We start from the raw sequence: 60948 nt of genomic DNA, 5'->3' as shown, positions 1-60948 counted from the left end.
GCAACGTCATGCAATTTCTATCTTTTCCCGTCGGCAACACCTTTTCAACGGCTGATATATAAAAAGGGAGTTCGGTAACCATAGGAAAATTATATATCAATAGAAAGGAAAATTCTATCATAAAAAACATTTAATTTTTATATAAAAATCGTAGGAATGGTTTTAACTGAAGATTAAATTAAGCTTGAAATTTCTCATTTTTGGCGTAAATTTGACGTTATGTCTATGTACTTTATGGTGTTTTCCTAACATTTTCAAATGACTAACTTTGAAAGTAGATCGGTTACCCACTTAAATTTTTCGATTTTTCTTTGTATTTTAAAAAGTTTTACGTGAATACAATTTCTTTTAAAAATCGCTGGACAAGCCATTTACGTACCTGTTACCTTAAGAAATGGGGTTAAACCGGGGTCAGCTTTCCGACTGGACATGATTAAGCAATATTTAAGGAATGACTGTAATATTTTTTCTGTCTATGAAGAAATAACATCAAAAATGTGGTGCACACTGAATAACTCGCGTAGCGGGTTATTTTAAAGGGTGCACCACATTTTTATGTTATTTCTTGGAAAATGCCGCCAAATATGCATGAAAATGCGTGAGTCTCACGCTAAACTTGGCAGCCCTGCAAAGTGAGTGAGTATGATAGTCTCTACTTATCCTCAAAATTATGCATAAACATGTTTATGGATTACAGCTTTCGAGATTTCCCTTCACCTGTACAAGAGAGTTTAAATCAAAATCTATTCGGTGTAATTAAACAGATATATCATGTTATGGAGGGGTATTTGCGAAAAATACCAGTCTTGGGACCAAATTTCCCTCGCCTAGCGGCTTTGAAAATTTCAGAGTCCCTTGACTGGTATTTTTCGCAAATACCCCTCCATAACATGATATATCTGTTCAAAACAAAAGTTTGAAAGTATAAAGTGTTCTTGAAAAGGACAGGTGTTAATGTTTTTATCATATATTACCTATGTACGAACGCACCCAGGCTGATAACCCCATATCAGCCCGACCACTTGACGTCACATAGAACGGATATGGGTTATCAGCCGGGGTGTGAATTTATGGCTAGTTTACTTCCGCTCGTTACACATATGCAAAAATTATCATATGAATACTAAGTATATGATAAATATCGGAACCACCCATTTCTCTTTTTTTAAATATAGTTACAGATACCGTTAATGTTATAACTGTAGTCCGAAAATTGCATAATCAATTTCCTGTTTAAATGTGTTTGTGCTGTTACGCAAGAGATAACCATAAATGTACATTTAAGCAAAGTGAATATATATCAGAATGAAGATCAATAACTCCATTAAATCGCGTACCATTTTCTAACATTTTAGTAAATATATCCATGTTTGAATAAAATAAAAATGATACACTGTGGTATATCATTGATCGTTGGTACCTAGGTGACAGAGCAAACATTTTAAATGTAAATCAATAAAGCTGCTGCAGCATAATTCTAAAACCAGGACAACTCACTTTCACCGTGTCATAAAATAAAGAAGAAAATTTGATTAAAGGAACTATCACAAGGTATGTTATATGAATTTCTCCGCAAATGCCATGGATTGAAATAGGTATGTTTTTTGTAAGGTGATTTATTGTGTTGCAGACTAATGTATTTTTGCTCTTTAAACATGCACAAACAATTAAGAAGTACTATCGTTATGCCTTTCCTAGACAAAGTAATCTTCATATAATTGTTAAAGTCAGGTAGTATTGTATTTGTTGGTGGGTGGAACATGACACATGGTTAAGAAATATTTCTTCCATATTGTTTTATTCATTACGTTATCAATGTATGTATGCGCAATAAATGCCTGTCTTTGAGCAAAAAGAAAAAAAAAAACGATTTGTTAGTTTTCGTTATGTTCGAATAATAATTTGTGCTGACCTTTCATATAGAAAAGTAACATTGAATACGACATCATACGTCCTTTTACCGACAAAAGTTAAATATAGGTTACACAATGGTTTGCGATGGATTTATTCTGCAACAAAAAAGGCCTGATATAATTTTTGATAAAAATGAAGGCATACGTTCTTCTTGAGTTTGCTGTGACGTTCCTCTTATAGGAGTTGTTGGTGCGTAGTCTCTCGTTGTAGAAGATGTTCCATTTCTGACAGATGATTCTTAATACCCAGTACTCGAATGAGATAGTTGGTGAAAGCTGTCGTGTCGATTACAATCTCGGCGGCGTCTTTAAATTCAATATACCTGGGCAAGGGATAGAATTGCTGCACGTCTTACCAGTGCGGTCGTCGTTGTCTTGGTCAGCGGTTCCCAATTTCGTTGTCTGTCTCTAGATGCATCAAGTATAGTGGAAGAAACAGCTAATTAGATAATGTTGGCAAATGCTGGTTTGACGAAATTACGAGTAACTGTCTCAAAGACGGTGAAAAAATATTGGGCTAGTTTAAGTTGTTATTATTGACATTAGCATGATTAGTCAAGCAGTTTTCAGCAACTGCTCAGTTAGTTAGATTTGGTTTTGGCAAGATTAACATTATGGTATGAGATAGTCATGAATATATCATAATTAACCAATTAGTTTATTTATTATTTATTATCTATTGTAGTGCTATATTTAATCATCATTTGTAATGAATTTGAAGAAAAAAATATAACTGAACATTTTTTTTATAACTTATAAACTTATAATTAAATTGTCAAAAAATATGAGCTTTTTTATATATAAGATATGATATAGTGTTCCCAGCTTATATATTTTGAAAGCTATTTTATTACAAATCAAAAGATGAACATTATACAATGATTGCTATTCTCATGCTTTATCTCATTCAATTTTCTATAATTCTTTGAATTTATCTATGATTGGATTATAAGAAGTATAAGATGAAAATTTTATCAAAAACCTGGTGCTTTGCATTTGCCCGAATTGGCCTTCCATTTGCGCCAATTGACCTTTCATCTGCTCCATAAATCACACATCATTATCAAATAAGATGTGTTATGATTGCCAACGAGACAACAGTATCCACCAGAGACCAAACGACGTAGATGTAAGCAAATATATGTCTCACAAGACGACCTTCAGCAATGAGCAATACCCATACCGTTAAGTAAGCTATAAATGGCAACGACATCCCAAAATATAAAACATGTAAAATAATAATAGGGTCACCGACTTCGTTTTTATGGTATACATCAAAGTGGTGTTCTAGGAGAAAAAAAAATACCCATCATTGTTGTAGGCCGTTTTCGACGTTTCTCACTAACAAATAGGTAACAGATTGGTTAATACACAAAAAACGAAGTCGGCGACCATAATTATGATTATTATATATCATTAAAACGGAAATTTATGTACAAACAAAATATATATTTTTAAGAAAATTTTATGGATTTAAAACTGGACATTTGATGATTTTAAGACAAATTTAAGAACGTTTATAGCCGATTGTATGTGTTTTCTATACAAATGTTCACCTTTTTTGAAATAAACCAATCAGTAATATTTTAGATATAAAGGATATACCAGTATATGCATTATTTTTTTCTATTTTCGGTTGAAGTTCAACGAGCCATAGTTGTATGCAAAATTTTACCAAAATCTGTGAAATAGCCCATTTACTGTTCCTTGACCCTAAACAAGAAAACCAACGTTCGGATTTATGTACAAAACAATAAGCATAAGACAATAAGGGAAATACAAACGAGATAGACAGCAACCAACGACCACTGATTTACAGGCTCCTTACTTTGGACAGGCACATTAAGAATATGGCGGGGTTCAAATTTATTTGTATTAATCTTTTCCATTTGCCTTCATTATATGTTACCCCTCGGCAACACGGGGGTTTAATTATGAGGATATCGAGCAGGAAACGTTCTTAAAAGTTTTCATTATAAGGTTAAACACAAAATTTAACTACAGGTTTTGTTTGCATGATAAAACATTGTTATTAATCCCCGTCTGTTTTCACAGTGATTCTTCTTCGCATATATAAGACTTTTCCCTATTTTGCAATACACTGGATAATCTGTATGTGTCATAAAAAAATGATAACTTATTTTCTGTTTGTTTCGGATTGAATTGTGTCACCTAAAAATGTGTACATTGTACAATCTTATACCTACATGTACGTAACTTTTAGTTATGTATGAGAAATGAGTATGAACTTACTTACATACTCGGGGGAAACTTTAATTGTCATTTATGTTACCTGATAAATGGCGCAAAATTGTATTTATTATTTATTATTTTTGTTGGGTGCATATGAATAAAAGCTTGTGGCGCAAATGAATAACTGCATTTTTTAGAAATTGGCGCAAATGCATTGCGGTCGTACTGTTTATATTTAAAAGACTTTACAAATAAGAGTAATTTCACTGAATTTTTCTGTTTTTATTTCTTTTTTTAATGGTTAACAAATTGATTCAAGACCCATCAGTGGGATATCCAGTGAACGAAAACAAAAGAAAATTCACTCTTCTTATGATAGAATCGAGAAAGGCAATAATAAAACAATACCGGTGACGATACTGATCAAAAGTTATTTCTAAATAATTATTGTACATGTTAAAGAAATTATTTGTTAAACTGTGTTATTAGAAATATACATGCAAAAACACGATGTTTTATGTTCAGTATTTATCGAGATAATTGCTTTAGAAGCTTGTGAAACTGAAATTTAAAATCTGCCAATCTTTACTGTATATTAGTAAAAAAAAATGCAAAAAATCATGTAAATACAAATTGAAAGATCTTTCGGGTCACCAATTTTCTGAGTGTTCCAAAAAGTCTTTAGCATGTTACAACTTCCCAAAGTATACTTATTTTTTCACACCTAAGTTATCGAGCACACCGGTCTGCTCTTGTCACATGTACATTCTATAGAGAACAATTGTCTTTTCTTGAATATAAACATTTAAAAGTCTGTCTGTGCAGGTTAAAAAATTAAAGATAACTATTTTTATAAAGTAGATATCTTTCTACTATTTTGTATACAATTTTAAGAAAAGGTCGTCTCGAGTTTTGTACAAGTATTTACGGTCTTCTCGATCTATTCACATTCAAATTTTACATCGAGATAAGGTCTGTTTGATTTTGCTTAGTAACTTAATTTCAAAAGTGCCAATTTTTGCTGCATATCAATCGATTCCATACATAGCCAGAAATTAGTAGTACTTTTGCTAATTAATATTCATAATATGTAAATATGATTGTACCACGTGATAATAGTTTGAACTGGACTGGCTTGATATCATTAAAATCTTTAAAACACGAATATTATAAGTTGCCCGTCACAGAGTCCTTGTTTATAATAACTCTGATATTTCCGTAAAGTTGTCAGGCGGTCAAAATCAAAACAATGAACGCGAATTTAGTAAATTTTTCGTGTTTTCGTGAGTTTATTCTTCTTGAAATAGGGGCATTTTAACTTTACGTGGGAACCTAGAGTTCAACGACTACACATACAAGTTTTGGACTTGCTTATTCTTTGGACATTCAAGTTTCAAGTTTCATCCCCGCAACCTGTTTTTGTAATGACCTTGTTAGCCAATTTTCAACACGAAGTTTGCAAATTTGACGTTTCAGCCATTTTAGCCTGTATTTTATACTGCAATGTTAATAGCCTCTCGCTTCGATTTTTAAAATAGCTCAGGAACCTTGATTTTTGCAACGACAGTCATTATGTTTCGTTTAAATGGTGTATATTGTTGTGTATATTTATTTTCTGTCCCCGCAACCTGTCTATCACTTAAATTTAAGTTAAAACAGACATTTTTTTTTCAAAATTCCCTATCATTTCAATATAATTTCCGTGACCCGTATCCGATTTCTTCAGTATAATATTCAAATAAGCAAAGTGGCGTTGATTTCTGGATATGATATATAAACGAATAATTAGCATGTTCCAGAGAGGTATACAGACATTAAAAAAATAAATTGAAGTTGGTACTCCAGGAATTTATTCGCATAGCAACATTTTAAACCAATTTTACACCAAGCTTCTATAGCTATAATGGGACAAACATTGAGAAGATCTAGTTTTCAGTGTTTACAGGGAAGGTAATATTTTGTCACTAGATTTCCCACTGCCATATTGTACTGAGTTATTTCTCATATTCAGGAACGAGCTATCGATAATTTTTATAAAGTTACTCTTCAAATATTTAGAAAGCTGTAAAACCTCTTGAACCATTCGACCACCTAGCCCAGGTAAATTCCATTTTGATTATGAAAATCTGAAAAGAAATATTCCCGTTTATTCATTTTATGTAGCGTGCATGTGCATGGATACTATTTGGGCGCTACTATTCTGACTTCTTTGCATTTTGTTTTAGATATATCATACATGGTTACGACACGTATTTTATTCTCCATATTCTTCGGCAGATTATAACTTGAAATAAATAATCATATCCGAATAATCCGATCATATCTAATGACCAACTACACGCTGCACATGTCATATGGATGGATAGCAACATTCAAATCTTTCATCGGAAGACAATTTTTACGTAACCTGTTTTTTTTCACTCACTTCTTACTGTTTCTATAATAGCTAAGGGTTTCATTTTTAATGATCCGACTTTTGAAAGATCCGACTTATAGTATTCCTGAAACTCAAAATATTTAATTCAACGATATGATCGAAAATACATTTTATATAAAACCTCCGTAATGAAACAAAATCAACTGATTATTACGTGTTGATCAAATTTAAAGTGTGTAAGTTGGAAAACAGCTTTCAATGATTTTTTGTTATTGCATGTCACATTTTGTAAATATTATTTCATTTGTATAATAATAATAATACTTTATTCCAAAAGCAAGTACAGCTAATAGGATATTTACGGGTCATTTTCAAAAAATGTCGAATTTTCAGTACACCCATGCTAAAATTTGTATTTCGAATGGAAATTTCAGTTGTAATGGTTTAAATGAAAGCTTGTCGGATTTATGATTTAGAACATCGATAATAAACACCATTTACATCTATTTTGATAAGATTAAAATGTATTTAAGTCCGATTTTGGGGGTATTTGTGTGCGTACAGTGTCAGAAAAACACATTGCAAATGATTTTTTCCCGATTTTCTGATCGCCTTGATATCTGCAAAAGGGACTTTTTAAGAACGTTAATAATTACTCTAACGAAAAATCGTAGCTCCTTAATCATTATATGTAACATATTATCTACAAACTAAATTCAATCAGCGTACGGGAGGTTCATGTCCATCCTGTTACCGCTACTTAAATCAGCCGTGATATTGTTCTCCCTATGAATATCGAATCAGTCAATGTTGATTTCAAAAGTTCAAAGTTACCTTTACATTTAAAACACCACGTTTCTTGTACGACAGTGTAGAGAAAAGAAATTTTAAGACATTTAGTGAAAAAAAATAGAGGGTACTTTTTTCATGTCTATGCTGTTACCAACAGTTTTGATTAATTACACCAACAGTATATTTGTAAAAAGTGCAATATCGTGTTGGAAATCAAATTCACAACAGAAAACCATAATCACTTCACCAAAGGGAGTAGTCATTTCACAACAGCATTCAAAAATGAAGAAATTTGTCTATCCTGTTACTATGGTTGCTATGGTTACAGTAACAGGATAGACAATTGTAGACAGAAACGTCGTTAAAAAAATTATCTTAACATATAGTTGCAAAACGAATGAAATATTTCGTTGTTTAAACTCATCTTAAAGTTATAACGTCTTATTCTTCCCAATTAAGCATTTGCAGGTGCAATACTGATATCGGTAACAGGATAGACAAAAAGGTAACAGGATAGACTTTTATATAGTGACATATCATAAATGTACGTTCCTGTTACCAATGAAATAAAGAGAAAAGTAAACTAACTTATGAGGGATTTACTTGATGTTGGGTTTATTTGAAAGAGAGAAAAAAAATGCCGAACAATATGAATTGCTATCTTAGACTTGCATTACTGGTGGTAATTTTTACAACCTTTGAAAACCAATTTTTAGAGGCATTTTTCAGTACAACCTGGAAAATTGACAAATAATCTATTATTTTACAGAATGAATATATATAGAAGTTTATTCTCTTGAAAACCATCTAATTGGCTACGTAAAACAAGCTTAAAATTTTATCTAAACCTTTTCTTAATAACCCAAAATTTCTTTTGAAAATGGTAACAGGAGAGACAAAACATTGTACCACCTATCAAAAAAATATTTCAAGATATTCTTGTATGACATTATTAAGATTGCATCTTTTAACATGTTGTTCTTTAAGTACTGTTTGTTTTGATTTGATTATGTAGAGGGTTGTTTGAATAAGTAACTTTTAATAAATTTTTCAATTTCAAAATTCGACATTTTTTAAAAATGACCCATACAATGTTTGACAAATTAATTATCATGCACCATATCACATAAACAGACATATAATCAATCACTCTTATACATAGTACAGTATTAAGTATAACGCAGATTATGACATACATAGAATTGTTCAAAATTAGCAGCGTAGTTTCTCAGCTAATTTTAAGTCTTTACCAAGATTGTTTAGTTCTTTAATATTTTGTACAGATAACAATTGTATCAATTTATAAGTAGAGGGTGTATATTTTTCTCTAATGTCAGCATATTTACTACATTCCAATAAAAAATGAAATTCGTCTTCAATGGAACTTGTATTACAATAAGTACATAATCTATCTTTCCTGTCAATATTATAATATCTTCCTGTCTCTATATTCAAATTATGTGCACAAATACGGTTTTTACAATTATAAGATTTATAGATATAATTCACTTGTTTGTCTAAGTAAAATTGTTAAGTATGTGTACAAACAATATATTTATATAATTGACATTTATTTGAGACTTCAAAGAAAGCATTTGCTTCGCATATAAATGTATCAACCATTCTCTCTTTTAATTGTCTCAGAAGAAAAAGCTACATTATCTACATTTTGACTTAACCATACATAATGGAAGCCATATTACCCAAAATATCTTTAATCTTACAGCACCAGTTCTGCTTATTATTTGTTTTTTTTTACAGCTACTAAACATTTCATCATAACAATCTTTAATATGCAATTATCAGTACATAATAATTGTATCCAATATTTTACCATTCTATATTCTCTTTTTACACACGTAGCTACTCTACCCAGTTCACAACATGTTATTAACATTTCTCTTTTTTACTTTCAGTATACGTTCCAAAAAATACATATGAACCCTTTCAATATCTGGTGCCTTATGATACCCCCAAATTTCACAGCCATTGTTCAAAGCAACATGAGTTTCAAATAAAGTCAATAATGTTTCATGGTTATAATAGTCATCCTGTATTTTTTTTTTTTTTTTTTTTTTTTAATTAAACATCCTATATACTGTTTTTTTCCCCTTGTTCTGACAATCTCTTTTGTGAATTAACAAAATTACCAGTGTAATAAAAAAGTAAGCCTAAATACATAAACTCCTTACAAATATCAATAGTATTACCATTTAAAAAACCATTTTTCTTCCAGTTTAGGCTTACCCCTATTTCTGAAAATTACTATCTTTGTTTTTGTAAAATTAATATACAAATTGTTTTCATTTGAGTAAGTATTGACACTATGAATCATTTGCTGTAAATCTTGTACATTTTCACTGAATAAAACCATATCATTTGCACACATCAGAAGATATAAATTTAGCATTTTAAACTCAAAGAATTTACAATTTTGATTTATCAACTCCATCCCCATGTCATTTACATATAAGAATACAAAAGAGGAGATAAAGATTCCCCTTGCATAAGGCCAACAGTGCATTAAAAAATTCCGATAATTTACCATTCATCTTAACACATGATTTCAAATTCATATACATATAGATTATAACATGGCATTTTTCATATCAGACCCCTTATCAGCCCTAGGTCATGATATCAGCCCGAGAGCCGACAGGCTCGAGGGATGATTTTGACCATGGGCTGATAAGGGGTCTGATATGAAAAATGACATGTTATGTTCTTTTTATCATATACTTCAGCAGAAACCATACAGACAAGAAAACTTTTTTAAAACTTTATAAAACTCATTTATCGTATTATTTGTTTTGCATTTTTTAATAATATATTTTTCTGTTTCCTAATATTCGTTCTTTCATTCTTCCTAGTTATGTTTTTCACTAAAATGTACCACTGAGTTTTTTTTCCGGAATTTGCAGAATGACGTGGAAATGCTTTGCGATAACGTTAAAGAAAGGCATGCGATATTAACCGGAAGCAGTTGATATATACCGGAAGCAGTTGATAACGAAAGTCATATCACACGGCTAAGACAATTCTTCAAATTTAATGAATAATTATATATACCAATTAGTTTTATCAAGGGGTACAATTATACCATTATTTTCTATAACTATATGATAAATTGATTTAATTACATTAAATAACTTCCCTGTAATACCATATCTTAGTATATAGTATGCATTGTAGGAGATATGAGATTATCACCAATGAGTTAGTATATAGTATGCATTGTAGGAGGTATGAGATTATCACCAATGAGACAACCCTATGATACAATAGACCAATGTGTAAGGTCAAAATACAGTCTACAAGAATAAACAAGATTCTATACAATATGTCAAGTCATTAATAGCCAATCGTGTAAATAATCGAACAAAGACTACTAAGTATCAATATCAATATCAGAGGTTTTTCGCTTGAGACAGACACAAGATCGAAATCGTTTTCTTTGATATTTATACCAAACAAGAAAAGAACACAGTTTATATTGGCCTAATCTTTAGTTATTTCACACGAGATGCGTTATTGAATAAATCAGCGATCTGTATTAATAAACAGTAAATACAAAATATTGCATATTTGAACAAATGATTGGATGCTAAGAAGGATTCGTGCACAAATATTAGCCAGGTCATTGCACTAAGTAATAATCTGAGAAGTATTCAAACAATATTACTGTATTAACTGTCAATTCTATCTGAACATTAACGAGGATTTCGTATGATCATGATCGTATAATTATAAATATATCGAATTTATTTCGCACGAGATGTGTAACTGGAATACCCACCATCATGATCACGTAAAGTCTTGTCTTGTCTTTTCTTGTCTCATCACTTTTTTATCAATCATGAAATATGTTAGCTTCCAAGATTTTCTAAGTGTTTTATGGAAGAAACATCTTGGATATCATTTTAAAATTCTTGTTATTTTCTACAAACTTTCATACTGCAAAAGTGTATAAACAACTTCTCCACCCTTTACACAAGTATCATAAGGACAAGACGAAAGGATAAATAACAGAATAAGTTAATTTTGCTGTTATTAAATTTTAGAAATTACTTTTAATTAAGAAATATATCTCCGTCATGCAAAGCTTTGGTTCCGAGACCAGATTTGGCTCTTCTATAGGTCCTCTTTGATTTGATTGGCTATTCAACGTTTGTACTAGTTTTGGATTTTAAAATACTTTGGCCTCGGTCATCACTGAAGAGACATTAATTGTCGAAATACGCATCTGGTACAGCAAAATTGGTATCTTTTCTGTTGTAACGTGTAACAAGTTGTTACACTGTTGTTCATAATTGATAAATGTCCAAGTACAATTAAAAATAATATCGCGTTTGAGCAAGATACAAATCATACGTTGTGCGATACTTTGTAATGTCGTGTTTTCAGAAGTTTTATGAACGCTGATTATTTGGTTGGCCGTTTTGGAATATCAGTGTCACAGATGCCATTGTCTATTCCACTTTTGTAGACACAACTGTCCCCTTTTCGCAACGTATGACATCACCGAATGTGACTCATCGCCGGATTTTTTTTTATTGAAATGAACAACACAATAGGTGTTACTAGTGTAGAAGGGACGGTTGGCTAAGTGTGACTTCGCATGGCGTGTGGTGAATGCATCGTAGGAGACCCTTACCCTGTAGACGCAAATGGTCTCGCTTCTTTTGGTGTTCGTGCGATTCACTTCCTTTTTGGTTGTTTCTTTTGATTTGTATATTTTGATCGATTTATTAAGTTTGAATCTCGAAAAAGCATTGCTGCCTACATTTACTCTTCTTGGGCATCCGCTTTAATCCTAGTATTTGTCTCGCCGGCGACGAAAGTCGCGGAAAGCGAGACATAGGGATTGCTTTTCCGGCGACGGCTGTGGCGACGGCGTCAACAATTGTGAAGTTTTCTGCTTAAGTAAGTATGATATAAATACGAAACAATTACAGTAAAACCACTGACGAAATTCCTCACTTGTTTGCTGGAGCCATATATTTAGAATAATCATGAAATGGTGTAAGGACTCACTCGCTATTCATTTGGCTTACTTTAATTTCACTTATGTATAATTTATTTCACCAAAAACTTTTAATTAAACAGAATTATAATGAAAGGTAAATGGCAAATGAATTGTAGTATCAAAGGTTTACGTCTTATAAGAAATATTCCGAGTTTCATTTAATTGCTTTGCTCATTTTAATAGGGTTATGCACTATACTTATCAGTATCTTTCCACCTATCGACAGCAAAGTGTAAAATATTGACAAATATTACAAAGGCCCCAGGTCAGAACAGGAGCCTGTAATTCAGTGGTTGTCCCAAGTCAGGACAGGAGCTTGTAATTCAGTGATTGTCGATGGTCGCTGTCATTACAAAGGCCCCAAGTCAGGACAAGAGCCTGCTATTCAGTGGTTGTCGATGGTGGCTGTCATTACAAAGGTCCCAAGTCAGAACAAGAGCCTGTAATTCAGTGGTTGTCGTTGGTCGCTGTCATTACAAAAGTCCCAAGTCAGGACAGGAGCCTGTAATTCAGAGGTTGTCCCAAGTCAGGACAGGAGCTTGTAATTCAGTGGTTGTCGATGGTCGTTGTCATTACAAAGGTCCCAAGTCAGGACAGGAGCCTGTAAAACAGTGGTTGTCGTTGGTCGCTGTCATTACAAAAGTCCCAAGTCAGGACAGGAGCCTGTAATTCAGTGGTTGTCGTTGGTCGCTGTCTAACATATTTCTTTTTCGTTAATTGCTTTGTACATGATTCAGGCCATTGTTTTACATTTTGTCATTTCGGGGCCTTTTATAGCTTGCTTCACGGTTTTGCTCATTGTAAACGGCCGGACGGTGATCTATAATTGTTGTTATTTGGTCTCTAGTGGATAGTTGTCTCATGCAATCATACTGCGTCTTCTTTTTTTACACATCTACTTTTTCAGCCCGGTTTTTGGTGGGATTCGTGTTGCTCAGTCATTAGTTTTCCATGCGAATAGTTAACAAAACCCAATTCAAATTCGAAATATTTCCATCATAGTGTGATTTAACTTTTAAAACATTACTTCTCTTAATACTACTGTTCCTGTCGGACAGATAATGAACAATAACTCCATATTAATATGTGGAGAAAACATTTTTTAAATATATTTTAAAACAATTGGGGGATAAACTTGATATCCAAGATCTGTCAAGTGACGATTCACCGACTTGCTTTGCTCACGCTAGAAAGGCAGAAAATCGTAAAACATGCTTTAATGCAATAAAATAGAGACATTTTTCACCTGGAATGTTGCTTGCTATACCAAAAAGCAATCAATCTAAAATAGATTAACTTCCATAGAGTTGTATCGATTTCAACATTTTCATATTGAATAATTAACTTGAGTGCTTCAACTTAACAACTAATCTTAATTCAATTTTATTTCCATCCTACCTGTCATGTAGAGGAAATCTTTAATTGTATGCAATTCAAAACAATGGCTTTTTACGATGCGGAGAAAATTATCAACGTTTTACATCATTCAGTTATGTCAAAACGTCAAAGTTTTTGTAAAACGTAATGTACAGATATATAATACTCGCTCATTAATTGTTTTGAAACAAACCACAAGTTTTTATAGCCAATGATTTTTAGGTTTTTGTTCCATATTGTCCACGTAGACTAGTACTAAGCATGACGGATCCATGATTTTGAAAAAAGGGGGGAGGGGGCTCGTAAGCCAACGTTTGGAGTGATACTTGTAAAAAGTCTATATATGCGTTATTTTATATAAAGCTCCATAAGGGGGCCTCTGCTAAGTGTAATTGAAATGTGATGAGAAGCGAAAAATAACTTGACGTAAACATCATGATTCAGTCAGGATTCTATAGATACTTCGTCAAAATTATCTCCCCATTACGTCAGCTAATTTTTACATTCGTAAAAATGGAAGCCATTGTAGGGATGACGCGCTGCCAATTTAGCTCTTGAAAACCGATAAATTTATCCAAATAGCACCATTACTATGTTATATGACAGTTGTTTTTTAAAAGACAAATGTACCTACTAGCTATTGAACATCGTTTAATGTACTTTTCACCATTTAGTCAACTTAAAACTACTGTCTGATCGGTTGTCAGGTGGAATTTTCGAAAGTTCAAAAATATTAAAAAAAATTCTAATTAAATATTTCGTGGAAGGGTAGACTACAAATTTTCAGAGGTTGAAGACTAATAACCCTAGATAACACACACACAAAATTAAGTTTCTTTGAAGTTATGCATTTTCAAGATCCACTTGCCATGGAAAGTCTGTCGTCAAGTACTTTTAGTAAAAATTTGTTATACGAACAACCCAACTCTGTTGTTATGACTCATTGAAAGGTTACCGTATTTCACTTGACCCATATTTTGCATTTTTTAGTACTGTGAATTTTTAATGTTAATAAATCAACCTGTAGCCTAAATATATGAAAATAATATAATCTGAAGCGAGATGATGTATCAAATATTTTTGCCTTATACGTTTTCAAGACAGAATAGTCAACTCAAACAAGCCCGAACATAAAAAGGTGCACTCGACTTTCTCTTTTTGATGAAATTATTGCCCATTTTAAAGATTTTTAAAAAAAAACTGTCGCCGCGGGCAGAGATGCAAATTAATGCTTTAAAAAGATCAATATATTATCTTTATGTGTAAATTTTTTCGGCGGAATTTATGCTTATGCACAAAAAAGATTCACTTGTAATTGCACCTACCACAATCGACTGTTTTGTGAAAATTTGTCTATAATTTAAGAGTTTACAAATATCTTAAAGCTACATACTACAATTTTAGTGAAAACACGTATACAAGAAGCATAAAATCCTAAATTATGCACCTTTCTTAAACTTTCAAAGCCCATATAAATAGATGTAAACAATTCAAATATACTAATTTGGCTTTTTTACCTTCTCTAACAAAGAGTTTTATTTCTTTTGTTTAATTTCAACTTGGTATCCGCCTGGATTTGCGAAATTATCCCTTATTAAAATCTGATTTATAGCTTACAAATTGTATATAAAAATTACAAAAATCCAAAAGAAAAATACTCTATGCATGAAATCGTTTTAAAATAGCAACATTTCGTGCATACTTTTGGGATTGATTGACATCTATAATTAGCAATTGACACGAGCTCCAAAGATTGCTGATGGATATGTGACCCCGATATAAATATACAGGCATAGATTTGGAGGAAAGCACTTGCAACTGCATAATTACCCTTTTCCTAACTCTGTTTTTTTTTTACATAAAAGATTTTTAAAAAAAATGATATAAATTATCGTTTTATTTTACAAGAAATTGTTTTTGCGGTCCCAATATGTCAACGAAATCGGTCTTCCTTTTGGCTTCTGTAGTTTCACCTTTCCGGCTTACATTTATTAAAAAATTAAAGCTTTGTTTAAATAGAAATTAACAGCTCTTATTAATGTATTTTGTTATTTGTTTTTAAAACATTGTAAAACATTTGTAACAAAGTTTTAAATTATAATTGTATACTATTATTCTAACTCATTTCCAAAAGTTGATCGCCCTGATGATCATAATCAAAGTACTGAAGTACCGAACATCGGATGACTGCAAGTTCTTGTGGATGGTCACAAGCACTTGTCTCAGAAAAAAAATCACATCTTTATACTTGAAAGTGAGGTTAATGTACAGATATATTTTTTTTCTTAGACAAGTTCGTGCGTGGATGATAAATAAATGACAGGGAATTCAACCTCACCGTAATAAATATGATATTGAAGTGATACAAATCAGTATACTCTGGTTTGTTGTTATATATTATATTAATATTTGTATATTACAGTTACATGTATATATAATTTTCATCCATTTGTATATCATTCTATTCTACTATATTAATAATAGTGCAGTGCAAGTGCATGGTGGACACTCTTCTGTAATAATTCGATTTATCTAATAGATTTGATTTGAGTAGGCATTCATATTTCCCCTCCAAACTTTCAATCTCCCATGCAGAGTTATCGGTCCTTGAGAGAGAGCGAGGACCGATAACTCTGCATGGGAGATTGCAAACGTTCTTGAGATATTCTTCCGCGTGCGTTAACACACATTTTCTGCACGTGTGCATAGATATTAAAGACTTTTTACTTTCTAACGACAAAACATTTTCATATTATTAATTTATGTTCTAAAAAAAATATTTTGAGGAGTATCCATTGAAAAAATTAATTTATAACAAGCGATAAGGAATGTTATTTTGCACTCGATAATGTCCGCGTATTTATTATGTTTATAGATCGGTTACAATCCCAACACGAAAGTTACGTAATGGAAATCTAGGCGACAGAAATACACCGGAATGCCCTCGCGGTCATCCGATGTAAAAATCATTGTTTAAATCAAATATAACAATAAAGGTTTTGATTTTATAAATATTGTCGGTATTCTTAACGATCATTCCGTAAAAGAACAAATTCCTGGTTATTTTGATAATACTAAGCTACCTCTTATTTGTTATGTTTACAAAAAATTCTTCCAGGAAATATGTTTTTAATTAAAGTGAGGTTTATAAAGATGTTAATATCAGTTACAATACAGCTATGTCATGAAATTGCAGTAATTCCAAATACATGTATGGCCCCACTTCCCATGTTATCACAGGAGACCTTGACAGAGTTCAGGGCCGAGGGTTGAAATAATTCCTTAGAAAAGTACCTAAATATCGTCCTCCGTCAATTATTAATTGGAATGAGTGTCGTGACATTATCCACGACTCACTCCATACCTTACTGTATAAAATTGATAAAACGAGAAAAAGTTGACAAAAAATCCTTAGATTATTTTATTATGCAGTAATAGTTATTCGTATCAAACATTTTAAAGAGCAACAACCATAATAGCCCTATTTCTCGTATCAAACATTAGCTAAAGAACTCGACAAGAAATTTGTTTTTGTACCGGCTGATAAGGCTGCCAATAATATCATTATTGTCTGACGTAAATTTACTATTGAAGATCTGCAAAAGGAAATCACAAATTCAGCAACATTCTAACTGACTCAATTTTCGGAAAATGACATCGTTAACAAAAATAAACTGTTTGCTACCTCTTTACAGGCAGAACCGAGTTCCAACTATGTACTGGCTTCCGAAGCTGCACAAAACACCTATCAAATATAGATTTATTTCGTCTTCAAGCCATTGTTCCAGTACTTAACTGTCTATTCTAGACTACATATACTAGTATACTTGGTACAATCAAAACCTGTTAAAACATTTTCAAATAAGGTCTACAAAAATACTGAAATTAATTATTGCTGGAGTGTCAAAAATTTGTTGGAAGTACTTGATAAATTGCATGCTCATATCGGTGCTATCAAATCTGTTCAAAGTTTTGATTTTTCTACCCTATTTACCACTTTGCCTCTTAATCTCATAAAGAACAAAATCACATACCTAATAAAATGGGCATTTTAAAAATCAGAATGTGAATATCTATATACAAATTCTTTAAAGTCATTTTTTAGTAACAAACAAAAGAATTATTATGTCAGTTCGACCTGCTTTGATATGATAACTGCATTTGAATTTTTACTATATAACATTTTTGTTCGTTATGGAGATTCTGAATATCGCCAAGTTATCTGAATTCCAATGGGGACTAACTGTGCACCACTTATAGCGGACATGTTTGTATTTTTTACGAATCACAATTTATGTCTAAAATCAGCAGATTGATCGAAACAACATCTGATAAAAATTTAATAACACTTTTAGATATTTGGATGATATTTTGGCTCTCAATAATGACGACTTCAGTATGTACAATAAAGAGATTTATCCAGTTGAACTTACTTTAAACAAAGCCACTGAACACTGCCCTTTCCTGGCTCTTGATATCTTAATCTCTAACGGGAAGCTTAATACTAAAATTTACGATAAAAGAGATGATTTTTCATTTCTTATTGTTAATTATTCGTTTTTATATGGTGAAGTTCCCTTGGCACCAGCGTATGGTGTTTATATATCTCAACTTGTTTGATGCGTTCGTGTATGTTACAACGTATTTGATTTTAACGAAAGAAATCTCTGCATTACTGAAAAAACATTACACCAAGGTTTTCGATATCGCAAACTTGTCAAAACATTAATTGGGGCCCCGCCGAATGGCGGACGCCCTATAGTGATCAGTCTGTGCGTCCGTCCGTCTGTTCGTCTGTCCGTCCGTCCGTCTGTTCGTCCGTAGGTCCGTCCGTCCGTCCGTCCGTAACAAATTGTGTCCGCTCTATATCTAGAGAACCGTTATGATTTCAAAGTTTATACTTCACATGTATATTAACCAACACCAGAGGGTGTGTCATAATGTACGTACAACTTCCTAGGTCAAAGGTCAAGGTCAAAAACTTTGTTTTTAGATGACAACCCCATGTCATATGGTAAATATCGTGTCCGCTCTATATCTTGAGAACAGTTATCATTTCAAAGTTTATACTTGACATGTATATAAACCAATACCAGAGAGTGTGTCATAAATTATGTACAACTTCCTAGGTCAAAGGTCAAGGTCAAAAACTTTGTTTTTAGTTGACAACCCCATGTCCTATGGTAAAGATCGTGTCCGCTCTATATCTTGAGAACCGTTATGATTTCAAAGTTTATACTTGACATGTATATATACCAACACCAGAGGGTGTGTCATAATTTATGTACAACTTCCTAGGTCAAAGGTCAAGGTCAAAAACTTTGGTTTTAGTTGACAACCCCATGTCTTATGGTAAAGATCGTGTCCGCTCTATATCTTGAGAACCGTTATGATTTCAAAGTTTATACTTGACATGTATATATACCAACACCAGAGGGTGTGTCATAATTTATGTACAACTTCCTAGGTCAAAGGTCAAGGTCAAAAACTTTGGTTTAAGTTGACAACCCCATGTCCAATGATAAAGATACAAATTTTTTACCACACATTATTCACAGCGGGGCCCACAGAGATGGCTCCCATCTCAATGATATCTAGTTAATCTTATCATCCTTACAAGGACATCATTCGCAAATATAAATCAACGTGCAGACTTCTTATACGTTCAGGTATTTCACATGCCATCTTTGATGATAGTACTCTATACAAAGCACAAAAATGTCGTCATTCTCCTCGAACCAAACCTTTAAACAGACTGATTCACAAGGGATATAGTTACGATACTGTAATCAATTCATTAAATATTTCATTTTTTGGAATTAATATTGATTCACTCATATGTTATTTGCATCGGAAATAAACACATTTATTCTAAAACCAGCTGTTGGCATGATACGGGTTATGTTCTTCTCGTATAATTCATGATGGTATGATACTAAACCCCTAAAGGGAGGCATTGTGGTTGATATTCATATGATGAAGACATCATCTTTCAATCAGTTTAATTGGAATCTGGAGCTGACATGTCAGTTTCTGCTAATAGTCCTATGTTAATTCATGTTTATCTTTGTTATTTTGCTTAGTCTTCTGTTGCCTATTCTAACATCGGACTTCGTGTTTTACTGTGTGTTTGTTTATTGGAAAGATGTATAGGGAGGGTCGAGATCTCAAAAAACATGTTTAACCTCGCCGCATGTTTGCGCCTGACCCAAGTCAGGAACCTCTAGCCTTTGTTTGTCTTGTGTGTTTTTTTTTTTAAATTTTGGTTCATTTTTATGTTTCGCTGAACTAGCATACATTATTTTGAGGCCAGCTGAAACCCGCCTCCGGGTGCGGGATTTTCTCGCTGCGTTGAATACCCATTGGTGGCCTTGGGCTGTTTTCTGCTCTTTGGTCAGGTTGTTGTCTCTTTGACACATTCCCAATTTTCATTCTCTATTCTATTATAATAGATAAAAATATTTACAATTAACTAAAAAAAAAAAGAAAAAACCTAAACAAGAAATGACAAAGGGTAAATTGAAATCGTATTGTTTGTCATAGATCCTAGATTGCATTCGTCCATGTGTGTCAATTTTATTATAGGACAGTAACGTGACATGTAAACAAGCGGAAAATCAACTCACTCACAATTTGTAGTCGTATAGATTGCCACCCCTCCCCCGATACCATTATACAGTAATCCTGATATTTTACCTTGATATGAAATATGTGTCCTTTTTCTCCTCATAAAAAATCATGGAGATAAGTTTGACTCTTAAATAAAAGTATGTTACACTATTTTTTCCCAACCGAGTATTTGTCGTGGAAAGACCTTTTGATTTTGTTCTGATTATTTTTTTTTCTTCATCCACTTTTGTTTCGCAACATGTCGATGAGATATTTGGTATAATTCATGATATCGAACAGTTATTGTGCTTTTGAAACTCACACTTTTTGTCCGAACACTTTGCATATGGGAGTTATCACTCCGTATACTGTTTGCCTGTTATCGCTTCCCCTTAGAAATCGTAAAAGTTATAGTTTAAATCTTTTCTCCAAAATGTTTGTTTCTTCCTCATGATGATCTGTTAAATTTGTTCCGAAGCGGTCCGGTTACATGTAAAAAGAATTATTTCCTTTTTTGTGTTTGGCATTAATGGTATGTTGGTGTAACTCATGGAGACCTACAGCTCTGCTGACTTGTTATAGGTGTTTTCTCCCCTTAAATATTTTAAATAAGATGCTTGGTAGGCTAATTTCTTAACTATACATGTTAAAGACCTGGGGTCTTTGATTTGAGATTCATGACCTTTAATCTTGAAATTGAGGTCAAAGGTCAATTTGACGTTTTAGATTTTGACCTAATACTGGAACACGATAAAGTCATAAGGTCTGCTTCATTTGGGTGGACGACATATGACCTTGAAAAAATTCAACCGGAAATGACCTTGTGTAAAATGGAAGTAAAAATATACAGAAACCAAATATTTTTAGAATAAGGATGATTAGAAGTTACCTATATGTTGTCACCGGAAGTGACTATTTTAAATCGGAAATAGCTGATAATCAATCTTATTTCAAAGAAAAGAACTATTATAAACTACATATTTTTGTAATCTTTGCAAGGAAAGTTATCTTTGAACACTTTTTAGTTCACGAAGGGTTGTTTTAATTAAGTAAATACGTTTTTTGCATATCTGTTATTATAACAATTCATTTAAACCTTAATTATAAGCATGTGATGTTGAAAGACCTTCAATTGATTTCTGACAAATTTCTTTTAATTAATTTTTGTCAAAATTTATTCAATAAATCAAATTAAGCAATATTTAGTTTTGTTTGGGCGTTGTCTCATTTACATCTACCCCACCTATCTTCTATCTATACAAGGTAGATGATACTAGTTTTGTTAACTAAACACTGCAAAGCAGTAAGAACACATTCTGAGCCGTATTTGTTTTCTTCAAAACAAAATATAAGATATATCAACTATATAACGTCTGATTTTTACATGAACTTGCACCTATAATTCATGGACAGCCAACATTAATTAGGTTGTCTATAAAGTGCCTTACCAAATCAGTATTACACAAAACAATCAAAATTTTCGGAAGAGCGTCGTGAAAAATAAAAGTAAAAAACTTCAGCCAGTTAAATATGAAAATAGTTTTACGTTTTCTTAGTAACGTCCTTTAATTTCTTTAAACAAATGTTATCGTGTGTGGTACAGCATGGTTAGTTATGCTACTTTTCCAGAACGTATATGACAGATGACCTTTTTCTATATCGATTCCCTAATCAATGAAAGCATGTCCGGTTACAGACATTAGATAGTTATCAAAGCAAAATGTGTGTAAAATGTTTCCAGATATACCTATAGATAAAAGCTGTGTCATCACGCACTTTGTTTTAGTTGGGTTTTTTTTTTAATATCTATTTTTCGTGACTGGCCATTAAATGCACTCGACAAAAGGGATAAGACCATCAGAGTAATAATCAGCAAGTGCTTAGAAGCGTTTTAGAATCGATATAGCAATTGTTTAAAGTTAAACTGGATAGATATGGTTTTAAAATGGAATTTGATCAAAAGTGTCATTTAAATATTAAAGTTGAGAAACGCAATTAGTTTTAGTCGATGAAGCTATAGATGTTTTACTTTGGAAAAGCTTCATTACCATGGCACCAAAGTCTATCGATTGTACAGGTGAATAGAATTTCAGGCGACATTGGCAGAATTTTATTTATATTATTATTGTTCGTCTTGCTGCGACAATGGATTTTAATGTTAGAATCAATATAGTCCTGAATAATTAATGTTTGTAAGTAAAAGATGATAGCAAACGTTCATTGATCAATTTTCCTATAATTTATTTCGTTTCAGGTCGCACAGTCGGACATATTCCAACTTTTAAAAAAAAATAATTAAACACTATGTAAGCCTTAACGGAAAGTTGTATTTGGTATCAAACAAAGTGTTAAATAGCTAAAAGATAGAGTGAATAGTTAAACAATTCAAGTTGATCAAAATGGGATTGAAACAAAAAGATGGCTGCTGTCGAAAATTTATGAAATTTTTATTCTCCCATGTAGGACTCTGTTTTATGGTAGTTTTATATTGTGTTGCCGGTGGCTTTATCTTTGAACATTTAGAGAAAAACAACGAAGAACAAATTTGCTATGACTCACGTGATGAATACCTGGACATGGAGGAGAGGACATTAAATAATACAATTAAAGTAATTAAAGAACAAGAAGGTAGCGGTCAGACAGACGTGTTGGTAATACAGCTTCAGAGCATACTGGCCACATTCCGTGACAACAGCATCGCTATTGGGTATGACGGAACCAATTGTACTGCTTACGGCGAAGAAGATGGTCCTAAATATAAGTGGAGCTGGTCTGGTGCCTTATTCTTCTCAGTTACTGTGATATCAACAATCGGTAAGTGATTCAAAAGACTTAAACAAAATTGCTACTTTAAATTCGAAATAAGGGAATAAATATGAAAATACTGAATATTTTATAAATACAACAAACCATTTTTATAAAAAAAAATATGAAAATGAGAAAAAAAAAATTGTGTAATAAGAAAAGAGTATAATATTTTTGTCCTTCCATGTTGCAGTTCATGAGAACTATGAACCTAATTTAAAAAGTGGAAATAAAGGTTTAAACAGAGCTTAAAACTTTATATTGATTCCTATTTGAAATTTGGAACAAATAATGTAGACGTTATCATCATATCAAATGTTTACGTTTGATGTTTGCCCTTTAATGAAGATATATATAAGAACAAATAAAAAAGAAAATTTAACTATGCAGTCAAAAACCCCTAAAGGCAATTGAAGACGTTAAATCGATACCAGATAAAGTGAAGGCATTTGCTCTTCAACTTTAAGTTAAGTGTTTGATTCGGCCTGCCTTTTTTTTAATACAAATTGCGCGTCTGACATAACAAATTACATGTATGAGCCTTGTAACTTTGAAGAGTTTTTGTAAAACCTAATACATAAATTTACATTCAAATATGACGCTGTAAGCAAAGCCATATTTTTTTATTTAAAAAAAAAATCCAACGTGACGATGTATTTTGAACGACGCCGGAGCTCAAAATGGACATGTGGCGTTTCTCGCTAGGAAACAAATAAATAAAAACATTCTAAAAGTTATAGTCTACATGTATTGGTAGACCTTTTAATCTCGAAACGGTTCAGTTTCTGGAACGCTTTTGTTCCATCAAATCAAAATGACTGCCATTCGGAAGTGTCTTTTAGGTCTAACTCAAACTTTCATATTAGAATCAAAATAATTCTTTCATGTGATGCTCTATGCTCATTTTAACATGGGTAGGCTAAAGCTCGATTTAAGTGATGTATCTCGCAAGAAACCAGTGTGTTATGATCCTCCATCTGCAGAGAGGTTTTATTAATTTGCTTTTGATTTGATGGATTTTTATTCCGCGGCTATAGTTGTGAAGAAATTTGCGTTCAATATTATGAGGGATTACTGTTGTAGTAATAAACGTATCAAACGGGAAGTTTCCGAATGACAGATGTATCTCCCATTGCGTCTATGTTGTTGAAAAAACGACATGTTTGCCAGTTACGTTGCTTTCGTCGGAAAAAAAATATTTTTCTAGCTAAATGAAACGATAGCTGAGTAAGGGTGTCGTTGATCGGAAAATCAATTATACATGCTTCTGTTAGAAGAATCGTTTAAGAAGGAAATGAGTCCCCTTGTAAGGTATATAGTCAAATATAAATATTTTTTATTATTTTTTTTATTTAAAGACGGATAGGCTATTCAAAATGGCAACTTAGATCCCTTTAAGATTTTTCAGTATACGGATATGGATAGTAATAATATAAACGGTACCAACCTTAATGCACCAGATGCACATTTCGACAATTAATGTATCTTCAGTGATACTCAACGCAAAAATATTTTGAAAATCCAAAACCTAATACAAACTTTGAAGCGCTGATCAACCAAAAGGACCTAAAGTATAATAGCCAAAACCGGACAAGGAATCAGACCAAATTGCTAGAAAACAAAGAAATGGTGATGCCAACGTTGAAAACGTTAATAATGTAATGGAAATACGAATAAAAATGAAAAACTTTGATTAAAATGTTTTGATCTGCTAGCCGAGTCCCTGTGGGCTTAATAAGAATTACAGTCGTGAATCATCTGTGATATATATATAAAAAAAACTGTTTATTTAATATTTCAAATAAGTTTTATTCTCGAATACGTGACAGTGGTTACAAAGCAACTTGTCGAAACCAACATTACTACGAATAAACACTCTACAACTATGGTCGGATGAGAACCAAACTTTACGACAAATGATTTTAGCTTCCCAATTGTGAACTTCCCATTTTTCTAAGAATGATTTCAGCAGGGCCTGCTATTGGAGTATATATCTCCCAGTTGATATCATATTCCGGAGCTTGTTTTTCCTATCATGATGTCCTTGATAGAGGGTTGCTGCTTACAAGAAAACTATTAAACCAAGAATTTCAAGTAGTAAAGTTGACAGCTTCCCTTCGAAAAAATTTTAGACGCCGTCACGAGTTGGTTGACCAGTATGGAATATCTGTTTAAACAGATGCCGACGGATATGTTCCAATTGTAACCACAAAACCGTCCTCTTTCCTCGAATGTGACCTACTGAATAAGACTTATCATCGGGTTTGTACTTACATTAACAACACAACGGATGCCTCATGTGGACCAGGATTTGTATACTCTTCCAGAGCACCTGAGATCACCCCCGGGTTTTTGTTGGGTTCGTGTTGCTCAGTCTTTAGTTTTCTATGTTATGTTTTGAATACTGTTGTTTGTCTTCTGATAGTTTTTTGTTTTTTGCCATGGCATTGTCAATATAAAAATAAGGAGATGTGGTAGGATTGCAAATAAGACAACTATCCACCAAAGTTCAAATGAAGTGGATATAATCAATTATAGGCCACCGTTCAGTCTTCAACAATGAGAAAACATCATACCGCATAGTTGGCTATAAAAGGCCCCGACATGTAAAAAATGAGAGACAATTCAAACGAGAAAACTAACGGCCTAATTTATAACAAAACAATTTATGAAAAACAAATATCACAGATATGAACCATCGACTACCACTTTACTACAGGCTCCTGACTTGTGACAGGCACATAAAGAATGTGGTGGGGTTAAACCTGTTTGTTAGTGCTCAACCATCGCACTAACCTGGGACAATGGTGTAACAGCACAACATAAGAACAAACTATGAAAATCAGTTACAATTGGCTTAACTCAAAAGATCGGTACGAGGCACAAAAACAACTGACGTAAAAACAATACCGAATTAAGAGTACTCTCAGTTCCTGAAAGCTAGTTCCAAGTCAATTAACAACTAATGAATAAGTTTGTTTCGACTTTTGAGTTTGAATATCCCCTTTGTATCTTTCGCCTCTCTTTTATAAACAATATTTCAATTTCACAAATGTCATTCCAACATCAGCACTTCAAACTTTATCCAATAGGAAAACTGATTGGATACTAATGACAGCTTATCACGCCTTCGTGAATAGACTATTTTCATATTACCGACTTTTGACTCCGGATTATATAATTTGTCGACTGGTTACCTTGGACATCATGGTACTCGGTCAAGTAAGAGCAACCAAAATAAGTAAAATCAAACATATAATCGGTGTAATTTGAGGGGAAAATTTATTGTTTTCCGATGATTTTGTAATGAAAAAAAATGTTTAGCAGGTAATTTTCCCCAAAAATTGTACCGATTGAACGCTTGGTTTTACTTCTTTAGCTTGCTCTTACCTGACTTGGTACCATGATGTCAAAGGTAACCAGTCGACAAATTATATAATCCGAAGTCAAAAGTCGGTAATATGAAAATAGTCTATTGACTTCTTGTTTATAGCCGTCAGAATTTTACAATATAATATGTTAATTTGTTATTGCGTTGTACACGTAACGAAGCCACTGGAATGTAACTAAACGTTCGACAACTTAGTTACTTTAAAAAATACAAAGACTACGATTTTTTAACCAACACCCTACAACATGACGGTGAAATTTTGAATACATATGGACAGTTGTAAAAATAAAAGAGACAACCTTTCCCGCCGCACGCTGGATAACGATTCAGTATTAATAAACAGTACAATATTTCCGGAACATTTTGTATCAAAAAATGAAAGATGCGAGATGATTAAGGATTTTTGTTAAATGATGTGTATATAATGAACTTTAAAGGTCAACTTCGATTTATTCTGCATTATTTTATTTTTGTGTAGAAAGTACATTGAAAAGTATTCGAATAAGACACCTTAGTAGTAGTTTAGTTAACGAACAACTAAGATTCTTGTCCTTTGGTATTTAGGTGGACACAGTTGTCTTATTAGCAATCACACGAAATCTCCTCATTTCCTATAAAGGCGAAATTTCAAAACATAAGTTCTTCAATTTTGAAATAAAAATCAGAATTCATGTTTGTAAAGACGACAATTCAAACATTTACTTAATAAGCAAATTCGTAATTCACGCGGGTCCAAATAAATTAATCCTTCGTGAAAGTTTTTAATTATACTTGATAAAACAAGAAAAGTGAAACTTGAAAAAAAATGACTGTGAACGGACTGTCAAGATTTAAAAAGAAATAGAAATTTAAGACCGATATTGTTGAAATTTCTACTGTTTTGATATAAAACAAATGCTTGAGAAATACAGTTAGCTTTTAATGCTAGCAGTAGTTTAAAATCGATTTTTTGTAGTTCATACAAAAATGTCTCTTCTATTTAATTGTGTTGTTCGAGTGCTGTCTCATTGCGTACAAACCATATAACTTATGAATGTGAATGAGAAAAAACATTGCCATCATATTGTGTCAAAAGTAGAGAAAAAAAAAGCAAAAAACTCATCAAAGATACAAGGATTGTAAGTTTGTACATAAGACGCTTGTTTCGTCTGTAAAAGACTCACCAGTGACGCTCGAATAAAAAAAATGTTAAAAAGACCAAATAACGTACGAAGTTGAAGAGCAAGACAAGACAAGACAAGATAAGACAAGAAGACAAAACAAGACAAGACAAGACAAGACAAGACAAGACAAATACTTTATTAAAGTCTCACCACTTGCTACATATAAAATATCAGCTTATTAAAACACAAGTTAACAACAAGAGCCATTCTATAAAGAGTTATGAGACACTATAAAACAATTTTTCTTAAAATATTATAGAAATACAAGTCAACTATCATGAGTATAAAATACATTTCCGCTTTATTAAAATTTCATTGCAGATTTTGGCAGCATAAAATACCATATTTTCATTTGTGAAAAGAAATATCAATTTTTCATTATCAGACATATGTAAAAAATTCTCATCAGCAATACTATATAGAAATAAGAAGATGTGGTATGAGTGCCAATGAGACAACTCTCCACCCAAGTCACAATGTGTAAAAGGTAAACAATTATAGGTCAAAGTACGGCCTTCAACACGAACAGCAAGCTATAAAGGGCCCCAAATGACTAGTGTAAAACAATTCAAACAGAAAGTCAACGGTCTAATCTATATAAAAAAACGAGAAACACTTAGGAACCACATCAACAAACGACAACCACTGAAACAGGTTCCTGACTTAGGACAGGTGCAAACAAATGCAGCGGGTTTAAACGTTTTAACAGGCGCAAACCTTCACCCTAACCTGAAATAGTAGTGAAACATTACAACATGGAAAGACACACTATACAATATCAATTGAAATGGCTTACTTAACTCTACCAAAAAGACATATTAACAAAAACAAGTAAACATACACTGAACGAATAAAGTTGATCTATGACACAATGTCAAAAAGACAACTATAACCTTATACAAAAAGGCGTTAAATAAAATAACGTACATAGGTAGATTTAAACATAATAATTGTGTTGTTAGGAGTGCGGAGATATTTTTTACAAAATAAATAAACTTGTTGTTCACAGAACGAGAACAGCAGTGAAAATTTATCGTCATACTAAATACTTATTAAAATGCATTACACATTGTGTAACAGGTCAAATAACACGAAAGTACGATTTGAGAGTACTCGCAGTTACTGAAACGTAGTTAAAAGCCAAAAACAATTAATAATAAAAAATCATGCATCAGAGACTATCATGATTAAAAATAACATTACTAATATCTGAATATACAGGACAGTTTAACACAACATGTTTTTCATCTTCAACGACATCAGTACAGTTAAAACATGCTCTATTTTCAATATCAATATTTTCATAACGACCAGTTTCAATTCTGATGGGTGCTACACCACATCTAAATTTTGCTAAAGCACTCCTGTATCTACCAGGTATATTAAAAATCAATCAATTTTCTACACCATATACATTTTTGAACATTTTATATTTACGTAATTTATTTTTATCATTTGACATAGTTTTGTCATACCATTCTTCCTTAAATTTTTCAAAAGATACATTTTCTATATTCTTAATTAAATCCTTGTTTAAAATAGCACCATTACACAAATATTCCATATCAAGATCTTTAAACTTATTTGTTACTCTAAAATGCCAATTTTTTACTCTTTTACATGTGTTACCCCATATATACACTTTTTTATTTACTCTATCATCATTCATTTTATTTAATCTTGTCCAATTTCTTAAAACACTAGTCCACTGCTTGATTTTGCATGGCATCCAGCCCATGTGACCATACAAAGACATATTGGGTGTGCATTTTCCTACACCCATGAAAAAACGCATGGCTCTATTTTGTACACTATTTGTACATGAAAAATCACGTGTTTCCCATATAGAGGCACCATAAACAATTACAGAGCATACAAGCGTATCAAACAATTTGGTAAATGTATTGAAAATAGCTTTACATTTAGATATCAACAAACCCAACGATCTACTAGCGGCTTTAGCAACTGCTTTTGCATTATCATCATGGCTTAAATGCTCAGTAAACAATAAACCTAACTATGTATATCAATATTGTTACCATTAAACAAAAATGGAAAATTTAATCGAGATACAGACTGTGTTCTAAAATGTTATATTTTAGGTTTTTCAAAATTAACAGTAAGGTCATTAGTACAACACCATATATTCAAAACATCTAATATTTGTTGTAAATACCTCTCATTCTCAGTAATGTATACAAGATCATCTGCATATAACAACATGCTAACTTTATGATTTTCAATGTCTTTACCTATGTTTAATTTCTTAACCTCATCAACAAGATCGTTTATATAGATATTGAATAACAGAGGCGAAAGGATACATTCTTGTTTTAGAGCACAATTTACATCAAACTCATCTGTTAAGTTACCATTTACTTTAACACAAGACTGTACATTATTATAAAGAGAATAAAGTGACTGTAACATTTTTGAGCAAATACCAACTGATTTTAATTTACAAATTAATAAATTTCTATTTATCCAATCGTAAGCTTTTTGATGTTGAGCTTTTCGGAATAGGCGTTATAATCCCTTTTGACCACATTAATTGAACTTTACCAGAGTCAAAACAAATATTGAAAACTCTAGTTAGTGCATTTAACATAGTCAGTTTGGTTCTTTTACAATTCAACTGGTATTTCATCGTATCCAGGTGATCAACCGTTTTTTGAACATTTCAAAACTTCAGCAGATATTTCACAATCTAACATATCATCATATAAAACATCTACATCATTTTGAGGACTCAATATTCCGAAAGGTTTTGCCAAATACAGCTGGGGTAGTAAATCCTTACTAATTCAAGAGGGACATATTATTTTAAAGCGAATGACACTAATTAACTTTAAAAAATTAGTTTCTAATTTCGTAGCGTTTTTTTCGCTATAAAAGTCAAACAGTTCGTGAAAAAATTACAACGTAAAAACGTCTCTCCCTATTTCTTGCATTGTCCATTTAACAAATTCAATAAAAAGTTGTTTTCGTAAGTTGTCCTTCATTTTGTTGTTAAAAGATATAGACAAATGGTGTGTAGTAAATAACAGTTCAAATGATTTATCCTGATTTGCACCATTACGTTAACAGGCGCTGATAGTACAGTATTTTATGAAGGCGTGACAAACTGCCACTAATATCCAATCAACTATCGCATTGAAACAAAGTTTGAAGTGCGGTGATGCTTGAACAATGCTTACTAGTTATATTACATTGTTGTTTCATATCAAAAAGAGGTCGTGCATAACTCATTCAAAGTAATGTTGACATTGAAAAGTTGCTTTGCAACAACTGTTATGATGTCTGTGTATGTAATGTATTTCTGTGGCGGAAGCCGTCCATGATTTTTGAGATTTTTCAATCGATATTTTTTTTAGCACAATGCATAATTATACCCCACTTTAAAAAAGGGGGTATACTGTTTTACCTCTGTCTGTCCGTCCGTCCATCCATCCGTCCATCATTCAGTCCATCAGTCCGTCCGTCCGTCCGTCCTATGAATATTTTTCGTCGCATTTTTCTCAGGACTACATTACAAGGATTTCTGAAATTTGGTTTCAGGGTTTATATGAGTCAGCTATACCGTGTGATGCGTTTTCAGATTCATCACTCAACAACTTCCTGTTTACCGAAATATTTGGGCGGGGGTATTACCAGTGAGCAGTAGCTCACAGTTTCACTTGTTTTTCCTCGCCGGATTTACAAGTAAAACTTGTAACTGTGTTCAGCCACTCATCTTTGCTTTTAGATTTTTAAGTTCAGCACTACACATAATATGAATCCAGTCTTCAAGAATTTTTCAAAAACAAGTTTAAATTCTAAAATAACTTTAGCAGTGGGAATTATCTTCGTTTCCTATCGTTATAACAATTACAAATTTTAACCAATGCATGCATGCATATTTCACAGAACGTATGTGTTATGCATTGGAATTCTGTACAGAATTACTATGCACCTTGCTTATCCACTGGTTGAATTAAAAACCTGGGAAGATTAAGATAGCAGAAACAAGTGAAATGTTGTACTGTTACACCACTGTCCCAGATTAGGGGGAGGGTTGGGCGCCCGCTAACATGTTTAACCCCTATACATTCTGTCCGAAGTCAGGAGCCTGTAATTCAGTGGTTGTCGTTTGTTGCTGTATATCCTATTTGTTTTTCGTTAATTATTTTGTACATAAATCAGGCCGTTAGTTTTCTTGTTTGAATTGTTTTAATTTTTTCATTTCGGGGCCTTTTATAGCTGACTATGCGGTATGGGTTTTGCTCATTGTTGAAGGCTGTACGGTGACCTATAGTTGTTAATTTTTGTTTCATTGGCAATTATACCACATCTTATTTTTATAAACCTCGCCACATGTTCATGAGTTTGAGTCATTAATCTTGTCAATATATATGTTTTGTTATGTCATGTACCGATTATCAGGTTGTTTGCGTATTGATATTGTAAACTCTCAGCTGCGAATCACAATATGAAGCTTGTTATCGAGTGAGCGGAGCAAACGAGTTCAAACAGGCTTTATACTTTGTCGAGCAGCTGATATTTTACAATAAAAATAATTATGATGAAAATCTGATAATCGATTTATCGGATTGTACCTGTGTATTTTGCATGATAGAAACAACTGTTTTGTATTTGTTTCACCAGCAAACTGGAAGATGACTTGATTCATTATGACGTCGGTGATATGTCCGAGTCAAACTTATTTAGGGCGGTTTTACCGTATTTGACGTCACAAAGCCATGATATGTACCGATTATCAGGTTAACTGCATATTGATATTATAAAATATAAGCGAGTGAGAGCAGCGAACGAGTTCAAACAGGCTTCATATTGTGTCGAGCAGCTGATATTTTACAATATTAATATGCAGACAACCAGATAATCGATTTATCGGGTAGTACATTTGCGTATTTTGCATGATAGAAACAAGTGTTTTCTTTGTTTCACCAGCAAACCGGAAGATGACTTGATAAGATGGGGTCAAACTTATTAACGTCGGTTCATTCATTATGACGTCGGTGATATGTCCGGGTCAAAGTTATTAAGGCTGGAACGTATTTGGCGTCACAAAGCCATGACATGCAATTTTATGAAGAGCTGAGCAGAATAATACAGACAGTGGGACGACCGATATGCAATTTTATGAAGAGCTGAGCAGATTGATATAGATAGTGGGACGACCGATAAATGGTTTTATTATCTAAGAATTCTGTGATAATGGCTGATAAAAAGCAAAAACCGGGGGTGATTTCAGGTGCTCCGGGAGGGTTAGAAGTTCCATTTCTGCATGTGGCACCCGCCTTGTTGCTCATGCAACTAAAAATCCGGTGATCAGTCTCATTCGGTGATGTCACTATGTCCATGGTTATCTTTGACACAAATATTCCATAACGGTCAACCAAATCGTGATGGTGCCCGTAAAACTTTCGAATGGATGACTTCAACTTTTCCATTTTGAACCCATGATTTAATTGCTTCCTTTTAAGCAGCAACCCTCTATCAAAGATATCATGATAGGAAACACAAGCTCTGAAATATCGTATCAACTTGAAGTTAGATAATCCATATACAGGTGCTACTGGAAAGTTGCTGCAATGAAATTGAAAAGTTCACAATTTGGAAACTGCAGTCATCCCTTTTGTCGGAAAGTTTTGTTGTCAACCGACCTTCACTCCTCATTTTCAATTTCAAGATGTAAGTCAAGATATGAAGCAAACTGACTGTATCTGTGATATCCTTTATTTCAAGGTTTGTGGGATAGATGCGTTGAACATAGTCACCAAACTTTGAATTATTTAGTGAGAGGCAATCATCTATATAGCGGAAAAGGAAGTTAAATGGTTATTCTAGCTTCTATTTATTCGTCTTGAGAAGCTCCTTTATAAGGTTTGCCTCAAATGGATAAAGGAAGAGTCGGAAAAAAGAGGAGCAAAGTTAGTTCTCACAGGAATACCGATTGTTTGTTGAAAAACACGTCCTTCAACGTAAAAAAATATGCTGTCAATAAAAAAAATCAAGCCACTTGATTATCTCAGTTTCAAAGATTTTTTTGTTTGAATCAGGGTGGGTTTTTTTTTAAACAAAGTATGATTTATCCCTTCCCTTAACAAGATATTCGTATGCAATCTTAGGATCTGTATCTAAATCAGACTAGTTAACATCTAGATGTCTTTTAGTTTGTTGTGTCATTAAATCAGAAAAGTTAACATCTAGATGCCTTTTAGTTTGTTGTGTCATTAAATCAGACTAATTAACATCAGACTAGTTAACATCTAGATGCCTTTTAGTTTGTTGTGTCATTAAATCAGACTAGTTAACATCTAGATGCCTTTTAGTTTGTTGTGTCATTGGGTTCCTTTAGTTTAAACAATATTTTATTTTTTCAAAAGTGCACAATTTACAATTATACAATAGCAATACAGGGATTCGGAAACAAGAAGAACTTATATAAATCCGTCTCCCTTATTGGGTTCCTTTCTTGTCGACGTATACACCACATCTATTATGTATATCTACGAAATGTCTGCATATATTATAAAAGGTCCAATATATTAAAAAAAAGTGAAACTGTATGTATTTTCGTGAACTTCATGCAAACATCTGGGTATATATTCATTATCAATGCTTAGTGCCGATAGACAAAAAAGAAATAAATGGACAAATGCGGAGTTATTTAATAAAAAATTCGTAAGGGTTCCGCGGAACCCAGTGTCTCGCCTACTTTTCTGTTAATCGCAGGCTCAACAAAAATGAGGAAGTAAATCAATAAAAATATTCCCCTTGATACTTTCTTCTGATTGTAAGAAGCTTCTGTCCAAGTTTGGTAAAAATCCAGGAGAGTTTATGAATCTAATAAATGTTTAAAAACTTTAACTGCAGACTGAATGTAATGTTAATTGGAAGAAAACAAATTTCCTTCTAGATACTAGCATTTGATCATAAACAAGCTTCTGTCCAAGTTTGGTTCCAATCCAAAATAGTATAAGAAAGTTATTAAAATTTTAAAAACTTTAACCACAGAGTGAATATGTTGTTTCCTGGCAGAAAATCTAAGTCCATTTACAAGTAAAATACGGAAAAAATGGATTTATTTTTTTACAAAATTTCCTTCTAGATACTAGCTTTTGATCATAAGCAAGCTTCTGTCCAAGTTTGGTACAAATCCAAAATAGTATAAGAAAGTTATTAAAATTTTAAAAACTTTAACCACAGAGTAAATATGTTGTTACCTGGCAGAAAATCTAAGTCCATTTAAAAGTAAAATAAGGAAAAAATGGATTTATTTTTTTACAAAATTTACTTCTAGATACTATCTTATGATCATAAACAAGCTTCTGTCCAAGTTTGGTACAAATCCAGGATAGTTTAAGAAAGTTATTAAAATTTTAAAAACTTTAACCACAGAGTGAATGTAATATTTCCCGGCAGAAAAACTAAGTCCATTTATAAGTAAAATACGGAAAAAATGGAATTTTATTTTTACAAAATTTACTTCTGGATACTATCTTATGATCATAAACAAGCTTCTGTCCAAGTTTGGTAGAAATCCAGGATAGTTTAAGAAAGTTATTAAAATTTCAAAAACTTTAACCACAGAGTGAATATTTGTGGACGCCGCCGACGACAACGACGACGACGACGACGACGACGACGACGCCGACGGAATGTAGGATCGCTATGTCTCGCTTTTTCGACTAAAGTCGAAGGCTCGACAAAAAGGATATAAAAAAGTTACATATAACCATGGTAATGTGTTACGGACATTTTGGATTTCCCATGCTAGTTGTATTAATTTTTTTGTTTATGAATAGTAAAACTTCGCATTCCCATTAAAGTACATTGATGTTCATGTAACATCTTAAAGAAGTAGCGACAATAAGGCCCATTTTTGGCAACAAATTTAGTGCAAATTTATAAGTTACCGAATGTGATCTTAAAGTTGCTCTAACATGACTTAAGTAATACAGGTAAAAGGTAAGGGCGCATCAAAATAATTCTATATTAAGTGAAATTATGTAAATAGTAATATGAAAGCTTCTTTAATAGTTTTCTTTTGTTATTTGGCTGCATCCAGTGTATCAAATAATGATATAGTGATGGAAAGTTGCATAAAATCGACTTTGTAATCTTGCCTTATTTATTCTTATTTCGTGATTTTATGAATTTTCCTTTAGTACGAGCCAATTCTCCTTTCAGATCATATTACAAGATATAGCAATAATCCACATTCAATTCCGTTCTATTATAAGTCTAAAGGACTTTTCAGGAAAAAACACTTGACTCAAACTAAAAGATTGTACTGGTTGTTCTCGTATTTGCATTTTTCAACTAAATGCAATATAAGTCAAGACCCATTTAAATACAGTTGTAAAAGTCTCAGAAATACTAAAAAAAAAAAACACAAATGGTTAGAACAAAGTTTGATTATTCTGTATCGCTGCAATTTGGATTTTAAATCCTGTTTTAATACAAACAAAATGAGAATCACAAATCTACTGATTTTCATGTAATATTTGATGTGTACGAGGACCTGTTATCGTCAATTGTAAATAAATGCCTTGAATATTCAAAATTATAACTTATTCTAAAATGACGTTCTTCAAACGCTTTGAGTACACACCTTGGTAAAATGTGAATATATTGATATGTCAGCTGATCGTCAACGTCATGGATTGTTTTGGCTGTTCCAATCTTACTCCCACGTCGTTTGTTTTTTTATGAATGAATTACCCGAGGTCAGACGGTGTAAATGACGTCATTGAACAATGACGTCAGAATATAAGTTATCTACGGGAAAATGCACGATTTTGAAACTGAAAGTCGTCATAACATAAAAACATAAATAAACGATGATCAGAATTTATTGAAAGCCCAGTCTTTAAAATAAAAGTGAGATTATCAATCAACTTCGTCCGAACCTGTCTTAGTATGTTACTGTAAATCATTTAAGCATGTCACTTAGTCAGTTTTCTTCGTATTTTATTGTGTGTTCAATTACGGGAACAGCAAACATTTCCCTTCATCTAGAGCGCTTCGTAACAAAAGAATTACTGTCTTTCTCTTATTAGAATAGAAATTATTCATGGGGGCTTGAATTTATATTGATTTTACCACAGGTTGTCTCTTTGTGCTGATATTTTAGTCCTCGCTATCGATCGTGGTAAAATATTTAGCATAAAGGGCCAAACCGTGGTAAAATCACAATAAATAAATTCAAGCCTCCATTAATTTTTTCGAATTAAATAAACGTTTCATCTATTCTGATTACCGTTGGGCAACAAGAACATGTCAAACAAATCAATAGTAATCTTAATTCTGTTCGTAAATTCGGAAAACAATTTCAACAATCAAGGAAAACATATATCATATCTATAATTCTTCCTTTTTATGCTTCTACAAGAATTTGTGTCGCTTATGTATTGGTCCATAGAGAGGCGTAGCTCAGTTTAATTCGGAAAATTATATATCTACTCAGATTGTTTACAATTTTACTCTAATATGCAACGTTAATGTGCCATTACCCTAGTCAGGAACCTCGTCATTGATTTTTTGTCGGTTTCTTAATATTATATATTTGATATAATACGAAATATGGATTCAATGTCTTAAATATATTCTGTTGAATTTATTTACCTGTCTACAAGAGCTTGGCGTAATGTTGTACAATGAAAAAAGGCGTAGACTCGTTCATATCTAAATGGTTAAAACAAGATAGTTGAAGGTTTCATAACAAGTGAGAACAAGACACCGCTTATTATCAACTCGAATTATTTAATTTCAATACAATAAGAATTATTAGTCCGTTGTGACCCTTGAAAGTCATCATTTACCTTACAAATAGCCAATGGAAATGTCGTATCACTTATTCACAATGACATCAACCTCAGTGAAATATCTCTTAAAGCGGGAAATAGATTACAGTTCACAACTACGAGAGTGAGAATAAGTTATAACATGAACTAAACTTTGGAACCAAACTCAGCCTTGTTACATGGTCTCCTTTACGTCAGAGTATGACACTCTACCATTAAAGTTACTAAGGATTGTCTGTTATCTGTCCTGTCCGACAGGAAGCTAGAAAACATTTTAAAAAACTTTATAAAATTATCTTATATTTATCATGCACATCAATTATTTTGAATATTTCTTAATTATGAAACGCCATTGATCGTTGTGACATATATGGCAAGAATGATTGGGTTTTGTTATTGAATATTTCTTGGTATAATTAAAAAAAATCATTGATAACATAAACGAATCTCTGGTCGATGTATTTTATTTGTTTTTCACCTTTCATTTCCACCTGGTAGTCATTTTAATTACTTGTTTTCCAATCAATACGCGATATGTTCTAAAATTTCTATTGAATTCTGTGAAACTAATGGAATATACTTTGATAAACAAATATTGATTTTTAAAAGTCGGTTTTAAGACATTTTAAATATTTGATGATGCGAGTATTATTATTTCCTGACGTCATCATAACATTTTATAACAATTACAAAAGTTTTCAGTTGAATGAATTTATGAATTATTTTGTTTGAAATTTTCAAATATCGATTTTTCCTATTATATATGATGTATGATCAAGTTGTGATATTCGTATTATGCTTCAGTGTTAGAAACACATTTTGTTTAGTAACCAGAACAATGATTCATATTTGTTCGGAAATAAACACATTTATTCTAAACCCAGTTGTTGGCATGATACGAGTTATGTTCTTCTCGTATATTTTATGATGGTATGATACTAAACCCTTAACGGGAGAGATTGTGCTTGATTTCCATATGACGAAGACATAATCTTTCAATCAGTTTAATTGAGGTCTGGAGCTGGCATGTCAGTAACTGCTAAATTTATGTTTATCATTGTCATTTTGCTTTTTTTTTCTGTTACCTATTCTAACATCGGACTCGGACTTCTTTTAAACTGAGTTTTACTATGCGTATTGCTGTATGTGTGTTTATTCTACATTGGCTAGAGGTGTAGGGGGGGGGGGGGGGGGGGGGGGGGTTGACCCCGTCGCATTTTTGCGCCTGTCCCAAGTCAGGAACCTCTGGCATATGTTATTCTTGTATGTTTTTTAAATTTTGGTTCATTTATATGTTTCGTAGTTTAGTGTGACTTCCATTTTCTCTGAACTAGTACACATTTTTGTTTATGGGCCGGCCTCCGGGTGCGGAATTTTCTCGCTGTGTTGGCCTTGGGCTGTTTTCTGCTCTATGGTCGGGTTGTTGTCTCTTTGACACATTCCCCGTTTCCGTTCTCGATTTTATAAGTTAAATTTGAATTTCATTTTCAAATATGTTATCGTCAACTAGGAGTCATTCCCTAATTTACAGAACCGTGAATTAAATCATGATAATTAAAATTGAATAGTAGAGTAGTCGTTGGTGTGGTACCTTTCGCAAAGTCAAGTATTATGACAACCATTTGTTCTCCATTTGAAAGTTGATTGGGAAGATTTTGAATGCATGGATGCAATAAGCTATGGCTAACATATTTTCTTCCTCCGGAATCCCTATTGGGCATCTGTTAGTGTGTCATTTGTCTCAACGTGTTATATAATGGTAGAATGGAGAAGGTGTTCCATAACTTTGTAAATTGAAGTCAATGAGATACACTGATTGATTGGTGTTTAACGCCACTGCCAGCACTATTGTGCTATTTCGTGGCAATAAGTTTTTATTGTTGGAGGAAGCCGGAGTGCCCGGAGAGAATCTCCGACACTCGCCGGTAGGAAAACTGACAATCCTAGTCAATTAAGATTGGAACCGAACGCACCTGCCACGTGCGGGATTCGAACTCAACCTCAGTGTTGACAGGCTAGCTTGACTACTCTGACCACTCGGCCACCGAGGCCCCTCACTGATAACAGAGTATACGGTTATAAGATTGCAGTCGAAAGAAACAAAATACCAAAAGTTCTTCGTGTTTATACTATTAATTTTTCTCAACAATATATTTGATCTAAACAAAACATTTCGAAGAGATTTTGTGAAAATGTAAAATCACGAACTTATCTAAGATTATTATTTTTGGAATAAGGAGTTCCCCTAATTACACCGTCTAATCAAAATTACCTGCACATATGGCTTGAAATGACATCCGTGCATCCGAAACACCCGGAAATTATATTTTGCAAGCATAAATGATGAAAAATGGAATAAAAGAAAAAAAAAGTAGTTCAATACACAGGTACATGTAGCCACGACCAGATCAATTCGTGTTCTGAAGAAATAACAAATTTCGGGAATGAATCAAAAAGTAATGACAAACAATTCCTCCCTCTTTACAAAAAGGAAAACATTAACAGATGAACAAGAACAAAAAAAATCGTTTTTGATTATCCTTATCATTCAATAAAACGATCATCAATTAGAATGAGGTCATTAGTTCTAATGATTTAAAGTGGGTAAATGTTACACATTATCTTCTCATTTAATAGCCTTGTCATTTGAGCGTCCACTTTGTTGGTCTATATCCTTAAGAGAGCGTTTGAACGTGTAGTCCCATCCAGTCTGATTGATTGATTGATTGATTGTTGGTTGCTTAACGTCCAGTTGCAAATATGTTATGCATGTTCAGGACGAACTCCCCATCCAGTCCGACTCAGACGTCAACTACAAACGTTTCCAAATCTTTTTTAAACTCTTGAATAGAGTTCAAGATCATAATTCATTTACCCCAATGTATTTGTGGTTACCTAGATGCAGTGTACCCGTAAAGGATAGGAGTTTGGCGATGTGGTAGGCTTGCAAATCAGACAAGTATTCAATAACGAAAAAAAGACAATGATGTAAGCAACTGTCAACCGAATGTGACCAAACTTTTATTCGTTCTAAAAAAAATATTATTTATTTCTATATTATCATAATTATTATACCATATGGCTTTATTATCATTGCATGTAAGCAAATGCTTATTTGGTTTCGTTCGTAACTGATGAACGTTATTCGAGAAATATGTGTTGTTACACGGTAATAATATCTAACGTTGTTTACCACCACTGGGTTGGTATTGTTGATGGTGGAGTTTCATTCCCGAGGGTACCAGATGCCCAATAGCCACTGCTTCAGTATAGTCATTAGTCTAATGGTACATTTTGTCTATATATTTCCTGTGATTAAAAATGTGTTATTAAGTTAAAGTTACAACCCTGCTCGGTTTCGGTTTCTGTTGGTTTTTTAGGTCTTTTTGTTTTTGTTCTCTCCAACTCTCCAATGTTTTATATGTTTGTCGTTCCAGTGTTTTGGTCTAGAATGTATACCTAATAAATGCTATTTCGGAATCACGTGTTATGCGAACGGACGGAAATCATATCACATGTAATAATCTAGAGGTTATATCATGAAAATGTTAACTTAAGGACTTTTCTTCTTTTTTTTCTTTTTTTTTTACAGAAAATGCATTCAACAATAATTACAAATCTAGGGGTCCTACATGTAGTTTACTCTGATAACTGTTAAATCTTGTCTGTTTTTCATCGCCTTTTAATAACGTGTACATTTACTAATAAATATATCCTTCACCGCATTATCCAGATAAAGTTGATACATGTATCCGGTACATGAACTTCATCAGTCTAATTATAGGCTTTTGACATTAGCACCTGCTTAGCGACCAAAATATGATATGTATCTACGGATTTTATAAAAGGCTGTCGGTCAATTCATAAATTAAGTTTTAAATCAGTTTAAAAGTATCACAAACTTTACCATCTGTTCAACGATTGTTTTGTTCAAACTATAAAAGAGATTACTGATCAACATTTTTTTGTGGATTTTTGCATAGGTATCTAATCTATATCGTGATGAATGAAATCACAACGCATTTCCATGGACGACATTATATTTACCTAATGTAAAATTAAATCACCCGCATTTTTAGGTCTTTCCACTTTTCTGTGGAAAGACCTATTGTATTTGTTCTGATTATTATGTCACCCCAAACGGAGTTGGGGTGATATATTGTTATTGTACGATTCTTTTTGTTTTATTCTTTTTTATGGCACCCTCAACGGAGTTGGGGTGACATACTGTTATTCTACGTTTCTTTTTTTTTTCTTTTTTTTCATCCACACATTTTGTCCGCGCGAGTTCTTGGAATCCAAAGGACCAATGTTGATGGAACTCTACTATAATGAGGACCCCATGTAAAGTTGTGCACCTTGCTATGGAATGGTAAAAAATGGCCACCATTTCCATGGAAACAGCAAAAATGCGAAAAAAATCAAAGTGTTCCAAACTGGAAGAAACTCCACAGGAATGGTAACTGGCATGTGCAGATTTGCAGTTTGACTTCGGAATTTTCAAAATGGCTGCCGTTACCATGGAAACAGCTAAAATATAAAAAAATCTAACTCTTTCGTTATAAGACCGAACTTGATGAAACTTTATGAAAATGTTACCCAGTATGCTGAGATGTCAAGACAATATTTGGATAGTCCAAAATGGCCGCTGTTGTCATGGAAACATGGGGCAAGTTTTACATTGACCCTATGGGAAAATGCATAAAATCTGCATTTTCTTAAAGAGTATTTCACCAAAGTCAGTGAAACTGTATTGATATATAACATGACATGTGGCAATGAGATGTCTGCTTTTAGAATTTTGGAATTATTCACTGTAACCATGGAAACGGCAAAAATGTCCAAAATTCCAAAAAAAATCAAAATGCTGCAAACTGGATGAAACTTTACAGAAATGGTAACTGGCATAGGCAGAGTTGCATTTTGCAGTTGGAATTTTCAAAATGGCCGCTGTAACCATGGAAACAGCAAAAATGTCCAAAATTTCAAAATGCTCCAAACTTAATGAAACTTTACAAAAATTATAATTTGCATGTGTAGATGCCCTCTTTGACTTTGGAATTTTCTAAATGGCTGCCGCTCGCCTGGTAATGAGGGAAGGGTGCCATCTGCTATTGCTTGCAATGGCAAATCTAGTTTCTTATTATTCTTATTCCACACTTTTTGTCCAACTTTGTTCTCGGAATTGAATGGACCAATTTTGAGGGAACTATACCATAATGTCAACCACCATGTGTAGTTGTGCACCTGACTTTGGAATTTAAAAACTGGCTGCCATTGCCATGGAAACAGCAAAAATGTGAAAAATCGAAAAGTGTGCCAAATTTAATGAAACTTTGTATAAATGTTACTTGTCAGCAAAAGATGTGCAATTCATCTTTGGAATTTCCAAAATGGCCGCCATTGCCATGGAAACTGGGCAAAGATTTACCATTGAACACTACGGGAAAATCTTTTAAGTAGCATTTTCTCTCATAAAATCGTAGATAAAACCTAGTAAAACTTGAATTCTATATTGCCCGTCATGTGAGATAGTGGTTTCTGTCTTGGAAATTTGTGAAATTTTTACCTTACCATGGAAACAGTAAAATGTTAAAAAATCTCAAAATCCTCAAAACTTTATGAAACTTCACAAAAATGTTAACTGGCATATGTACAGATGTTGTCATGCATAAATGTACATTCAGTGTTTAAATTTTTCAAAATGGCTTATTTTTTTTCTTTTTCCGCCAAATTTATTTCGTGCCCTGTTTTGTGGTTTCGCAAGATGTCATTAGATTTTTTGCATTTAATATTGAACAATTACTGCGCTTTTGGGACTGACCCTGTTTAGTCGAAGACTTTTTATTGTAAGAGTTATCTCCCCAAACACCGTTTTTGTTGTTACGAGATCTCCCCCGTAACCGTAAAAGAAATCGACAAATTTATTTTGCAAAATTGCTCGTTATATCCTTAGGATGTTTTGTCCAATTTTGACCGAAGCGACACGAAGACTCCATATAAGAGTTATTTCCCCTTATGCAGTTGTTATTAGTAAACCATAAATGATAGAGACCTAGGGTCTGTGGATTTGAGGTCCTTGGTCCAAATAAAAGAAAGTTAGGTCAAGGTCATGTTCTGATTTTTTTGCGTCAAGTTCATATCGCTTCTTCCCAGAAAGAGTTATAGATATAGACAAAACAATTTAACCAAAATGTTTGTCGCGACACGTCCTTACCAGAAATTTTTTGTTGAAATGTTACGCGTCATTTTATTGCACTGTCACTGTTATGGTCAAATCAACAAATTACTTATCAAAACTTCAAACTTTGCAACTATCATGTTGTAAATGCTTCTTATCAAAAGACATATAAACACCAGTGAACATAAACTGAAAAAATAAATTTGATCTATGATACAATGTAAATACAAAATAAATAAACTAAGGGAAGAATATTTAAAGTAACATGTTATACCGCTTTGAAATGATAAACAATTTAAGAAAAACAATATGCTTGAACAAAAATATCAACCATTTGCAATTACTTTAAACACAGGTAAATGAAAATAATTTTGTTGTTAGGTATACGTGTACAGTTAAAAGAGAGAAAGGAAATATTTTTACAAAATAAATAATTTTGATGTTCATAGTACGAAGAAGTGAACATTTATAGTAATACCAAACACTAATTAAAGCTGGTATATAGACCAGATATAACCCAGAATAACATTAAATAACAAAAAATGACTATATTTACAAACATAATGATACAATATTCAAAGTTAACCAACTTTCATATTATAAAAGTATATAACTTATTTAGATATTTTGTAGGCGATTATACTTTTGCAAATTTGAAAATAAAAGTGCAATATTTTTAATGAGATTGTTATAAAACATTACAAACAAAAAATATATGTCATTTAAAAAAAAAATAAAAATTATAAATTTGTTTAATATAATTCTGTTTTTTTCTTGTCAGCTAGGCTTTTTCTTAGTATATATAAATCAACAACCTCCTTAAAAGAGTTATGTCATACTCATTAAAGTAAACCTAAATGTAAATTTTTCCTCATCACACATTTTGTTGAAAAATGGGACTATACTCTCTACTTCCTGGCAAATTTTTGACTACGTTTTTCTAAAACGTGTTTTATGCATGAAAATTTTTAGTACCAATTCTTATGAAGCATTCGCCGAAGATTTTTTTTTTAAATTAGATAAGTATTCAGCAAAATAATGTCTAAAATCATGAAAATTTGATAAAAATAAATTATTTCTAAACAAATGATGAACATAATTATTTAAAGCATAGTTTTGTAAAGAAAATGTTTTTACAAAAATCCGCTCGTGGTTATCTTTTGAAACAGAAAAGTTAGGTATGTCCGTCCAAAAGATGGAAATGTCCAAGAAACCGAAATTTTGAGTAGATGTCTAAAATTGAGACTCCATTTTTCTCTAAAAATAGCACATGAAGTATATTTTTTATAACATATTTGAATTAACTAGGTGAAAAATCATACCTTGTATGCAAATTTTCGTAAAAAAATCACCGTGGGATCAAAACTGTATCGCACGGAAGCCGGTTAGTATCAAGGTGTAGTTTTATTTTTAAGTCGTTATAACGACTTAGCTAACTCGTTAAAACAATTTAGCTAAATCGAAGAGCGCAAGCAATTTCTAGATAATGTAGAAGTTTATAAGGGATGTCAGATTTAAAGACATTTACTTATAAATCTGAATTGTTTATTTTGTCTTGATGAATTTTTCAAACGGAAGAGGTATATCGCAGAAGCCTATTTTTGTTTTGCTTATTTTTATCTGTGGTGGATCAAGGAACTTTAAAAAGGGGGAGTGGTTACCTGTTAATATGGGGAGAAGGAAGGAGCCAAATCTTATATTATACTATTTTTAAAGAATAAGGAGATAATCAGTAAAAGTCAACGGGTCATTAAATTAACACAAAAGATTAACATGCATAGGCATCTATTGACTTTATACGATATTGAAAATTCAAAGACAAGTCTATCGGACTAAAAAATTACTCATCAGATTCATGCTATTGCAAGTCTTCGGTTTTTAGGCATGATCAGTTTGGTGCGTTTTTCTTCTTGTTCTTCTTTGGCTTATTGTTCGATAGCTTGATACACTTTATTGTTCGCTGGCTTATTGGTCGCTGACTTATTGTTAGCTTGCTTAATCCAACTTATTTTTCGCGGACTTATTGTTCACTAGCTTGAATCTGGTAACAGAAAGATACTTGAAAGAACACCATTTTAATGCTTTATAAGTTGATATATCGCCATAAATAAGCTGTCTAATTGCGTTTTATTGTAATAAGTATGTTTTATTTGGTTAGCCTTATTTTCAAACAAAATTAAATTATATAAATAAAATGCCATACCTTTATAAGACAGAACACTACTTAAAACAACCTCATGTTAATTCTTTAAAATTTGAAATATGCATTTTAGAGACCTTATTTTAATTGCCATTAGCATTTTTACGCAACTAAGACGAGATTCAATTTCACTTCCATACTCACGAGCCAGACACATTAAGATTTATCAGTAAATTTGGCACCCTTATAAAGTTCTACATTTTCTAGAAATTACTTGCGCTCTTCTGTGTATTTAGGACATTTAAGTAATAAACGTATTTCATCTTCAATTTCTTTTTTGCAATTATACATCTTCCAACTTCTATTTCTAATTAATGTGCACTTAATCGAAATTAAGAAATCTATAAATAAGAAGACATTCGAAAATAAATCAAGACCAAGATATTATGGGGTATAGTTAAGTCCTGGAATTGAGAAAGTAGCTGAGTCGTTATAACGAGTTAGCTAAGTCGTTATAACGATTCAGCTTAGTTGTTATAACGAGTTAGTTAAGTCGTGATAACGAGTTATATAAGTTTTTATAGCAAGTTACTAAGTCGTTATAACGAGTTAGCTAAATTGTTTTAACGAATAAGATAAGTCGTTATGACGACTTAAAAACAAAACTACACCTTGACACTGACCGGCTTCCGTAGTATCACATGCCCTTAATTTATCAATCTCAGAGAGCGAAAGTATGTGAACTTACTACACGTTTTATAGTCTTTATAATTCAGTTTTCGATGCAAATATATGAACAGTTGAATATGCCTTCGAACATTGATATTATTTCAGAAAGAAGCAGATATCTATATGATACATGTTAAAACAGAGAAAAGTAAAAATAGCTTTAAAACTTCGTAGAAAAATTATGATGAGAAGTTAATATTTGCGTGAAACATACCTTCAATCATAAGACACCATTGTTTCTGTATTTAGTGACTAGATGTACAGGTAGTAGTGATGTAGTTTATGTTCTATGTATTTAAAAGGGTTAATATTCTATGTATTTATTTGTATATATTATCTTGTATGTAGGATAGTTATTTATTTATTCGTTTACAAGTTTGATCGTTTATATAAATATACATTGTTAATTTCCATTGTGTAATGCAATGTAGGCATACATATAATAATAATTTTGCAGCTGATATAATAGTTTTAGGTAAATAAATTGAAGAAAAAGTACGGTTTCTTATTGGTGCATTATGAATAAAATTCGGATCTATCATAACTTTCATTCGTATACACCTCTATGTATTGCATTGTTCTGGACATAATATTCAATTTCATGTATGATAATATAGTATCAACATATGCTAATCTTACTTCAAGCATACGGATTCATTTCATCTCTATGGGTAGCAGATCATGCTGAACACATTTTATTGGTTTTAAAAAATATGGGATGCCTATATAATTCTTTCATTACCATTTGTAGTTGAGAGTTGGTTTTATACAATTAACAACTATTATTTTTGTATACAGGATATTTTAAAAATGTGTTGGCGGATTATACAAAATAAATGGAGAATGTGTCCCCATGGACACAGATGATGCACCCGCTTGCATACAACATTATACAGGGACATAACTCAAGAACAATAAAAGTGACGCTACCCAAATTTGTACTTGATCTTAGTTTTGTAGTACTAAGTATTGTAAATAGGTTTGATGTTTGGTTGGGGCAAACGGAAACTAAAAATTTTACAATTTTTCGATTTATAAAGGGGCATCACTCAATAATGGTTAAAGTGACACTACCAATTCAACTTGATCTGTGTTTTATCAGTGGAAGGCAAAAGTAAACATTGCATTGTATAAAGCATTGATTGTAGTTGATTCACTATAATCATGGACAAAGGAAGATAACTCCAATTTTAATAAAATGCTCCGCTGGGCGCAGCTTGATACGACCGCAGATGTCGAACCCTGAACAGTTGGGGCAAGTATGGACACAACATTCAAGCTTGATACAGCACTGAATTTGGATTGTGACTAAATATTTGACACAGCATAGGTTTCTGACACAGAATGAACTTTAAATTTTTTAATTTACCTATTCAAACCATATCATTATTATATGCTTTTATATATAAATCAGAAATAACCAATTTAAAATGGAAAATTTTAAAGAAAAAAAGGGGGAAAAAAATCCCCCCCCCCAAATTTTTTGAACCCCCTTATGATTCATCATCCCCAAACTCAATCCCAGCCTTCCCTTTGTGGTATGGTACCTTGCAGTACAATTTCAGAGAGATCCATACTCTTGAACACAAGTTATTGTCTGGAAACTAGAAAAATGCTTGTTTTTTGTCCCTAATTCCTAAAATTTTGAGGCAATTATCCCCAAAATCAATCCCAGCCTTCCCTTTGTTGTATGCTACCTTGCAGTACAATTTCAGAGAGATCCATACACTTGAACACAAGTTATTCTCTGGAAACTAGAAAAATGCTTATTTTTAGCCCCTTTTTGGCCCCTTAGTCCTAAACATTTTGGGCAATTACCCCCAAACTCAATTCCAGCTTTTCCTTTGTGATATAGAACCTTAAGTACAATTTCAGAAAGATCCATACACTAACACACAAGTTATTGTCATGAAACTAGAAAAATGATTGTTTTTTGCCCCTTTTTTGGCCCCTAATTCCTAACATTTTGAGGCAATTACCCCCAAAAACAGTCCCAGCATTCCCTTTGTGATATGGAACTTGTGGTACAATGTCAGAGAGATCCTAACACACAAGTTATGTCTGGAAGTTACAAAAATGCTTGTTTTTGGCCCTTTTTTAGCCCCTAATTCCTTAACTATTGGTACCATAACCCCCAAAATCAATCCCAAACTTTCTTTTGTGGTATTGAACCTTATGGTAAAATTTCATAGAGATTCATTCACTTAAACAAAAGTTAGAGTGCGAAAACCAATGTGTCTTCGGACGACGACGCCAACGTCATACCAATATACGATCGCAAAATTTTTTTGCGGTCGTATAAAATTCCATGAACAATGGCATCATTGATATTTTTAGAAAAAAAATAAAAAAATTAGCAATTTTTCCATTTGTAAAGGGGCATAACTCTAGAACAGTAAGAGTGACGCCACCATAATTCAAACTTGATCCGTGTATTGTGGTGATAAGCATTGTGTATAAGTTTCATAACATTTGGTTGAGGCAAACTTAAGTCAGAGAACGGAAATGAAAAATTTTGCAATTTTTCCATTTATATAGGGGCATAACTCTAAAGGTTAAAGTGATGCCGCCAAAATTCAAACTTTATCTGTGTTTTGTGGTAATAAGCATTGTGTATTAGTTTGGTTGAGGCAAACTTAAATTAGAGAACGGAAACCAATTTTGGGACGTACGTACGTACAGACGGACAAGGGTAAAACTAAATGCCCCCTCCGCTTCGGCGGGGGCATAAAAATATCGAAATAGCATCTTCATCTTTGCAGGATGGATGGGAATCTTTAACAAATTATATGGACCGTCAAAGGATCACATAGTTTGCTAGGTTCGATTCTTTACCTGGTACATTGTACAAGATATTGCAAAATGATTTTTAACGAACTTAAATTATCAAAATATTAATATTGTAATCATATTCATGGCATATTCCAGTCCACTGGACTAGGATAAAACTGTACTTTTGCGAATTTGTACTGCCAACTGTCTAGCATTAACATACAATAAAACTTCCTGTTTTCGAGATGGCAAAATATGCGATGGAAATAAATATTCGTCTTCAACAGACACAAACAGATAACTAAACTACATTTCACTATTCTATTATACATTAAATGTTAATTTTTATTTTTTTTTATAGGATATGGTCATATAGCACCTAAAACATTCTGGGGACGATTGGTATGTATTGCTTATGCTGTTTTGGGGATTCCTCTGATGTTGCTCTGCCTGGCAAACATTGGCGATGTTCTAGCTGACATATTCCGATTTATTTACGCAAAGATCTGTTGTTGTGGCTGGTGCAGACAGAAGGAAACAACAAAGGTAGTTACAATCAAACCTGTTGCAAAGGAACCAGAAGGAGCGTGGAACAGCGATAAATCTAAGATAATAACAGCCTCAGCTCCAATGCAGACTGACTATAATAAAACAGAGTTTTCGCGCCTTCCCTCAAAAACCCCAGAAGGCGTAAAAACTGGAGGAATCGGTGGTGGAACGGAGCAACCTAAACCAGTGAAGATTGTCCCATTGGATATAAAATCATTCAAGACACAACAAGAGCTTGCGAATAGGTCTCAACAAGTAAGAAGCGAACCAATAGTATGTGATGATGATAGCGATGATGATGACGACGACGACGAGTTTGATGACAAGAAGATAACAGTACCGTTGACCGTCACAATGATTGTCATTGCAGGATACATTTTTGGAGGAGCACTGCTGTTTGGATTATGGGAGAACTGGGATAATCTACAATCGGCATATTTCTGTTTCATTACTCTCAGTACCATTGGGTTTGGAGACGTAGTCCCTGGAACGGATTTCGATAACCCAACAGCAACGGCGCAAATGATTCTTGGTGCAATTTATGTCTTATTTGGAATGGCTATTTTGTCTATGTGTTTCTCACTAATGCAAGACGAAATTATAGCCAAATGCAAGTGGGTTGGACAAAAACTTGGTATACTCGACAAAGATGACTGATAGCTCACTCATTTATATGAGCAACACAGTTTTCGCTCATAGAGTATATGATTTGAACGTAGGGAAAAATCACACGATGACATGTCTGAGAGTAGAATATATTTTAACAGAATAGCATATCCGTCTTTATACAAACAAAGATTTATAGTTAAATTTTATTGAACAGAAACATTTGTGCGAAACGAATCTGAAACTTTCATTTGTAGATGTGAAAAAAATGATTTTGAAAATTGCAATACTGACAAAATTACTGCATCGAGCTATATTTGTAAATGAATTATTTTGTAGCAAGGTTTGTAAAAGACTGTTATCATATTTTACATCCTATATGAGATGTCATATACTTATAAAAGTATGTACTGTGTTCGACGAGAACGAAATCTGTTTAATACCATGCTTTATTTCATTATGTACAAATCATAGATTTACATTTTTCATTTAATTTATCAGGATTTAAATTGATGTGATTCAATTGATCTTTTATTTGTTAGTGTCACTTTTTGTGTGTGTGTACCTGTCATGCATTTGTATACACAGTGTATATTTCATATTTCTTAATTAAACAACTCCGTCCCATTTATTAGATTAATACTTACGTATTTCTAACATGTTAACATTAAGCAACTGAGATGATTCTCGTGTAATACGTGAACCATTTTTAAATTGAAGCAGAAATTGTTGACCTACTTTTTTTCCATAAAGATACATATATATATCTTACATTTTCATTATCCTTGTTGTGTTTAATAACTAATACTCATGTTTCTATAATAGGATATTCCATATAAATGTATTCAGTAAATTTAAAAAATGAGTAGTATACATGTATGTTCCGAATTGAAGGTATTCATGCTAGTAATAGTGGACAGGATATATCGTATGGCTAGTAATGAGGGACAGGGGATATCATATATCTAGTAATAAGGGACAGGAAATATCCTATGCCTAGTAAAGGGAACAGGAATATTCTACGGCTAGTAATGAGGGACAGGATATGTCCTATTCTGTTTTCAATATTTTTCATATTTCTTTTGAATTCGCTATTTTAGGTGCATTCTTTTCATCAATTTAGTGATTTTTTTGGACTCGTCTGATTGTATAAAGACAATTGCTAACTATTTATTTAAACCTATCCTAGCCCTCAGTTACCATGTTGTGACTACCTGTAGAAGGACGAAATTTTTTGTCAGTATGATGAACTAATTTTATTGATGTACGTACCGCTTCAAGTCATTTTAAGTAGTTGTTTTTCTTGTTTGAGCGAGACGTTGTGAACGTTCTGAAATTTGTCTTCATCGCTTTAAAAAGTACCTTAATCGGGTATAAAAAGTTTCATCGTCTAAATTTCCGGTGAAGATATATTTCAAGACTAGGCAAATAAATATTTATATATATATTTTATAATATTCTTGTTAAATTGTAATGTGTCTTTCGACGTTTTCTCGCTAAAGGTTTTTGATTTAGTGAGAATTAAGATATTTTATTATTTGTAGAAGCTGTCTCCGTCCGATTAATTTTGAAATATTTTTCCATATTTGATAACAATAAATCTAAAACGTTTACTTAACTGTCAATTTTTGTTGTTGTACAACTACTACTAGAGGGTGTCTAACGACCTTGACTACCCAGGAAGGTCTCGCACGCACTGTCGGTTGTTGTACAACTACTACTAGTGGAAGTTTAACGACCTTGACTACACATGAAGGTCTCGCACGGTCGGTTGTTGTACAACTAATGCTAAGGGGTGTATAACGACATTCACTACCCATAAAGTATTTATACGTACAAATAGTTCCGGTAAAAGTATTCAAAATTCATACACCATGGTCATAAAGTCATGTGGACCAGATCGTCTGCTAATTAATTTGTGATCGACAGGTTGGTGCGGTAACCTAGCTATATAGGGTTGACAAGGTTCAAATAGTTGAAAGGGTCGACAGGGTTGATAGGTTGGCAGGGTCAACAAGTTGACAAGTCGACAAGTTGACAATGTTTACAGAGATTAACATTGTTTTACAAGGATGCTGTCTCAATGGCATGCACTATTTACATGTAAGTGTAAAATTAACAACTAGTTTATTTTTATAATGACAGTATGCATATTCAGTATATTTACATCCATGTCAACCTGTAGACTCTGTCAACTTGTCGTTTCTGTCAATTTGTAGACTCTGTCAATTTGTAGACTCTGTCAACTTGTCGTTCCTGTCAATCTGCCATCTAGTTGACAGTGTACATCATATATCATAAAAACCTAATCACTTCTTAATCCTTCAGCAGTAACTGTATATACGTATATCCTACTTGACCCAAAATCTCAAGACTTGGAACCATACAGGGAACAGAAATTTGCAAGGAAATTTTTATTATGGTCGAGTCAGACTGCACCTGCAGACTATTTCATATGTGAAAAGATAGGACATTCTCCAAAATATACACTAGGATATCTTAAAGTAATAATTAGATCAATTGTACATATCAAAAGACAAGAATAAAGGGGGGGGGGGGATTGATGAAAAAAATGAACAAACGACGAAAGAAAATATTCATTAACAAATTAACTGCGCTGATCGAAGTTTCAACGACAAACTAAGGCATTTTTAAACATAAAAATTTAAATTATTAAAAATATCGACTACTTGCTTTCTGGTGTTTCTGAAAGTGATAATTAGTAGTGAGTTATACTTTTAAACTGAAATCTTTGTATATGTAAGAGAACGATAATCCCTTTCTTCATGAATAAGTACGAGCGTTAGCGAGTACTTATCATGAAGTAAGGGATTATCATTCTCTTACAAACTTAGAATATTGTAAAGTGCTCAAGGCTCAAATGATCTATTCAAGAATTAGTTTCATTATCAGTGCAATGTTTATAATTGATGCATGACTTCCTTTTTCGACATGTCATTTATGGATAAGTTTTAGTGATGTGAGGACTTTCTTATCATTTGGGAAATATTTTTAAAAAAATGCGTTATAGATATAAGGTGACATAACAGTAGAAAGAAAAGGTAGAAATTGTATGTTTCCTGATTGTGAGTATGAATGTAAATCATGTAATATTTTAGTGAGGAATTATCCTTTTTTATTTACAGTTTAAATCAATTAATACATTTGAGTTACAACTAAATTTTATTTCACAGCCAATAAGATTTAGGTTATTTTTTATCTGAAAGAATTTTTTTACTTTTTTTTGCATTGCTTTGGTATTGTTTAATTTTATAGTAATATTTTCATAATAAAATTCACGGTACCAATTTTACTGCACCAGTAAACTTCAACTTATTTTGAGATTTTTGTTTGTTTCACAATTCAACTTTTAGTCAGTTTCAATCACTGTGTGATAAATCCTTTCAATCTGATAAATGTGCTTCGGGGCAGTTGTAACTCATTTATAGAAACTCTTTGTTTTGAACTGTAAATAGACCCAAATAATAGGATAATCCCTTACTAAGAACATGATTTACATTCATTCTTCACAATTAAGAGGCATCCAATTCTACAATTTCATTGGCCGAGAGTACTTTGCTATATTCTAAATCCAATATAATTCACTGTACTGAGTGACCAATGAAAAAACGTTTTTTAAATTAAAATGAAAGGCAGTCCAAACTAACTAAACCTTGACCAGAGATGTGTTCACTGTTTAATGAAGTGAAACCAATTTTCCACTTACCAATACACTAAATTATTTTTCTGATCCTTCATTAATTAATCATATTTATTAAAAAATTTACAAATGCGAATCTTACCCTAGACTTTCGAGAAAAATGCCCTGTAAATATGCCTTTTTTTCACAGAGAAAACCGTCCAATTTTTAATTATTGAATTATATTATGTTATAAATTTGTACCAAAACAAATCAACTGCTGACTAATGTTTAGATTATTTTCAGTATTGTTCATACATATATTTATATTTTAATTGTTTTTAAGTATTATTTACTGTACTGAGATTTTTATTTCTATATTTTTGTATTGTGTTTTACAAGCACGAGTCACAATATTTAATATATTTTATTTTAAGCACAGTAAAGGTCATGTGTACTAAATTTCTATACTTAATATAAACTTTATCGAAACGTATGTGGATAAAAAAACTAATGACTGATCAAGCTCATCATTTAGATTAAAATATTTTGAAACCGATCAAGATTTTTGAGACCGTTAGGATAAAAGTGACCCGAATAATTCAGTCGTTATTTTTCGCTGCTCTATGATTGGTACATTTCACAAGTAGGAGAGATGATTACAGAGAGGGACTGAATTACTCAGATTGACGCGAAATGTGTTTCTTTCCTCTCTGTCAAATACACGCTAATTCAGATAACGACTCCATACCGTGCTTAAACATAGAAATTATTCATAATTAAGATAGTTTAAGAGATAATTTCGATTTGTTCAAATCATATTGGGAAAATACTTTTCCCTATAGCAATCGTACATCCTATATTGTTATCTCCTTGTGATTTCACAAGTGTAATTCACATCTTTGAGACATTGGTGTATAGATTTCATACTGTTACATATATATAACTTGTGAATATTCGGTTCTCAGTTTTTATATACTTTTCTGAATCAAAGCTGTTCGGTTAAAAAATTCTATACACACTTTGTATCGCGTTTTCTATAAATGTTGGAAGTTAAAACAGAATACAAGGTCACAGTAAAGAATCGCAAGGCCTGCCAAAGTAAAAATACTTTAAATTACTGAATATGATGTATTATATTCACCCTGTGAATTCATCTATAGATGATTGAAGAAATAATTGAAATGTAAACTTAATATTTAAAATTTAAGTTTGAATGAATTTCAGCAAAAAAAAAAAGAGTTGATGAATTGGAAATAAGTTTTTTCGTATTGTAACATCTAAAAAAGAAATGTTTACAAATGTCTGTCCATAAAACGATTCACATGACCTTTATGAAAATCAAGGCAACATCATGGAAACAAAACAAACTACAATTTGGTACATTAACTCAGAGATTAACTTTATCATTTTTGAAAATGATTTAAAGCAAATCCGCCACAACACTGTAATTGATTAATAACGGTGAAATCAAAAGAAATCTAACCTATAATCTAACCTATAATTTCTTTTATTTCATACACAATCAATGAACTCATGTGTAATTTATTTATGATATTGAAATGGTACACTAAGCGTCATAATCTATAAATAAGGTATCTATATAATGTGAATTGCAAACTTTATCATGACATGAACCCAACAAGAACCAGGTCGTGATGATATATTTTTATGCTGATATATGTTGTGTTTCTTGTTCCGTCCTTTTCAACTTGTCTGTGATATTTTGATATTACAAAGATTATAATAAACTGTTATTGTAAAGAATGTTTGAGTTTACTTATAAAGTCCGTTCACAGCATGCATCATTTACCTATTCATTTGACCAAATGTTTGCATGTATTTTTAAACAGATATGCTATTGTAAAAACGACAACGCAATTATTGATTATAACGTACATTTTGTAACACATCTTCAAATTACACAGCTGATTGATTTATGTTGTAGATAATATAAAAATAAGAAGATGTGGTAAGATTGCCAATGAGACAACTCTCCACCAGAGACAAAATGATATAGAAGTTTACAATAGGTCACCAAACGGCCTTCAACAGTGAGCAAAGCCCATACCGCATAGTCAGCTATAAAAGGCCCCGAAATGACAAATGTTAAACAATTCAAACGAGAAAACTAACGGCCTGATTTATGTACAAAACAATGAACGAAAAACCAATATGATATACAACAACAAACGACAACCACTGAATCACAGGCTCCTGGGCCCGTATGCATAAAACATCTTAACTTAAGTGTTCCTTAAACTTAGATGTCACTAAGAATTCCCTCACTTAAGTAAAATTCTTAAGTGCTATGCATAAAATTACTGTAGTCATCACTTAACTTATGAATACTTAAATCGGAACCTTTCTTTAATTAGACATTTTCGAAAACTGTTTAAAACTTTTATATTTACATTGATGATGACATTTACAGATTATTATATAGGGGCAATCTCAAAGTGGACAATGTTGATGAATTGAAAAGCGAATACCGCATACATACGATTTATTTCAAATAATATCAACAAAACAAGTCTCGACACCTGCATACAAAAGCAGCACACATATTTTCAATTTGATAGAGTTTCCTGGTTGAATGTTTGCAAACTCTATCAATAACTCTATAATTCTTCATTTTTTTTTCTTAACAGTAACTCTGTATTTTTTTATGAAATTATTAATTTGTCGACACCTCTCTTTAAATTGTCCAGTTTTCACAGTATTAGTTGTTGTTTATAGGGTGCCACAAAAGAATATTTATTAGGAAATATTTTTTTCATAAACTATCCTTTCAAGAGAGTCAGGGCCCGTATGCATAAAACATCTTAACTTAAGTGTTCCTTTAACTTAGATTTCACTAAGAATTCCCTTAGTTAAGTAAAATTCTTAAGTGGTATGCATAAAATTACTTAAGTCATCACTTAACTTAGGAATACTTGAATCGGAACCTTTCTCTAATTACCGTATGATATATGTTAGCTCATCGCATGTACTCCTCCGTGTAAAAGTTTGTTTTGATTATTTACATTGATTGAACAATACATACTTTTATTAACTTGGTTTAAAAATTTTTAATCCTAAAATATATTGATAAGATGTTTTGAAATCTATTTCGAATTGATACCTTTTTTTTCACTTCCTTTTTATAACAATAAAAAAAAGAGGGTAGGGTCAATTTTCCACGAAATCATAGCAAATCAGGGGCCTTTTTCAAAAGCCCTTCGATTTTTTACTAAAACACACATTATTAGATTCATATGTTTACTGTGAGGTATTATCAACATCTTTGCGTATTTCTGAATATTTCACTTGAAAGTTATCAACGCGTAAAGAGAACTCGAAACTACAGGCATTCTGGCCAGATTTTAGATAATTTTAGCAATGATCTAAAACTGACGAGAAGGATTTTCTTAACCAAAACCAAAATTTATTGGAAGTTATAACATACATTTCTTTCAGATACACCATAATTTATTTAAAGTTAAAGTCTTCCTTCAATGCAAAATTTGCAGAATATATAAGGAAATACAAAACAATATTGAATACGGATTAAGTATCATGAATATATCATATATATAAACTTCGAATTCCACGGAGTAGGTCTTAAAACGTTTTGATTTTGTCCCAGTTAGTGAAACAAATTTAGGGGAAATTTGCCCAATATATGTAGAAAAAAACAATATAATTGAAAATTAAACCGATGTCCCCCAAGAAACAGGATTTTGCATGCCTATAAAGATCTTCTTACAGTTTTGTACTAAAAGTTACAATCGATACCAGGCGATGCATTTTATCAATCTAACATTTAATGTTATTTGTGTAAGCAGGCACGAACAAATCAAAAGAAAAATAAATCCATGACTTAGGACAGGTGCAAACAATTGCAGCGGGTTTAAACGTTTTAATGGTACCAAACCTTCACCCTTATCTGAAACAATAGTGTAACATCATAGCATAGAAAGACACACTATAAAATATCAATTGAAATGGCTTAACTCAATCAAAAGACATATTAACACCAGTGAACATACACTGAACAAATAAATTTAATCTAAGATACAATGTAAATACAAAAAAAAACTAAGGGAAGAATAATTAAAGTAACATGTTATACTGCTGTGAAATGTTATACAATACAAGAAAAACAATATGCTTGAACAAAAATATCAGTCATTTGCATTACCTGACTTATATACCGTCAACAAATATTATTTTTCTGCAAAGATTTGCATCCTATTTTACCGATCAAACTAAAGTGGGATATTCTTTTCTGATGCGTTTAGGTTTTAATAAGCCCGAGGCGTAGCCGAGGGTTTAAAATGTTCATAAAACATGACCAAGTATTGTCTAACCAATTAAAAACATATTCCACCTTCGAGTGACATAAAAAAAAATTGCCTCTCATTGTAATAATTAAACTTTGATATTAGCTCACCTCAAGTGTTAACATGGTTGGTAAACGGGATGTAAATCATATTCAATTATCATTTCAACAGATGGAATGAAATAGCAATGAAATAATTTTGTGATAACATAAAAGGATGAATTATTCAAAAATGGAAATTTCCTCTGCTTCAGGTACAATTTAGTCTTATATATATATATTATAGTTCTTTCATTTTAAAAAGCACACAATGCTATATAAATCAGCTTTTCTAAAATTGTATATTTTATTATAATGACAAAACGTTATCAAAAATTTTTAATTTACAATCATTTCAAAATCAGATACTTCGTTTTTTTATGATGGATTGTTTTTTTCTTCAAAAACTGCCTTTGATTTTTTAATCAACAGTCATTGCTTCTTAAAACATTGATTTTAAGGTCTCGTATAAAAATTAGATTTAATATTACATGTATTTTACCTACACCTTTCCCCCCTTTTCAATTTCTTTTTTTTTGGGGGTGGGGTAGGGGTGAGGGGTTCTTTATATGTTTCATTAGATAACATATACAAAGTTGAAATCTCAACTTAGAATGCTTTTATAGTTCTATTTTCCTGATTTCATTTATAATAATTAGACTAACAATTGTGGTACTCATGATTATTTTTTCTTTTGCTCTTTTCCTTTGGAAATTGCCTTGGGGGATTGTACTCTTCATTAGAGCTGTTTTTAAGAGTTCACTTTCATAATTAATCTACAATGAAAAGTAATTAATGTATAGCATTTTATAGTGCATGGAAAGCCATGTACTATGAAAAATAGAAGGGAAAATACTGATTTATCATTGGACGAGAATGGGTGAGTATGTTCTAAAATGTGAAAAAAACTCATTATTAATTTAGATATACACTTTATAATATAGTAAAGTGCTCTCGACCAATGAAATTGTGGGATTTGATGTTTCTTAATTGTGAAGAATGAATGTAAATCATGTTCTTAGTAAGGGGTTATCCTATTGTTTATACCTATTTACAATTCAAAACAAAGATTTTCTATAAATGAGTTACAACGGTCCCGAAGCACATTTATCCGATTGAAAGGATTTGTGATTTAAACTGACTAAAAGTTGATTTCTGAAACAAACCATAAAATCAAAATAAGTTGAAGTTTACTGGTGTAGTAAAACTGGTACCGTTAATGTTATTATTAGAATATTAATAACTTCAAATTACTAAAAAAAATAAACAATACCAAAGCAATGCTATAAAAATTTAAAAAAAAATTAAAATTAAATATAACCTAAATCCTTAGATAATAGGTTTACCAAAAACTCAGATTACGGGATCCGTGCTTGGTTAAAATTAGTAATTTTCAATAATTTAATAAGAAAAAATAAAAAAAAACATGAATTCAATTTAACTGTTAAATATTTTTAAAACTTATAATATTTTAAGACAGACAGCTAGATACCATAAACATACTATGTATACACAGGCCAGAGTATGAGCTTGATTTGCTATATGATATAAAAACTAAACTGACGAAAAAAGGTTATTTATTCAAAATCATAAAATGCAAAAAATACATTTTGCAAATAAAACATTTGACATAAAAGTTCATATTTAATATGAAATAATAATACATAATTAATACGAAATTACATCAACTAATATCATATCAATTGAATAAATGACAAAGAATAGCAAAGGTAGGGAGAAAAATCTGCCCCACAAATAAACATATATACATATCTACTTCATAAGATAACATTAAGGGAGGTATGTGGGTGGGAATTTTTAACAAATTGTTTGATAAGAATCACAAGTTAACACATCAAATGCTGATGATAAAAGGAAGTGACCACAACGCACTTACACGTGAACTCTTGCTGACTCCGCAAGATCATTGACCAATAAGAAAGATGTAATCCAATCATGCACTGGTTATAAGTGAAATTTCTCTGCACGTGAAAACATGTTATCTAATTTCAACAATTGGCATGATTGGATTACATCTTTCTTATTGGTCAATGATCTTGCGGGGTCAGCACGAGTTCACGTGTAAGTGCGTTGTGGTCACCACCTAAATATTACATGATTTATATTCATACTCACAAAAACATAATTTTATTCAATCCCTACCATATCATTGCATACTGTTGTGTCATCTAATGTCTAAAACACAATTTACTATTTTTTTTCTAAATTATAAGAAAGTCCTTACATCACTAAAACTAATCCATAGATGAAATGCATAAAGAAGAGTCATGCCTTAATCATAAACATTGCACTGACAATGAAACTAATTCTTGAATACAACCAATTAAGAGATCATTTGAGCCTTGAGCACTTTACAATATTCTAAGTTTGTAAGAGAATGATAACCCCTTTCTTCGTGATAAATTCTCGCTAAGGCTCGTACTTAATCATGAAGAAAGGGATTATCATTCTCTTACATATACGTAGAAATCATTATCCAGTTACAATTA

The 60948-nt window shown here is 32.2% G+C and overlaps 1 protein-coding gene across 1 annotated transcript; it reads left to right on the top strand.

Moving 5' to 3' along the window:
- The first annotated feature begins 1440 nt into the window (after positions 1-1440).
- LOC127733967 (TWiK family of potassium channels protein 7-like) lies at positions 1441-52608 on the top strand. The gene is made up of 3 exons (XM_052243456.1): positions 1441-1551; positions 22542-23101; positions 49642-52608. The coding sequence occupies exons 2-3, from the start codon at positions 22687-22689 to the stop codon at positions 50484-50486; spliced, it is 1260 nt and encodes a 419-aa protein (XP_052099416.1). The 5' UTR covers positions 1441-1551; positions 22542-22686; the 3' UTR covers positions 50487-52608.
- Positions 52609-60948: the final 8340 nt, after the last annotated feature.

This window comes from Mytilus californianus, unplaced genomic scaffold, assembly GCF_021869535.1.
Source record: "Mytilus californianus isolate M0D057914Y unplaced genomic scaffold, xbMytCali1.0.p SCAF_3, whole genome shotgun sequence".
NCBI classification, from domain to species: Eukaryota; Metazoa; Mollusca; class Bivalvia; order Mytilida; family Mytilidae; genus Mytilus; species Mytilus californianus.
The sequence above is the reverse complement of the archived record's forward strand: the minus strand, read 5'-3'. Positions and strand labels throughout refer to the sequence as shown.

Coding starts and splice junctions, on each gene's coding strand:
- LOC127733967 (XM_052243456.1), top strand. CDS start 22,687: ATGGGATTGAAACAAAAAGATGGCTGCTGTCGAAAATTTATGAAATTT. Junction 23,102..49,641: donor TACTGTGATATCAACAATCG/GTAAGTGATTCA, acceptor TTTTTTTTATAG/GATATGGTCATATAGCACCT.